The 72,089-nt window shown below is 43.3% G+C and overlaps 2 protein-coding genes and 1 pseudogene across 3 annotated transcripts in view; 1 reads left to right on the plus strand and 2 right to left on the minus strand.

The window, feature by feature from the left end:
- The first annotated feature begins 1,896 nt into the window (after positions 1-1,896).
- LOC145535929 (casein kinase I pseudogene) lies at positions 1,897-3,564 on the plus strand (annotated as a pseudogene). The gene is made up of 2 exons (XR_014075539.1): positions 1,897-2,125; positions 2,350-3,564. The product of XR_014075539.1 is annotated as a casein kinase I pseudogene (transcript).
- Positions 3,565-21,579: 18,015 nt separating this feature from the next.
- Positions 21,580-41,229, minus strand: VGLL1 (vestigial like family member 1). Its single transcript, XM_081564013.1, has 5 exons — positions 40,812-41,229; positions 29,793-30,212; positions 28,021-28,080; positions 22,586-22,645; positions 21,580-21,884 (listed from the first exon to the last, which is right to left on the minus strand). Exons 1-5 carry the CDS (start codon positions 41,011-41,013, stop codon positions 21,580-21,582), a joined length of 1,047 nt encoding a protein of 348 aa, XP_081420139.1. The 5' UTR covers positions 41,014-41,229.
- A 22,012-nt stretch (positions 41,230-63,241) lies between these two features.
- The window catches only part of HTATSF1 (HIV-1 Tat specific factor 1), a 16,524-nt gene continuing 7,676 nt past the window's right edge, over positions 63,242-72,089 (minus strand). Inside the window, exons 8-10 of the mRNA XM_081564941.1 lie at positions 66,952-67,041; positions 66,042-66,179; positions 63,242-65,513 (exon numbers count right to left, since the gene is read on the minus strand). Coding sequence (XP_081421067.1) covers positions 64,251-65,513; positions 66,042-66,179; positions 66,952-67,041 — 1,491 coding nt within the window. The 3' untranslated portion in view covers positions 63,242-64,250. The remainder of the gene's footprint in view (positions 65,514-66,041; positions 66,180-66,951; positions 67,042-72,089) is intronic.

The raw sequence follows: 72,089 nt of genomic DNA on the forward strand, positions 1-72,089 counted from the left end.
TTTTTCCTACTGTTGGTGTGCAGAAACAGCCTAAATCAGCTTCCAAGCTGCTTTGTTCAAAAGGAGTTTCAGTGGAAGTAACCTAAATGTCCATAGACAGAAGAAAGATGAAGGAGATGGGGTACATCTATACAATGGAATATTACTCAGCCACAAAAAAGAACAAGATAAATGTCATTTGCAGTAATATAGATGGACCTAAAGATTATCACACTGAGTGAAGTAACTCAGAGAAAGACAAATATCACATGATATCACTTATATGTGGAATCTAAAAAGATGGTACAAACAGACTTATTTACAAAACAGAAATAGAGTCGCAGATATAGAAAACTAACTTATCCTTCCAGGATGTAAGGGGAGGGGGATAAATTGGGAAACTGAGATTAGCATACACACATGACTATATATAAAAATAAATAACTAATAAAGACCCACTGTATAACACAGGGAACTCTACTCAATACTCTGTAATGTCCTATGCGGGGAGACTCTTAAGTAGATATATGTATATATACAACTGATTCACTTTGCTGTATACCTGAACCTAACACAACTTTGTAAATCAACTGTACTCCAATAAAAATTTTAAAAAACAACAAAAGACCCTGAACTCCCTCAGGGGTTGTTGAAGGTCAACAGCTATAGCAGCACTGGGTTCAATCTCTGTAGAAGCAGATGGCAAATGCCTTTGTTGTTCAGTCATTGGCAATGCTCTTGGTAAGGGCCAATTTGTAGTTGACAATAGTTTAATAAAACTCTGCTACACTCTGCTCTTGAGTGATCAAGCCTGGTCCCTGGTCCCGAAGCTAAATCTTCTTCAGCGATCAAGAATCCGACACTGTTCACCATAAGCTATCTTCTTGGGGGCTTGTCCAGGATCTTCAGGACAAGGGCTTCACAGGTGACTGAATGGTCAAGAATCCACCTGCCAGCAGAGAAGACACAAGAGACAGCGTGTCGATCCCTGGGTCAGGAAGATCCTCGGGAGGAGGAAATGGAGAATTGCTTTACAGAATTTTGCTGTTTTCTGTGCTGACCTGCACTACCAAAGGAGTTCCTTAAGACAGAAGGCAAATGATACCAGATGGAAATCTACATCTACACAAAGGAATGAAGAGCACCAGAAATGGAGAGAAATGTGGGATTGAAATCATGCAGTAGATAACGACTATAAAAGCTTCATTCCAGAATGAGACAGTGGATTCTTTACCACTGAGCCACCTGGTAAGCACCAACTCCCCTCTGTCAGAGCCACAACCCACAGAATAAGAGGTACTGCAAGCAACTCCAGGTGTTATGCATTGGAGGGATCCCAAGGCGTTAATGTCCTTTGAGGACATGACCGCGGACTTCAGCAGACAGGAGTGGCAGCACCTGGACTCTGCTCAGAGGATCCTGTACCAGGACATGATGCTGAAAACTACAGGCACTTCCTCTCACTGGGGGTCATTCGAGGACGTCACTGTGGACTTCAGCAGGGAGGAGTGGCAGCACTTGGCCCCTGTACAGAGGTGCCAGTACCTGTGACACTGGAGACCTACAGCCACCTGTGCACAGTGGGGAAATGGGATCCCTTTCCTGAAGAGCAGATAGAAGTGTGGTTGAAAGACCCTGAAACCCAATGAACTGGACCCAATCCTGTATCGTGTGCTGTTCACAGGGAACCAAGTTCCCAAACCAGAGGTCATCTTCAAGCTGGAGCAAGGAGAGGGCCCATAGACATTGCAGGAGGAAACCCCACATCACAGCTGTTCAGATGTGTGACCTGAGGAGATGGGGGACGTGGAGTAGATCTGTTTTTCTAGGAGAGCCTGACGCCTTTGAAAGGCTCTGAAGAGAATCTGGCTTGAAGGTTTTAAGAGCGCCCGTGATTCCTTTCCCAGAGTTCTCTGCGCCACGAAGCGCCCACCTGGAACTCGGGGCAGTTTGTGTTGGCTGCAGCCGTTGTACCAAGATGGCAGCGTCGGCGGGGTGACGAGGGGTCTCGCCTGGCCTGACCGGAGCCGGAGGCAGTGGTGGCAGCAGTATCGCCGCCATAACTTCACGGCTCCCCAGCCCCCGAATTCGCCGTGAAAGCGAGGCCGCGGCCGCCGACAGAAACAAGTGGCTCAGCCTGCTAAAGGTGAGAACCCCCTTAACAATCCGAGGGCTGGTGAAAAGAAACCTGACAGTAGCGGTGGTCAGGTTCCCCTTGGCCGATTCTGGGCCCTGTAACGCTGAGAAACAGCCAGCGTTTTCTGTTTCCTGACTGCCTTCACAGCCTTGCTCCGTGGACGAGCCCTATGGGCGTCCATTGTGCCCTTAGAGGTGTCGGGAATTAACCGCAACCCCATCTTTGTCTCTCAGGATGGCGAGCAGCAGCGGATCCAAGGCTGATTTCATTGTCGGAGGGAGATATAAACTGGTACGGAAGATAGGGTCTGGCTCCTTTGGGGAGGTTTACTTGGCGATTGACCTCACAAACCACGAGGAAGTGGCAGTGAAACTAGAATCACAGGTGAGGCAGCCCCGGTTGTTATATGAGAAGCAACTCTATAATATTCTTCAAGGTGGGGTTGGCATCCCCCAGATACGGTGGCATGGTCAGGAAACGGACTATAATGTGCTAGTCATGGATCTTCTGGGACCCAGCCTTGAAGACCTCTTCAATTTCTGTTCAAGAAGGTTCACAATGAAAACTGTACTTATGTTAGCTGAACAGATGATCAGTAGACTCGAATATGTTCATACAAATAATCTGATACACAGAGACATTAAACCAAAGAACTTCCTAATGGGTACTGGGCAGCAGTGGAAGAAGTTATTCCTTATTGATTTCGGTTTGGCCAAGAAGTACAGAGACAACAAGACAGGGCAACACATACCCTACCAAAAAGGTAAAAGTCTCATTGGCACGCCTCGCTATGCTAGCATCAGTGCACATCTTGGTATTGAACAGAGTCGCCGAGATGACATGGAAGCATTAGGATATGTTTTGATGTATTTTAATAGAGCCAGCCTGCCATGGCAAGGAGTAAAGGGTGAAACAATGAAGCAAAAGTGTGAAAAGATTAGCGAAATGAAGATGACCACACCTGTTGATGTTTTATGTGACGGATTTCCTGTAGAATTTGCCATGTACTTAAAGCATTGTCGTGGGCTGTCCTTTGAGGAAGCCCCGGATTACAGGTACCTGAGGCAGCTATTCGGCATTCTTTTCAGGACCCTGAATTACCAACATGACTATGCATTTGATTGGATAGTGTTAAAGCAGAAAGAAGCACAGCAGGCTGCCTCTTCAAGTGGGCAGGGTCAGCAGGCCCAAACCCCCACAGGCAATCCAACTGACACAACCAAAAGTAAGTGAAAGGTTCCTAAGCATGAATCAAGGAACAGAAGACACAGAGCAGGAGATTGGAGCAGCAAATTAATTTCCCTATAAACTGGCTCTGGTCAGCCGAGATGGTGTCTCCTGAGTTGAAGGCTCTGTAATTAGTGAAACATGGTATCCGGTTTACTATTTCACTTTTTCAAGTGGAAAAGTTCACTAAATGCTTGACGCACACAAATTGGTGGGGAAATTGTGCCTATGCCAATTTTAATTCAAATCTTTTATTTTGAACTATACTGCTTTGAGAGAATTTCAGAAGAATAGCCTGTACAGTTGTTATGGTTGTTAATGCATACTGAGGGTTTATCCATCCCTGGGGTTTGCAAGTTGTTCACTTAAAACATTCTTAACATGGTTGGCTTCTTGTGTGCAAGCCAGCTGATACGGTAGCAATCAAGATTCCAAGTTTGAGCATATGAACGACTCTGCTTGCTTACTTGAGCTAGAAATAACAGCATCTTATGTGAAGACTTAAGAAAAACTTAGTGACTATTAGATTATCCTTAGGACTCTGCATTAGTTCTCTCATGTTCTTGGTAGTTAAGAAAAAGCATATTTGTCACAGAATTTTAGTTAGCATCTTACAACTGAACATGTATATACATTGCTTAGATAAAGGTAGTCACTGTAAACATCTAAAAAAAAAAAAAAACAACAACAAAAAAGGAGTTTCAAGAGTTCAGTGAGTGTCCCAGTTCTCGAGTGTTTCTTTTGTGCACAAAAAATCATTGTGAAATACAAAAAAAAAAAAAAAAAAGAATTCAGTGAATAGAAGAGGCAAGCAAGCAAACAAACAAACAAAAACCCCAAGTGGTACAGCAATTTGGGTCAGAAGTTGAAAAACACAATTGTGAGGCCTCATTCAGGAAGGAAGATCTTTTTCATGTTAATCAACTACTAATTATAAAATAGGTGAGAGCAGGCGCAGTGAGGGACTGAAAAGCGGGGGCTGGGGCGGTGCTACTTCATAATTTAGTCACCTTGGATTGGAGAGTGGGCGTTGTAAGATTTGGCACCAAACCCCAGCGAGTCACTCTGTAGCGTGGGTTTCTCTCACTTTGGGCTTTCAGTTTGGATACCACTGGATGGGGGACCTAAAGTCATTGTACAATCAAGTTATCACATTGCTGATGTCCACTGCCCAGAACCAAGTCAAAGGGAGGGGATTTGTGGTCTAGGAAGTAAACAGAAGGAAAGTGACCTCAACGCTGCTTTTGTGTTAGAATTGCTTGGAGAGCTTTAAAAACTCTTGGTCTCCAGGCTGCACTGTGAATGAATTAAATCAGAATGTCTGGGAGGAAGACTCAGTAATCAGTTTTTTTACGTTAATTAATTAATTAATATTAAGTTACTGTTGATTGATTGTTTCATTTATTTATCAGTTCAGTTCAGTTCAGTCACTCAGTCATATCTGACTCTTTGCGACCCCATGAACCGCAGCACGCCAGGCCTCCCTGGCCATCACCAACTCCCGGAGTCCACCCAAACCCATGTCCATTGAGTCAGTGATGCCATCCAACCATCTCACCCTCTGTCTCCCCTTCTCCTCCTGCCCTCAGTCTTTCCCAGCATCAGGATCTTTTCCAATGAGTCAGCTCTTCGCATCAGGTGGCCAAAGTAATGGAGTTTCAGCTTCAACATCAGTCCTTCCAATGAACACCCAGGACTGATCTCCTTTAGGATGGACTGGTTGGATCTCCTTGCAGTCCAAGGGACTCTCAAGAGTCTTCTTAACAACAACAAAAACCTCCCTAGTTTGGCTTCCCTGGTGGCTCAGTGGTAAAGAATCCACCTGCCAATGCAGGAGACAGGTGATTTCAAGGTGCAATCAGGATTGAGAATCAAGAATTAAATAGCATAAAGCATAACTAAAATAATCAAGTATTCTAATATGTTCATAGTCTGTGTTTTCTCTTATAGTTGGCATGCAACACGTGCAATTAGCATTGTTGCCTCATGTTAGCATTGAGATACATGTAAACTGAATACCTAATCAAGGGGCCAAGTATGGGGACTGACTTTGAGCAGACAGTAGGCTGGCAAAGCTGATGCCCTCCTCAGAGAGATGGGCTTCTGTGAACTCATGGGCCTGGCACTTGGTGTAGTTAGCCAATAAGTTGCTACCAAGTGATCAAGGTGGAGCAGAGATCCGAGAACCAGACATGCAGGTGGATCTGGGATTCCGAGGAAACAGCGTGGAGAGGCATTAAGTACGGAAGCCCCCGGACTTCCCTGGGGGTCCAGTGGTTAAGACTCTGTGCTTCCAATGCAGGGGGCGCAGGTTCCATCCCTGGTTGGGGAACTAAGATTCCACATGCTGTGTGGTGTGGCCAAAAAGAAGAGAGAAACAAAAACCTATGGAGGACCCCCGAGATGGGATGGTGCACTGGAACAGAACCAGAGAGGGAAGGAGCTTCATTCTGCCCCATGCTATAGAGTTCTTGATTTAGGCGCAGGCAGTAGCCACCCTCCTCTTTAGCGGGGGTTTTGGAGTTTGAGGAGATCTGCTAAGGCATCTGCTTCCTGGTAGGTCTGAGTTAGTTTCATGTTCAGCGTGTTTGAGTCAAGAGCCACCTGTCAGATGGAGGACAAACTTTCAAGGTGCCTAAGACTTTCCTGGCTAGGAGAGCTGTGTGTTGCTGTGATGGGACTGGTACACCAGGCCATTCCTCCATGGCTGAAGTCCTTGTAGCCTTCGGGGTCTGCTTGTGAAGATGGCATCCAATAAATATTGTATTGCGGCTCATATGAGGACATTCAAGGGTTTCCCTCATAGCTCAGTTGGTAAAGAATCTGCCTGCAATACAGGAGACCCCGGTTCAACTCCTGGGTCAGGAAGATCCACTGGAGAAGGGATAGGCTACCCATTCCAGTATTCTTGGGCTTCCCTTGTGGCTCAGCTGGTAAAGAACCTGCCTGCAATGCAGGAGACCTGGAGAACTCCATGGACTGTATAGCCTATGGGGTCGCAAAGAGTCGGGCACAACTGAGCGACTTTCACTTTCACTCACCTAGCAACTCTTGATAGAGTGCCTGATAAATTTCAAGTGCTGGTGAGAAAGGGCTTAGTGAGCTAAGTGGGGGTTGGGGATGGGAATGGGGTGTGTCCCAGCCTTTCGGGGGAAGACAACTCCAACAGGGCTCAGAAAGCTTATAGAACAGGAGGGGCATGATACAGAAAGATTTCCTAGAGGTACTGAATCTTAAAGAATGACTAAGTGCTCCCTAGATGAAAAGAGCTGGGAAAGATATTCTAGGCAGAGGAGAGAGAGAAGGAAAAGCATGTTTCTATTGGAGACCATGCACAGATCAGTATGGCTGGGGTGTTAAGTGTTTAGATGTGTGAACTGAAGGAGAGGGAGGGACCAAGAATGACTCCCAAAGAGGGACTTCCCTGGTGGTCTAGATCCTACATGCCCCAACTAAAAAAAGATTCTGCATGCCGCACCAAAGATCAAAGATCATGTGTGCCAAATAAATAAATGCTTTTTCTTAAAAAAAAAAAAAAAAGAATGACCATCATACATTGCTGGTGGGGTAGTAAAATGGCAGAGGGCGTGGAGAGTGACTACTAATGAATACGAGTATCATTAAATGATGCAGAGAAAACAGGTGGCAGAACACATTTAAGAGGGACTGGTGCCTATGGGACCTCCAGGTACTTATGTCCAATAGCCAGGAAGGTGGTGAGTCTCAGGCTCCTAGGAGAAGTCTTGGTAGGAGATGGTGACTTTGGAGTCATCAGCTTGATCATCAATGGCCATTGATGTTATGGGAAAGGATGCCATCACTTAGGAAGAAAGTGTAGTGTGTGAGGGCTGTGGGCCAAGGAAAAATCCCTGGAGAATACTGACATTTAGGGGATGGTAAAGAAAGAAGAGTTCATGCAGGAGCCAAAAGAGAAGCCTCAGGAAGATTTGATGAAAAGCAGCCAAGTGGGAGGAGGGATTGTCATGAGATCCCAGGGCATTGAGATAAAAGATCCAATTTAAATACTATTATATAATTAAGTCTTTGCCCACATTCCTATATTCCAGTCTATACCGACCCTGCTTTGCATGTATGGGTAAGATGAATTTCATGCAATGATCAATTCTCTGTAATTAAAAAGTTCCCTTTACCAAGAGAATTTTTTCCAACAGGAACATTTTTTAATTCTCCCCCCCAACCTTTTGCTACAAAATGCATTTACAGGCAGACCTCAGATATACTGTGGGTTTGACTGCAGACCACGATAATAAATCAAATCTCACAATAAAATGGGTCATGTGAAGTTTTTGGTTTCCTGGCAGATGTAAAATTTATATTTACACTCTACCATAGTCTATTAAGTGTTCAATAACTGTATGTCTGAAAAAACAATGTACATGGCTTAATTTTAAAGTACCTTACTGCTAAAAATTGCTAACCATCATCTGACCCTTCAGTGAGTCAGAGTATTAACATCAGAGACCACTGATCACAGTTCACCATAACAAATAGAATAACAATTAAAAAGTTTGAAATATTTCAAGAATTAACAAAATGTGACACTGAGACACAATGTGAGCAAATGCTGTTGGGAAAATGGTGCCAATAGACTTGTTCTATGCAGGCTGGTCACAAACTTTCAATTTGTAAAAAAACCAGTATCTGCAAAGCACACTAAAGTGAAGCCCAATGAATAGAGTTCTTCCTGTATTCTCCTGTTGCATATATGGCACATATTATAATGTACTTCTTGGATAAATGTCCTGCTAATAAGAGACATTTCTAATTATTAAAATGTATACCAATAAATCTGATTTCGGTGTTGACCATCTGGTGATGTCCATGTGTAGAGTCTTCTCTTGTGTTGTTGGAAGAGGGTGTTTGCTATTACCAGTGAATTCTCTTGGCAAAACTCTATTAGCCTTTGCCCTGCTTCATTCTGTACTCCAAGGCCAAATTTGCCTGTTACGCCAGGTGTTTCTTGACTTCCTACTTTTGCATTCCAGTCCCCTATAATGAAAAGGACATCTTTTTTGGGTGTTAGTTCTAGAGGGTCTTGTAGGTCTTCATAGAACCGTTCAATTTCAGCTTCTTCGGCACTGCTGGTCGGGGCATAGACTTGGATTACTGTGATATTGAATGGTTTGCCTTGGAAATGAACAGAGATCATTCTGTCCTTTTTGAGATTGCATCCAAGTACTACTGCCTTTCAGACTCTTTTGTTGACCATTATGGCTACCCCATTTCTTCTAAGGGATTCTTGCCCACAGTAGTAGATATAATGGTCATCTGAGCTAAATTCACTCATTCCAGTCCATCTTAGTTTGCTGATTCCTAGAATGTCGACGTTCACTCTTGCCATCTCCTGTTTGACCACTTCCAATTTGCCTTGATTCATGGACCTAACATTCCAGGTTCCTATGCAATATTGCTCTTTACAGCATCGGACTTTGCATCTATCACCAGTCACATCCACAGCTGGGTATCATTTTTGCTTTGGCTCCATCCCATCATTCTTTCTGGAGTTATTTCTCCACTGATCTCCAGTAGCATATTGGGCACCTACTGACCTGGGGAGTTCATCTTTCAGTGTCCTATCTTCTTGCCTTTTCATACTGTTCATGGGGTTCTCAAGGCAAGAATACTGAAATGGTTTGCCATGCCCTTCTCCAGTGGACCACATTCTGTCAGACCTCTCCACCACGACCCATCCATCTTGGGTGGCCCCACATGGCATGGCTTAGTTTCATTGAGATAGACAAGGCTGTGGTCCGTGTGATCAGGTTAGCTAGTTTTCTGTAATTTTAGTTTCAGTGTGTCTGCCCTCTGATGCCCTCTCGCAACACTTACCGTCTTACTTGGGTTTCTCTTACCTTTGACGTGGGGTATTTCTTCACGGCTGCTCCAGCAAAGTGCAGCCGTTGCTCCTTGCCTTGGACAAGGGGTATCTACTCACGTCGGCCCCCCCTGACCTTGAATGTGGAGTAACACCTCTCGGCCCTCCTGTGCCCACTCAGCCCCTGCTCCTTGGGCCTGGGATAACTCCTCTTGACGCAGCCCCCGGCCCCCGGCCCGGCCTAGCCCCTGTTGCCCGCTGCCCCCAGCCCCCGGCCTGGCCTAGCCCCTGTCGGCCGCCGCCCTCGGCTCCTGGCCCCCAGCCCGGCCTAGCTCCTCTCCGCCACACTTCTGCGCGGAGCCGTCGCAGCCACCTCGCTTCTGCGTAGAGTCGTCGCAGACTGTGGCTCAGATCATGAACTGCTTATTGCCAAATTCAGACTTAAATTGAAGAAAGTAGGGAAAACCACTAGTCCATTCAGGTATGACCTAGATCAAATCCCTTATGAGTATACAGTAGAAGTGACAAATAGATTTAAGGGACTAGTGTGCCTGATGAACTATGGACAGAGGTTCATGACATTGTGCAGGAAACAGGGACCAAGACCATCCCCATGGAAAAGAAATGCAAAAAAGCAAAATGGCTGTCTGCGGAGGCCTTACAGATAGCTGGGAAGAGAAGAGAAGTGAAAAGCAAAGGAGAAAAGGAAGGATATTCACATCTGAATGCAGAGTTCCAAAGAATAGCAAGGAGAGATAAGAAAGCCTTCCTCAGCGATCAATGCAAAGAAATAGAGGAAAACAACAGATTGGGAAAGACTAGAGATCTCTTCAAGAAAATTAGAGATACCAAAGGAACATTTCATGCAAAGATGGGCTCGATAAAGGACAGAAATGGAATGGACCTACCAGAAGCAGAAGATATTAAGAAGAGGTGGCAAGAATACACAGAAGAACTGTACAAAAAAGATCTTCACGACCGAGATAATCACGATGGTGTGATCACTCACCTAGAGCCAGACATCCTGGAATATGAAGTCAAGTGGGCCTTAGAAAGCATCACTACAAACAAAGCTAGTGGAGGTGATGGAATTCCAGTTGAGCTATTTCAAATCCTGAAAGATGATGCTGTGAAAGTGCTGCACTCGATATGCCAGCAAATCTGGAAAACTCAGCAGTGGCCACAGGACTGGAAAAGGTCAGTTTTCGTTCCAATCCCAAAGAAAGGCAATGCCAAAGAATGATCAAACTACCACACAATTGCACTCATCTCACACACTAGTAAAGTAATGCTCAAAATTCTCCAAGCCAGGCTTCAGCAATATGTGAACCGTGAACTTCCAGATGTTCAAGCTGGTTTTAGCAAAGGCAGAGGAACCAGAGATCAAATTGCCAACATCCGCTGGATCATCGAAAAAGCAAGAGAGTTCCAGAAAAACTTCTATTTCTGCTTTATTGACTATGCCAAAGCCTTTGACTGTGTGGATCACAATAAACTGTGGAAAATTCTGAAAGAGATGGGAATACCAGACCATCTGACCTGTCTCTTAAGAAACCTGTATGCAGGTCAGGAAGCAACAGTTAGAACTGGACATGGAATAACAGACTGGTTCCAAATAGGAAAAGGAGTACGTCAAGGCTGTATATTGTCACCCTGCTTATTTAACTTACATGCAGAGTACATCATGAGAAACACTGAGCTGGATGAAGCACAAGCTGGAATCAAGATTGCCGGGAGAAATATCAATAACCTCAGATATGCAGATGACACCACCCTTATGGCAGAAAGTGAAGAAGAACTAAAGAGCCTCTTGATGAAAGTGAAAGAGGAGAGTGAAAAAGTTGGCTTAAAGCTCAACATTCAGAAAACTAAGATCATGGCATCTGTCCCATCACTTTATGGGAAATAGATGGGCAAACAGTGGAAACAGTGTCAGACATTTTTGGGGCTCCAAAATCACTGCTGATGGTGATTGCAGCCATGAAATTAAAAGACGCTTACTCCTTGGAAGGAAGGTTATGGCCAACCTAGATAGCATATTTAAAAGCAAAGACATTACTTTGCCAACCAAAGCCCGTCTAGTCAAGGCTATGGTTTTTCCAGCGGTCATGTATGGATGTGAGAGTTGGACGGTAAAGAAAGCTGAGTGCCGCAGAATTGATGCTTTTGAACTGTGATGTTGGAGAAGACTCTTGAGAGTACCTTGGACTGCAAGGAGATCCAGTCAATCCATCCTAAAGGAGATCAGTCCTGGGTGTTCATTGGAAGGACTGATGTTGAAGCTGAGACTCCAATACTTTGGCCACCTCATGCGAAGAGTTGACTCATTGGAAAAGACCCTAATGCTGGGTAGGGTTGGGGGCAGGAGGAGAAGGGGACGACAGAGGATGAGATGGTTGGATGGCATCACCGACTCGATGGACATGGGTTTGGGTAGATTCCGGGAGTTGGTGATGGACAGGGAGGCCTGGCGTGCTGCAATTCATGGGGTCGCAAAGAGTCGGACACGACTGAGCGACTGAACTGAGCTGATACCAATAAATAAGTCATAAAGATATATTGTACAGCACAGGAAATTCAGCCAATATTTATAATACATTTATTTTTCTTAATATGTATATATTTTATTGAAGTATAGTTTACTTACAATGTTTCAGATGCACAGCAAAGTGATTCAGTTATACATATACACATATATTATTTTTCAGATTATTTTCCATTATAGGTTATTTTAAGATATTGACTATAGTTTCCTGTGTTATACTGTAAACTTTGTTGCTTGTTGCATATCTGTTTTTTTAAATTAGAAATCCAGCATTCTTTTCATACCAAGTCAAACAACTGGAGTCAAAACATCATAAATTTTTTAGCTAGGTAAAAATTCATAAGTTTTCTAAAATATATATTATACGTACTTTTTATGTATATGTATACAAAGGCTTTTCTACTACGCTTAGAAAGAACATCAAAAAAAGCGAAACTGGAAAACATAAGTAAATGAAATGGGAGCACTGAATATGAAATAGAAACAGTGAAACAAACTAGATAAAAGTAAAAGATCTTCATATAGTCCAGTTGTTTTTAAACATGACTGCTGATTAGAAACATATGTGGAGCTTTGAAGAAAAAAAGCCATACTTGGGCATTTATATTTTATCTTATATTCCAAGATAATTCTGATACACATCTGGATTTGAAAGTGATTTCAGATTTTTCTATTAAATGGTAGTTTTGGTGGTCTAGAATATAATAACTTTAAGTGGAGTAAAATGTATAAAGATTTTGAATCACTATGTTGTACACCTGAAACTAACATTATGTGGTAACTTAACTAAACCTCAGTAACAATTTAAAAAAAGTACACATCAAATAAACATCTTAGTCTCTCAAAACATGTTTTAATTAAACTGCTAATGTATAAGCCATATGTCTGGTCACTGATAAGAGTGGTGTGACTCCAGAGGCTTATCAACACATCACTTGCAGATGAGATTGTTTTTAACAAGAACATTGTAAGTTTCTCTTTTACAAGTCCCCGTCCCTGGGCCAGTTTCCCTGCTGCCCCTGCCCCTAGAAAGGCAGAGCTCACCTCTCTAGGGCAGAATTAGTTCCTCCACACTCAGTAGCCCTGTTATTCCTGTAGATCTTCTTGGAAATAAGAGGAAGAGGTGTAGTCCCCAGAAAACTGAAAAGTGATCTGTCAGTGTGGACTCAGCACACATGCCCTAAGTTGCCTGCCTCACGTTTGGACAGTGATATCGAACGCTGACATTTATTAAGTGCTAACTCTATGGCTGGCATAAGCCTTTAATCATCTAGTGTTCAAAAATAACCTTCTAAATGTGGTTCTCCTTCCCATTTCAAAGATAGGGGAAACAAGGCAAAGAAAAGTAAAGTGACTTGCCTGCTGCTGTCTAGCTAGAACCTAGTAAGACTGGTGGCTCAGTGGTAAAGAATCTGTGTCAATGCAGGAGATGCAGGTTCGATCCCTGGGTTGGGAAGACCCCTGAAGTAGGAAATGGCAACCCACTCCAGTATTCTTGCTTAGGAAATCCCATGGACAGAGGAGCCTGGCGGGTTACAGCCCATAGGGTCACAAAGTGTGACACAACTGAGTGTGCATGTATGCACACACACGCACACACACACACACACATATCCCGCCTCTCAGGAAGCAGGAGCACGAAGCAGCGCGGTGCAGGAGTAAAGGGAGTGAATTCGAAGTCAGCTAGTCAAGTCCAAGCTCTGTATCCTAACAGCTGGCTGTGCAACATTTTGGCAACTCAGGCACCCTCTCTGAGCCTCGGTTTTCTAATCTATACCAGGGGGATATGAACACTCGCTCTGTGAACCTCACCCGTTTGTTGGGATGATCAAATGAGATGTATTCTAAGCGAAGGCTTAAAACGACAAAGCTCTGTGCAGACGCGAGTAGGTGATACTTTTATTTTCGCAGAACCTCACTCGGCAGTGGACACAGAGTAGGAGCCCAGCACCGCTGATGGGGGTATCTCAGCGATCCGGTCCATGCTCTGGCGACACGATCTGCACTTTACTGTAATTCTCTGCTTGGGAATCTGTCCGAGACTTGTTCGGGACTTGTCAGCTCTGTCTCTACAGCACCTGGATCAGTCCCTGGCCCTGAGAGAAGCCTAGGACATGGTACTAGTTTGTGGGGGTAACAATGGGAGTGACAAGAGGAGGAGAGGCCCTAACAGCAGCACTTTGAAGGAGTCGCTTTCTGGGCGGCTACAGCACCAACCTGTGGCCAGCAGAGGGCAGCAGAGACCCTTCCGAAGCCCAGACCGTCTCAGCGCAGGCCCTGGTACCCCGCCAGGAGTGCGTGCATCTCGGACCTTGCTTGGGATTTATTTAGCCTCTCTCTAGGGAGGCCTGGCGTGCTGCAGTCCATGGGGTCGCAAAGCGTCGGACAGGACTGAGCGACTGAACTGCACTGAGCTGAACCAAGGAGTGGAAATTGCGCTCCGTTTGATTAAAATGTTTCCCGACCCTTTGGCAGGTTGCGAATTTCGGCCTGAGACTAGGGCAACAGGAGTCGTTTTCGTCACCAAGGCCATCCCCAATGTTCGTTAAGCCACCGCATCCATGAGCTCTGAAACTCTCCGCGGAGGGACAGTGGTGCTGCCCGCTTCCTTGCCACAGAGCTCCATGCGTTTGACAAAAGGTATTATCAAATTTGGAAAGAGTTCCTGGCTTTAGAAGATTGAGAACTGGAAACTTCTGTGGTTTTTTTTTTAATAGTATATTCAAAGCCCCTTAGAGCTGCCATCTACATATTATTTTGCTCTTTTTATTTTATTTTATTTTTTTTACATATTATTTTGATGTTCTATAGTTAATAGAAAGGCTCATAATTCCGCATTGGGAGTCACTTAAAGTGGTTGAATGGATGGTAATTATTTTAGTTAGCAATGGAAAGAAGAGCCCAGCATACTGGTAAAGTGGCCTGCTTCTACTAATTGACGGGCCAGCCTTATTATTTTTTCCCTTTGACACCAAAAGGCTGCTGGGACTAATGGCCTTTCAGGAGAAGGCAAAAGCTTTCTATTTATTTACCTTATTCTCTGGCTTTTACAGGGTCCCATTTTAATACCCCTTAATTACTCTATAGCAGTTGAGTGAAGGGGTTAAGAGTAATGGGCTTTGGAGTCAGACAAAACCGGGCTTGAATCCTGGCTCTAACAGCTGCCTGGGCTGGGCCACTTATGCTAGGATCTGAGCTTTAATTTCCTTATCTGTAAAATGGCGACACTAATTTCTGCCTCGAAGGGTTATTGTAAAGATTCAATGAGATGATGCATCTACAGCACTTAGCCCAGAGCAGGGCCCGATGAGTGCTCAGTAAATCATAGCCCTTGATATTACTCAAATATTGTAAGAATGCTAAAACACATGCATACGCAATTATGAATTCACATCGAGGATAGTCAGTGGCCATGATAAAATGCTCAAATCAAACCCTCATAAAGTAATGAGGTTCAGAGGGATGAGGTAATGCCCCAAAGTTGGTCGGAAACTGCTACAGATGGACCTTAAGTCCTGACTGTCTGAGGCTAGAACTAAGTTTTCCATGTCATGGGCATCCATCCTAGAGCCCATGGCTCTAATTGAGGCTGACTCCCAGGAAGCCGAGTTATTTGCCTAAAGTCACACAGTTGGCTGAGCAAGTAGGCCTGGAGAAAAAGTGGGAAATCCATTGTTCCTTAGCCTTGACCCTGTAGTTCTGAAACATAGAGTATGATTAATATTCAAGGCATCCAGTCATTCATAAATATGGCACTGGGGATACAGTGATGATCAGGACAGACCCAGTTCACTATCTAGTGGGGAAGACAGACAAGGGGATAGTCAACTGGGATAAACATGGGGTGGCCAGTGCTGTGATGGGGATGCCCAGGGAGCCATGGGAGCTCAGAGGAGGACAGCTAATCCAGACTTAGGTGAGGTGAGGGTGAGGGCCCAGGAAGGATCTCTTCTCTTTGTTGACCAAGAGTAACATCAACTGGCCAGTGACACAGTGCTATTTTCATCCATTTTTTGACCAGACATTTACTGAATGAGGTCCCTGTGCCAGGCACTGTGCTAGGCACGATAAAATACAGAGATGACTCAGCCCTGGGTATTGCCCTTCTGAATATTGGCACTTTCCTTTAAGAAGTAGGTGGCATGGTGCTTTTCAGTTTATTCAGAATTATCAACTCCCTCACCTTCAGGAAACAGGTAACAATAAGTCTGAAAAATTCATTGGTTGGATTTCTGCCTGGTTAAAACATCTGTTGATTATTTGTTCTTTTTGCATCACAAAATGTGCTATTTTGTGAGCAGGAAAGTGCACCTGAATTTCTGGAACTTCCTGCACAGTTATAGGTTGTGACATTAACTAGTGGAGTCTTGAACACTGACCTTTGCCTTTTGAGGATGAAATCAAACTCAACGTCAGTGATACTAAGCAGACATGTTAGCACTGAAGTTTGTCTTTTGATTTTGGCTTCCATTTTTAAATTCTAGTTTTATCCCATTTAGAACCATGACATTTTGCACCATAGGTTTGTTCTGCCTGAGTATATACATTTTTTAACCGTATATAAATGGAATCTTGCTACTTCTTTTGGAATTCCAAAGTATTTCTCTTTTCGGTAAAAAAAGGCAATATACTCTCAGGGTACCAAACTCTTCTGACCTAGAGTTGGAAATGTTTCTAATTTCAATAATTCTAGAAGTTACTGACGTTAAGACAGTTAGAGTGGACAGATTACCATTGCAGTTAGGTTTGGGGATACAAAATCTTAGCAAAAGGGTTGGGAAATTCTGAAAAATGTATCCCAATTGTCTTCCTCAAAGTCCCTTTTCTGTCATTAGTAAGTTGGATGCAGACTAACAGAAAATGAGAATGTCATGCTATTTTGGCCTATGTTATTTCAATGTATTTCACTTTCCAACTTCACAAAGAATATATTCAGAGTATTTCCAATGAAATCCTCTTCTGTTGCCTTCACAACATGACCAAATCATTACCAGAAAACTAGGTTTTTGTACCATCTTGCAGGATCTTACTTCCCTGACCAGGGATCAAACACAGGGCCCCAGCAATGAAAGCTTGAGTCCTAACCACTGGCCACCAGGGAATGCCCTATAAATATATTCTAAGTGAATGATTCTTTAAGAAAATCTCAGGGGCGCAGGTCATTGTAGATTGTTTCATAGAGAGATTTTAGGTGCAAGGAAATGGTCAGCTCCTGCATTCTGATGTTATGATGAGCTCTGTGGCTTGATTCTCACCTTATCTGGAGAATTATAGATTCGGATCTGCAATCTGAAGATTCCAGACCTGCGTTGACTGTGGGGTTGGGGAGGCAGCAACAAGTGTGCCCTGTTGGAGCCTCAGCTCTCTCTTTCTTCTTTCTGGGACATCGTTTAAAAGTTCCCAAGACTAAGAAAAATAGTTTTTAGACTTTAAAATGTGATAGAAAGCACATCACATGAAATTTATCATCTTAAGTGTACAGTTCAGTAGTGTTAAGTATAGTCACAATGTTGTATTGCACATCTCCAGAAACTGAAATTGTACCCATTAAACAACAACTCCCCATTCCTCCTCCCACCTCTAACCAAGGGATCATCACCAATCCTTTATGAGTAGTGTTCTCACTAAAAGGAATAATTGTTGCAGAAACTGTTCTTTCCCCCTCCCTGCCCACTACTTGGGAACAAAAAAAAGATTCTGAAGTAGTGATGTTTTATCTTTTGTTAACTCAAATCTCAGAGCTGAGTTCTGTTTCCCACCATCATTGCCCACAAGGGCTAGGAGCAGAAGTTTTGAGACCCTGCAATGCAGGGTTTTGTATTTTGTAAAAAGTTAAAATTAATTCTTTTTTAAAAAAAATTGAAATGGCAACCCACCCCAGTATTCTTGCCTGGGAAATCCCATGGACAGAGGAGCCTGATGAATTACAGTCCATGGGGTCACAAAAGAGTTGGACACAACTTAGTCACTAAGCAATAACCAGGGGAAAAGTTGCAAAAAGATCCCTCTGGGCTAATAGAACATTTTCCTTAGAAAGGGGAGAGCTGCAACGTCACTCGTTATTAGAGAAATGCAAATCAAAACCACAATGAGGTACCATTTCACGCCAGTCAGGATGGCTGCTATCCGAAAGTCTACAAGCAATAAATGCTGGAGAGGGTGTGGAGAAAAGGGAACCCCCTTACACTGTTGGTGGGAATGCAAACTAGTACAGCCACTATGGAGAACAGTGTGGAGATTCCTTAAAAAACTGGAAATAGAACTGCCATATGACCCCACAATCCCACTGCTGGGCATACACACTGAGGAAACCAGAATTGAAAGAGACACGTGTACCCCAATGTTCATCGCAGCACTGTTTACAATAGCCAGGACATGGAAGCAACCTAGATGTCCATCATCAGATGAATGGATAAGAAAGCTGTTGTATATATACACAATGGAATATTACTCAACTATTAAAAAGAATGCATTTGAATCAGTTCTATTGAGATGGATGAAACTGGAGCCCATTATACAGAGTGAAGTAAGCCAGAAAGAAAAACACCAATACAGTATGCTAAGTCACTTCAGTCGTGTCCAACTCTGTGCGACCCCATAGACAGCAGCCCACCAGGCTCCCCGGCCCTGTGATTCTCCAGGCAAGAACACTGGAGTGGGTCGCCATTTCCTTCTCCAATGCATGAAAGTGAAAAGTGAAAGTGAAGTCGCTCAGTCGTGTCCGACTCTTAGCGACCCCATGGACTGCAGCCTACCAGGCTCCTCCATCCATGGGATTTTCCAGGCAAGAGTACTGGAGTGGGGTGCCATTGCCTTCTCCGGCCAATACAGTATACTAATGCACATATATGGAATTTGAAAGATGGTAATGATAACCCTATAAGCAGGACAGAAAAAGAGACACAGATGCATAAAACAGTCTTATGGACTCTGAGGGAGAAGGTGAGGGTGGGACGATCTGAGAGAATAGCACTGAAACATGTATATTATCATATGTGAAACAGAACGCCAGTCCAGGTTCAATGCATGAGACAAATGCTCAGGGCTGGGGCAATGGGATGACCCAGAGGGATGGGATGGGGAGGGAGGTGGGAGGGGGGTTCAGGACGGAGAACACATGTACACCCATGGCTGATTCATGTCAATGTATGGCAAAAACCACTACAATATTGTAAAGTAATTAGCCTCCAACTAAAATAAATAAATTAATTAAAAAAACCCTCAACATTTAGAAAAAAAAAAGAAAATCTGTAGGTGGGACAGGAAGCAAAAAAAAAAAAACGAAAGGGGAGAGCTGGTTTGGAATTCTGGTTCTGAAGAATTTCAGGCTGTGTGACTACTACAGACTGAATGTGTACCCCCAAATTTATATGTTTTGACCTAACCCCCAATGTGGTATTAGGAGGTGAGGCCTTTGAGAGATTAGGTCATGAGGGTGGAGCCTTCATGAATGAGATCAGTGCCCTGATGTAAGAGACCCCAGAAAACACCCTCACCCCTTCCCTTACCTGAGGACACACCAAAAAGATGACTGTTCATGAACCAGGAAGCAGGTTCCACCAGACACCAAATCTACCTGTACCTTGATCTTGGACTTCCCAGCTGTGAGAAATAAGTTTCTGTTAAGCAGCCTGTACATGTGTTCAGTTGTGTCTGACTCTTTGCGACCCCATGGACTGTAGCCCGCCAGGTTCCTCTGTCCATGGGATTCTCCAGGGAAGAATACTGGAGTGGGTTGCCATTTCCTACTCCAGGGGATCTTCACATTTTGAAAAAACAAATGGGTTACAAAATTATTTTCAATTATGTCAAGCTAGAGAAACAGTTGCGGAAAGGGCGGAGACTATTGTTTATATGGGAGAAAGATGTGATACAAAGATAACTACTTAGTTTTATCTCTGGAGGGGTTACTTTGTTTCAGTGTTTCGCTTGATATTGATTTTTAGAATGGAAAACTGCTTCTACACAAGTCTCAACTGGCTTTGCAAACATCCTTATTTGGAATTCTTGAAAGATAGTCTCTGCTTCCCGAAAAAAGGAAATTGTTACCTTTTATTGCTTTTTTAACCCAGGTATCATTCAATTGAGTTTCCAGACCATTGGAAACAATTCCCATTCTTTCAGATCGTAAAGTTCAGGAATGGGTGTGTTCCCGGGGGAGGCGGGGGGATGGGTCGCAGCCAGTGAGTCAGAGTGGATGAAACCACTTGTCAGTTCCTCAAAACTGTAGAGAAAAATGTGTTTATGGGCTCTAGCCCTATTGGGCCCGACTTTCCAGTTTCAAACCTTGATCCACCTGATTCCACCCCTTCCCCAGCTAGCTAGCATCTCATAAGATTATCAACTGGGAGTGTAGATTAAGCCCCACAGATAATACATGGGGCCGGCTTGTGTATGTGTTTGCAGTCAGCAAGAGTAAAATGCCAAAGGTGGTCAAAGAAATGCTTTTCCAGTTAGCTTTTTGGAAGTGAGGGGGAAAGTAAGAAATGATGGTTCTAGACAGACAGATGATCTGGGCAGGTATTTACTTGTAACAGAGACAGGAGGCCTTTTCTTTCCTCTGTTAATGTGGGAAAATTGACTACTGCTTTCAACTTGAGAACTTCCAGGCTGAGGGATTTTCAGGGAAATAACATCAGATTACCCAGCTCACACCAAATGCCAGCCCTCTTGGAATCATCTTTTTTTACCTAAATAGTATAATTAAGAGTTCAATTCTGATGGTACATGTTACCTTCTAACACAGATGAATCTTTGTACAGTGAGCAAAGATAAACACCCTTGTATAATGATGCATCACAAGTGCTAGAGTTAGCCTCCACCCAGAATTTTCCCAACCATCACGTAAAAAAGAACAGCACTTTCGAAGGAAAATGTACTGGCTTTTTTTCCTCTTAGAAAATCTCAGAAACATATGGAATGCGTTGGAAAAACTGATTGAGACAAGAGAATTACTCTATTACTACCAAGGTTACCAGTTCACTCATGTAAAAGCTGTGATCTTTATTTACACAGCAGGTGGGAGAACCAAATATCTAAGAGCCACCTTGATGGTAACCCTTGGTAAGTATTATGGTGGAGAGAAAAGAGCCCCGAGATCAGACCTGGGATCCAACCTGGGCTACGTGACCTTGGGCTCATCATTGGCCAACTCTGAGCCTTGGTACCCACATGTATTACGTGAAGGTAAGCATGTCAGTTGCAGAGTTGCTGGCAAGTTGGCATGAGATCATGGACGTGAAAGAATTTAGAATTAAGAATAGCTTAATCCAGAATTTTCACTTTATTATTCACCCTTTGAGCTGTGGTAACAGGGTGGCTATGTGTGGGGAATGCTGTGAGGGCAGGGATACTGGGATCATCAGGGCTAAGTACCAAGCTCATGCTGGACTGTGAGCTGTCTACCAGATTGGAGAGATGGAAGAATTCGGAGAAATTGGTCATTTCATCTGGAACAATCTGCAGGGAGGTCCCGCTGCCTGGTCTTGGACCCATGTGGGTATCCACCCGGGTGGCCCCAGTGGTTCTGTGCTGAAAAGAAAGTTACTGTTTTCTCAATGTCACTAACAGTGGAAGAGCTACAGGAAAGATCCCGTGGTGATGGCAGTCAGGCGGGCCCCTGTGTAAGGTTGTCAGGTGTGGACGAGCACACGTGGGGTGTGGAGAGCCAAGGTTCTCCTTGGAGGGAGGGCAGCCAAGAAGTCATGGAGCTCATCTAAGAATGCTCTGGATACAGAACTTACTCTAGGCCTGGCTTGGGATGGGACAGTTTGCTTACGAATTTGCGAGTTACTTGTCAGATTGCTCAGTGATTAGAATCATTTTTTTGGAATTAATTTTCCAAGTGACAGTATCTCATTCATCAGGGCCAGCCTGAGACCTCTTCAGCTTCCCTTCAAACTTCAAGGATGCAGGAACTGTCCTGCCTCCCAGCCACTCTCTGTGGGTCTTGCCAATGCCATTTAGAGGGAAGCTGGCCATCATCTGGTTAAGGCTAGAAAGCGTCAGGCTGTTTCTGGAATCTCTATTCAGTTGGAAGAGTGGGGCAACTCCATTGGGTACCACGTGGTCACTGTTGATGTGGGCAGCCCTGCTGATGGAGGGTAAGTTGGCCAGTTGCTGAGTAGGAGGGCAGTGAACGCAGAGGGTGAAATTTGTAACTTTATTGGAAACAATCTACAGGTTTGCTCCCCACCACTACACAGCTCTTTTAACCATCGTATATGCTCAAGATTCACTTAACAAGTTTAAAAAGAAAAAACAAAACGTGCTGTGGGGCATAGGTGCTAAGAAAAAGTATAGAATTTCAGGGAGAACAGAAACTTGCTTTCAACCCAGTGCACTTTCGTGGCAGCAAGAGAAAAAAAAAAGGACAGTGATGCTTCTAGACCCTCAGGATTCACAGTAGAAAACCAGAAGCAGGTTCAGAAAAAGGAATTCTCTTCTTTAAACCCATGTTCAGTAAAAGAACAGATCTCTTCTTCTCTCTGAAGACTATGCTATGTTAAGTCGCTTCAGTCGTGTCCGACTCTGTGCGACCCCATAGATGGCAGCTCACCAGGCTCCGCCGTCCCTAGGCTTCTCCAGGCAAGAACACTGGAGTGGATTGCCATTTCCTTCTCCAGTGCATGAAAGGGAAACGTGAAAGTGAAGTGGCTCAGTCGTGTCCGACTCTGTGCGACCCCATGGACTGTAGCCTACCAGGCCCCTCCGTCCATGGGATTGTCCAGGCAAGAGTACTGGAGTGGAGTGCCATTGCCTTCTTCTCTCTGAAGACTGGCTTCCTGAAAAACAGAATAAGCTTGATGAGATAGGAGCTGGCTTGGTGCCCAAGGAACCCAGGTTTGAGTCTTGACCACACTTCCAGGCAAGAGTACTGGAGTGGGGTGCCATTGCCTTCTTCTCTCTGAAGACTGGCTTCCTGAAAAATAGAATAAGCTTGATGAGGTAGGAGCTGGCTTGGTGCCCAAGGAACCCAGGTTTGAGTCTTGAGCTCACCACTCCTAGCTGTGTGACCTCAGGCAAGTTACCTAGCCTATCTGAGTCCCCCTGTCTTCATCTGGTAAATGGGAATACTAATGATACCTATCGCCTACATGAGTTAAACACATGTAAAGCCCTTAGAACAGTGCCTGGCAGATAGACTCAGTAATATTTGTTAAAGCGTTAGTGTCCTTAGACGGAGTAGAGTAGCATTATCATGTGGTCACAATGCAGCTAGCTTACTGGGTAAGACCAAGGACAGAAAACTGACTCTGGCACTTACCTTGACTCTGGGCAAGTTACTTAACCTCCCTAAAACTCCATGTTCCCATCTGTGACTGAGGATAAAAACAGCACCCATGGTGTAGTGAGCTATGGGTTCTTATTTTACCTCATTTCTGTGGTTCTTGCCATTCTCTGCACCTTCTAATGACCTTTGGTTCATGGCACCTCAGTCAGCCATTCGCCATGGTCACATACTAGACCTTGTCATCACATACACAAATGGCACCCCTACCATCTCAATTTCAAACCGCCATCTCCTGATGTCATGGGCTTAAGCAGTCTTATCACCACATTTTTACATAATCTCATCCTCCAATCCATCAACCTCTACTACCCGGCAGCTTCCGTCTGCCTCCATTTCCTTCTTTGAGCAGCTTAGATGCCATGATCCCATGTTATGGTCCCTCATTCATCACGCTCACTTGTCAAAATCTCAACCCTGGATGAGCCAGAGTCTGGCTTCTCTGTGCGTCACATTATTAATCCAACAGCGCTGGTGAAAAAAAATCACAAGTCAGCCAACTGTTTCCACTTAAGCTCATGATGTCAGCCTTTATAGCTGATTCAGAATCATTTGATTAGTACATTTCTGACTCCCCACAAACAAGCCTGCAAATCTAGTGGCATCTGTGTCCTTATTTCCCATCTTTTGTCTGCTTTCAATGGTAGAATGTCCCCTCCTCCTAGCAAATGCCAATGCTTCCCCACATCCTTGCAATTGTCTCCAGCCATGAAGTTATTGTCATCCTCTTGTCATCCATCTCTTCATCTCTGTATAGGCTCTATTTTTATTTTTTTCTTTCTGGTCACCTGAGTTTTTTTTTTTAATTGGAGGCTAATTACTTTTCTATATAGGCTCTAATATTTGCCTTCTTTAAAAAATAAATAAAATAAATAAAAAGACCCTCTCCACCCCACTAGTCTCTGTAGCCACTACTTTACTTTTATTCACCTCCCTCAATGCTAAGCTTCTCCAAGAAGCTACTGCCATTTACTATCTCCACTTTCTCAGCTGCCATTCCCTCTTCAACCCACCCCATCCAGCTTTCATCCACACTCTATTAATGAAAACTGCTCTTAACTACATTATCAAAATCTGATGCCACATCCAATAGAAGTTTCTCTGGCCTTCTCTTATTTGATCTCCTGGAAACCTTTGACACAGGTGATCACTCTCTGTGTTTGGCAACTTTCTCCTCTTTGAGTTCCTGTAACACCACACTCTCTGGCTCTCCTCGCACCCAGGGACTGCTCCTTCTTGGTATCATCTGCTCGGTTCTCATTTCCCTCAACTTCTAAATATTGGCACACTCCAGGACTCTGCCCTCTGCCCTTTTCTCTGCCTGGGTGATCATTCAGTGGCTTGCAGTGTCATTTTCATACCGAACAACTTTACTCAGGCTCTTCCCCGCTTCTGAACTTCACACTTACAGACAACTGTTGGAGAGGGCCATCCGCTTGCACGTCTTATCATCACCTAGTGTGAATGTGACCAAGGCAGAGCTGTGTTCTCCTACAATCTGCCTCATTTCCACTCATGTACCAGTATCCACAGAGTTGCTCATGCAGGCAAATGAAAACCTAAACACCCCACATATTAATAGATCTCAAACACATTCACTTCATCCAGCGTCCACGATTGCCATCTGATTCGGGCCACCATCTTGTGCTTCTGGCCTCCTAACTAGTTCTTTCTCCAATGCATCCTCTGCACAATAGCTCTGTGGCCTTATTAAATGCAAATTGGATCACACTTCAAACCCTGCCATGCCTCACTGAGGCACTTAGAAGAGAAAATCAACCTCCCGCCATGATCCAGAAGGCACTGTGTCACCCGGTCCCAGTTGACCTTTCGAGGGTTCGCTCTGCCCACACTCATGTTTCTCCCATTCCTCACTCACTTCTGGGTCTGAGCAGGGCAGCCTCCTCCATCTCTATCCCAGCTCTTCCTAAAGCTCCCGGCATCCATCAGTCCATTTGGGTCCCTGCTCACACATCACTTCATCACAGAAGCCACCCTTGAACCCCTTTATCCAAAGCTGACCTCTGTCTTGCTGTTTCAACACTTGGTATGTTTCCTTCAGACTTACCATAACTTGCAAACAGTTTGTCCTTTTTTTTTTTTTGGTGGAGTCCACCTTCCCCACTACTAATAACTCTGTGAGAGCAGGGACCAAGAGAGTTTTATACACTATTTTATATATCTATATCTATATATATCTATATATCTATATCTATATCTATATATACATATATATGTGCACCATGTCTGGCAATATTATTTTCTGTAGACACTGAAGGAATGTACAATGAATCACTGTCTATTTCTGCAGATTAAAAAAATCAAATTCACTAAATATTTTGGCACCAGTTTTAGGGAGTCCCTCCAGAAAGGTCCCTCCAGCAGATTGCTCTTCTCTCCACATGATCTCTGCTTCATGTGGGTGTGTGGTACCCACTCGAGGGGACTAGACCATATTGGAGGAGCAGGAGGGGGTCTGCCTTCCTTCAACAAATCTTTATTTATCTGGGGCCTAACAGAGGAAATCTTTCAGACTACCAAAATCCTTCCTGACAGTTTCATCTAGCTCACTTCAAAATCAGGTCAATATATGGGAACTCCCTGGTGGCCCTATGGTTAGGACTCAGCGTTTTCACCGCAAGGGCCCAGGTTCAATCCCTGGTTGGGGAACTAAGATCCCGCAAGCTGTTTGGCATGGCCAAAACAAAACAAGAATCCCAAATCAGGTTAATATAAAATATATCAAGACTCAGACATATGAAGAGGTGACTGAGTTCCACGCCAAAAGTACTCAACCAGGAAGTGATGGTGCAGAATCTGGGCATTTCACAAGCTCCCCTCTGGTTAGCAGCATCAGGCAAGATGGGGAAATGGGCATTGTGCTCTCTTAAGAATGTGGGCTTTGAGGGGGCTTCCTGGTCCTTTTTTCACCTAGGAAGTCATCCCCTTCCTACTCTCCATGTTCTGCTGCCTCCCTCTGCCCAGAGCCACAGTGGCAGAATAGCCAACAGGGGGCTGTTGGCATAGCCAGGTACCCATTCCACACTGCCTGTCAACTATTCCCCACATGGCCCTTTCTCAGGGTAATACTGCTCCTTTGCATGCTTTCCAAATTTCTGCACCCCCTCCTCTTACTCCAGGATACTGTCCTGGCCCACAGATGGACAGTGAGCCCATATACAGTGAAGCAATCATACCGGTTGCTAGTCTTCACTGCTGTACACTTGATTTAAGTTGGAATTGTTTTTGATGATTCATGTTTAATGTAATTTATGATGTTGATGATTATGACACTATGAGATCAGAGAAATAATTGTACCCCTGCCACTTGCTGTATGATTTAAGTCAAGTCCTTTCACCTGTTTGAGACCTAGTTTGCTGCTGCTGCGGTTGCTAAGTAGCTTCAGTCGTGTCTGACTCTTAGCGACCCCATGGACTGCAGCCTACCAGGCTCCTCTGTCCATGAGATTTTCCAGGCAAGAGTACTGGAGTGGAGTGCCATTGCCTTCTCTGGAGACTCAGTTTACTCATCTATAAAATGGGTATATTCATTTCTTCACTCATTCAACCTCTATTTACTACATGCCCCGTGTAAGGCACCTAAGATGTCCTCATACATGAATCACAAGATCATTGTGGGGACTGAGCTCATAGCTACCACCGATACATGGTGCTGCTGTTAATTTGGGTCTATGAGCAATTGAAAGCATCAGGCTTTTGGAAATTCTAAGGCTTACAATTTTTTAAATGTATAAGCTCTTAACAAGTACTTAGGAGACTTGACAATCCCGATTTCATACATTAGAAGGTGAGCTCATTCCTTCAGGAAGACTTCCATGAAGCCTGATGAAACTGTGCTAAGTCTCTTGGATCAGCCCTAAATCTATCTCGTCACTTGGGCACAACCAATTCTTCACGAAGGGTGATTTGTGACTTGCTTGTTTCACACAACGGCATCAAAAAAATATAATTTATACTCTATTGGCAGATTGATTTTTACCATTTCCTTTTTTGATGTTCTTTTATTGTTTCCGGCATCTGCTCATTCATTCATTAGACACGTATATTCTGACCTCTGTGCCAGGCATTGCCACAGGTGCCAGGATGGGTTAGTACACCCCTCTAAGTCTTGGTCCAAAGGAGTGGACATTTTAGGAAGGTCTATATATTTTGCTCACCCCCACTCCACACCAAACTGTAAAGTGCCAGAGATCTGAGGCTGTGGTGGCAGCTTTTCCCTTGATGCCTCTCAGACACACAGAGTGAGAACAGCTGAAGGCACACGGATGCCCTCCCTAAAGGCACTTTTTGCTGCCATACTGTGTGCTGACTTACTAGAGCTCATTTCCATTAGAATTTACATGTCAACACATATATGTAAATTAATCCTCATCAGAAATCTGATGAGATGGGCATTATTTTAATCCTCCTTTTATAAACAAAGCTACTGAGGTATGGAGGGGTGAAGAAATGTGGTTGAAGTTCCTGAAGCTAGTAACTAATGAAGGTGGATTCAAACCTCAGCCATGAAGGTCCTCACGTCAAACCAGAGATTGTCCTCATTGGGCGGTTCTTACTGACATGACTTTCAAATTGGGTGTGGAGCCCAGAGTCCTAGCCTTTGGTATCAGGTGGCATTTTCTGACTGCAGAGTCCTGGGGTGGCCCTGTGTTCTAGGCTGAAAACTGAACATCTGGGAAAGAGCAGGCTAACCTTCATGAATTTGTTCATTTTCCTGCATCACCTTGGTTACCTCGTTAAATCCAGCTCAGATAAAAGAACTTAATAGAATTGCTTTTACAGCCAAATTAGAAAATGGGCAAATCATTTTACAAGATGCTAAGTGCATGGGCTCTTTGAGACTTAAAGGTAACCAATTCTAAGAGTAAAAACACTAAATAACAGAAATGAGGGTCATTTCAGTTGCTGGAGATCCTGGTTTTTCTGCTACAAGTTTGTTCTCAGGATGTGGAGATAAGATATCAAAGACAGAAGCAGATACTCACTTTCAACTGCAAAGCTGGCACCAGCAGGTCCACCATCAGGGGGGAAATAGATTCTCTTAACTAGGAAAGAAGAAAATATGATTGGGAATGAAATCAGGGACGGGGTTAGAAAGTGCACAGTCGCCCCCCCAGGAGCCCCAAATCACATGCTCCTCAATTTTGACATCTGACATGTTTTCTTTTATCAGATGCTACAAAAACAGAGACACTTCTGTTTTGTATGCCCTTGGGGTTTTGTTCCCATCTTATGGGCAGTGTTTCTGATCAAGAGTTGCTGACTTCCTCAGCAGATCCTGGACTGTCAGCCACTGATTCATCCAACTGGTATCAGAATTAGTTGGAGAGTGTAAAGACATGGCAACAATCGAGACTTTGGTGATGAATATTTGTTTGAGAATGCATCTAGAACTTTTGGGAGTATGATAATGCCTGCATTATGGCTTTGCCATGATGTGCCTGGCATATACTAGATGCTTGCTAAATCTTTGCTAAATTTGATTTGAACTGCAGGGGCTTTTTTGTTTGGGATGCGGTGATTTGAGCTGTGTTCTAACCATCCATTGAGACAGGGTTCCTCTGTGTGTGCGCACAAGCATATACACACAGTTGGCCTCATTTTCCCCTCTGAATCCAGCAGGAACAGATTTTTGAAAAAGAGTACAAGGGTGGGAATTCTCATAGGTTTCCCAAGCTTGACATTGTTATGATTTACTCTTTAAGTACATTGCTAATCAAACTCTGCAAATGATGGAATGGTATTTTAATGAAAATTTGTTTTTGACATTAGGATGGAACACAGCATCTGACTTAGGTAGGCTAGGCTAAATAGGCCTCGGTGTAACAGAAATATATTTAGTTTGGAAGTAAAAGCAGCTTCTGGCAATTTCTTTCAGGCACAGACCAGGGAGCTGTAAAAGAAAACTTATCCAAGGTGCAGAAATTCAGAAGATGGAGACTCAGCTCCAAGAAACTATGAAACATCTATTATTACCAATATTTCATGTGAAGGGCAAATCTTTTAGGAGAGTCGCTTGTTCTTTTGGTCAAAGTACACTTCAGGCCAATTCTTTCCCATCCTTTTACAAAGAAGGGAGTCTTGTTTCTCCATTGGTATTTTGCATCTAGTAGGTGCTAATTAAATATGTAGGGTAAGTGAGTAAATGGAATAAAACAGTGAATGAGCATTAAGGAGGTTTTCGCTTGGGGGAGAAGTAAGGGTCAGGAAGCAAAGGCCCCAGACAGCCAGGCACCATGACGGTCTCTAGGCAGCAAGGGGGCGGCCTCCACTGTCGCTTTGAATTTTAATGTGTGGAACAGATGGTTGGTATAGACGGCCCTTGTTTCTACCCAGGAGTCTGGCATTATTGCAAGTTGCCAACCTGTTTGGAGGATAGTTTTGAGCCTGTAGGGGTATCATTGAGTTCTGTTTTACACATGGGTTATCTGGCAGTTCACACTGAGGTGAATGCAAGGCCCTAAGATTTTAGGCAGCAGCCCATCATTTTTCTAGGGTGAGTCCGAGTCAGCAGACCAGGGTGAATATTCTGGGCCAAGTGCATCTGGCTGGCTATCTATGCAACCCTTTAATCATTAAACAGTGACTATCGATACAGCCTAGTGAAGACAGATGTTTTGTCCCTCAGAAGCCCCACAGCTGGAGAGGCAGCAATTAGTCTTCCCATCCATCCCATCTCATGCCAACTCACTCTCAACCACAACCAATCAGAAGCAACCCTCCAACCCTCCAACCGTACTTGGAGGCATTTCCTTACAGTGGGCTGAGCTGGGAGGCAGGTTGAAGAACAATCCTGTGCTTCCGGCCATCTGGGCAGAGTTGCCATCCTCCCACAAGGCAGATTCCTGAGGATGGGTTAGGCATCTCTCTGGCTGGAGGAGACTTAGGAGGGGCTCATACCTCCCCTCAGGCTGGGGCTCCGGAACAAAGTGCCCAGTGGAAAAAGCATGAGGGTAGCCAGCCTCTGGGAAGCCGGAGCTGGCGAGGGGGGTGAAATGCCACAGCTCGCCAGGCTGAACAGAGGGGCCCCCGGTCAGGGACAGTGGGTATTGATCCATAGGGATGAGACCAGATCCATTCAAGCTGCAGCTGGCGGCGCCATTTGCAAAAGATACTTGCGGCTGTGGCTTTGTCCACGGAACACAGAAACGCCGCTGATGTAGAGACATGCCACTACCTGGGAAGGAAAGATTTAGAAGACAGGTTTGTTTATTGTGTTCAAAATGGAATTAGCTTTTTTTTATGGTTAACACAGGGGCTTCCCAGGTGGCTCAGTTGTAAAGAATCCATCTGCCAATGCAGGAGACTCCTGCAGGAGGAAATGGCAACCTACTCCAGTATTCTTGCCTGAAAAATCCCATGGACTTACAGTCCAAAGGGTTGCAAAGAGTCAGACATGACTGAGTGACTGAGCATGCACACACCTACTATGTATGGTTAACATGTATTTTTTAATGTGAAAAATGTAGAGGTTAAAAAAATCACTCTAAGCAGAATATCCAGAGACTATCAGTGTCTATCTTTAGGTGTACTTCTTTCTAGGATGTTTCTATATATGTACACACTATTTTTCCAATTGCTCTCATGTTATTAAAATATCACAAACATCCTGCTATAGCAACGAATAGAACCAACACCAGCTTTTCAAATCACTGCACGGTATGCCATCAGAAGGCAGTAACGTGACCAACAAACACAATTCTTGGGCAGCTCAGTTATTCCATTTTTTCAATTAACAACATTGGGATAAGCATCTTCATATATACATCTCTATATACTTGTCCGACTAGCCCCTCAAGGAAACTTTTCTAGAAGTAGAATGACTTGATTAAAGGTGATTTGTGTTGTTTGTTGCCATTGTTTTTTGTTGTTGTTGTTGTTGCCGTTGTTTGACTTTATTTTATAGCTGGTGTTTTGAATACACTGAAGAGAAGAACCCTTCATAAAGTTTTGTGAAGCCTTTCCTCTTCAGTGTATTCCAAACACCAGTTGCTGGTATCATACAAGTCTGGGGTTGAAATTTCATTTTCAAGAATAGTCTGGGCCATGGGGATGTTAAGAGACTGGACCAAGTCAGCAAAGCAGATTAGCCAAGTAGAGATCGGAGCTGGAGGGGGTCAGTGATGGGTAGGAAAGTGGTTGCTTCGTGTGCTCAGTCATTTCTGACTCTTTGTGACCCCGTGGACTGTAGCCCACCAGGCTTCTCTATCCATGGGGATTCTCCAGGCAAGAATACTGGAGTGGTTTGCCATGCCCTCCTCCAGGGGATCTTCCCAATCCAGGAATCGAATCCAGGTTTCCCACATTGCAGGCTGATTCTTTACTATCTGAGCCACCAGGGAAGCCCAGTTCCTTGGACTTCTTCCTATAAAAGCAAAATGTTCAAGGTCAAGCGGTGACTCAGGTTCTTCTTGTAAAATTCTTGTGGACTAGCTAATGGGGATGGAGCCTCCTTTGGTCTCAGAGACACTATTCAAATTGTGCCTCTCACAGTGGCTGACTTGGGAGTTCTCAAAGAGTCTTGGGCAGCTTGACATGGATGGATGTTTTCCCCATTCTCAACACCCACTCAGGCAAGAGGGGAGGCGGGAGAGAGCCCTGGCAGATGGTGCTTAAAGCCTGAAGGATCTCATCTATCCAAGATAATGAAGGGGGCGTGGGTGTGGAGACAAAGGGGGACTGGAGGGCTGGAGAGGCTGTCTGGCCCCCTTCCCTTCCTCGTGCACCTCATCCAGCGCTCCTGAATGTTCGGTTTGCCTAGATCTTTTCTGATAAGTCTGCCCAGTGATGCTGGAGTGTCTCACCCACCACCAAGCTTTTCATGTAATATAGATGGTAAGCTACATAGCATAGATATTCTGCTCAACTTTTCACATTGTTCATGAGCAATGGGCAACGGTTGGCTTCTTTTAATGAGGTCAAGGGCAATGAAACAATTAGCAAGATTTGTCCTGAGGATGCCTGCTACTTTTGAAAACTGATGTCTGCAGGGTAGTAGCAATTCGAGGCAGTTATCTGTGGGGTGGTAGCAATTCAGGGCAGCTGTGCAGCACAAATAGAGTGATTAAGCTGACTTAGGCTAATCACTGTTCCTGCTTCATATTGAATGAGGGTACTGCATGTCCTAAGCACAAATGAGAAACAATGTTTAGCCTCTGACAACTGGGCAGTTTCCATCTGAACTGGCCTTCCAGATCTCATACATAGGACCAAGGTTGGGAAGGCTTGAAATGTGGAAGGCAGGGCCCCCGCATGTTTTGAATATTTTCTCTAACTGCTTCCCTTCCAGAACTGTCTGACTGAAAGGTTCAGGGGAGTGGGTGGATGTGCCTGTCCAAGGTCCCACTTGGTCACTGAGTGCACCAGAGCACAATTTGGATGGGAGTATGTGGGAAGACATAGAGAGTCCCAATCCCGAATGCACAGTCACCCAATTGTAGGCCTTGGGGGGCCCAGAAAAGCCACCTTTCCAGGGCAGGCTTGGGTGTGCTGGCCCATGGAGTAGACACCCTGGATTTTGGTGGCTTCTTTCTCAGGCTTCTTGAACAAACTGCTCCAGTAACTACACGCATCTAGTCGGGGAACCACTGGACTGGCTCACGGTGGCCAGTGCAAAGAAGTGGCCCTGGTGACATTTCCTTTCCCAAGTTCCCCCTCTTAGAGCCCCAGGCAAGACGCCACTGCCTTCTCAAACCCCAGCCTACACTGATGAATGGAGAGCAAGCAAGGGACACTTTGGGGACCTTTAGGGAAGGCTAGGTTTTTCATATTCACCTTTTTCCTTTAGATGTGACTCCATACTACGCAGTGTTTATGAAATATTAACCACCCCATATCTTATGATGTCTTAAAGTGGATGCAGCTTTAGTCTTTTTTAAATTGAAATATAATTGGCTTACAATATTATTTTAGTTTCAGGTATACAACAGAGTAACAATATTTTTAGAGATTATACTCCATTTATAGTTATTCTAAAATATTAACTATAGTCCCTGAGCTGTACATTACATCCTTGTAACTTCTGTCCATAGTAGTCTGTACTTCTTAATCCCCTTATTTCCCCCCCCCCAGGCTGATTCTTTCTTTTAGTAGGAATACAAAAGGCTTCCAACCCCTAGACTCCTACTGAGCATCTAGCCCCTGCCTCTTAGTTCCATCCATGCCTCTAGCATTCATGAAGCCCCGGATTCTAAGACCAGGTCCTGTTCAGAGTACAAGTTCCCATTTCATCCTTATCCCTTTAGGATGAAAACGTCAAGCTACTCTCCCACCTGTTAAGCAAACCCAGAGACATCACCCATTCCCACCCACAAATGCTTCTGAGAGCCCCAGAACCTTCTAGAAAGCACCTCTAGGCATCAAGGAGTTTGCTTCTACCCCAGAGGATCCTCCCTACACTCTATCCTTGCATGGTGGCCCTGACATCCTGTTCCAGGCTGGTTTCTGGACACACCAACTTCAATGTCAACCCTTCAGAGAGGCTCCCCCTGAAGAGCCAATGACACCGAGCACGTCCCCTCCCATGGGTGGAAGGGGACAATCCGTGTAAAAGGTTTAGCATGGTGCCCAGGACTTTATAGGCACTCAAGAAGTGAGAGCTGCTGCTGTGGTTAATATTATTAATTATTATTTTGGTTTAGAAACGCAGCGTAGGCTCACTCATGGGTTTCTCTCCTGGCTTGCAACACTCTACAGGATCAACCAGGAAAAAGCCAAGTGGTAACACAGGGAGCCTGAGGAGTCTCTCTGCCCTCAGTCATCACAGAAGGGAGTGGAGGAAAGGCCAGAGCCAAGGAGCCTGGAAAGCAGCGGTGCTTCAGGGCTGATACGGAGGATGGAGTAGATGCTGGCTATAAAAGAGAGATTTCCAGGACTTCCCTGGTGGTCCAGTGGCTAAGACCCACGTTCCCAATGCAGGGGTCCAGGGTTCCATCCCTGGTCAGGGAACTAGATCCCACATGCCACAACTGAAGTTCCTGCCTGCTGCAATGAAGATCAAAGATCTGTGTGTCCCAACTAAGACCTGGTGCAGCCAAATAAATAAAATAAAAATTAAGGGAGATTTCAAAAGCCTTTGCTCCGTGTGTCCATTCCCAGAAATAATCCATCAAAGGTGGGCAGGAAAGACTGTAAATCTAGAGGAGCTTTTGTTTACTAAGCACTTACTATGGGCCAGGCTCTTTGTCTAGCATTCTGGATGCATCTCAGGTGAGCTTCACAGCCACCCAGATGAGAAAATAGAGACTCAAAGTGGTTAATGTAACTCGCCTAAGGCCACAGAACTAGCAGGTGGAGAGCTGGCTGAGTCTCAGCTCCACGCTTGGCCGGCTCTGCCTCCTATTATCTTGAGAATGCAGTGAGCCGGCGCTTTCACCCACTCCCGCAGCTGGAAAAGTGGCAGATGAGCATAACGGGCATAACATTTCTGGCAGCAATTTATCAGCAGATATCAAAACCCTAAAATCTGAGTGGACTTTTTGATGTAGTCATTCTACCCACAACAATATATTTTCAGAATATAATCAATGATGCATGCAAAAGTTGAGCTGCAAGGATATTCAATGTGATATTTACATATAGTGAAAGATTGGCAACAATCTAAATGTCCAAAAATTTTAACAGATTTGAAACACCTATAAAAAAGGATACTCTTGAGGCATAAAATGATGTCTTAGTAGAACATGAAATAGCAGTAACGATATACATGGTTTATTACCCCTTAAAAAGCCAAGTGACGTTAGGTTGTAAAACTTAGTATGGGCGCCTGGATGTGCATGTGGTTTTGTGTCCTGAATGCTTCTCTGTGTTTTGTAAAGTTTCAAAACTTAACACATTATCTTTGTGATTAGAAAAAGTTAGTTTTGCTTTTTTTCCCCCCGAAAAAATTAGTTTTAAAGTAAAAACTTAAGAACCCACTTGACTCAGTGAACCTGAGTCACAGCTGTGAAAGGCCAGTGCATAATTGCCTGGCTGCCTTCCATCTATCTTTCCTTCCTTCCTTCTTTCTCCCCTCTGTCTCCACCTTTAAATGCTGCTTTGCGATGAAGTTGAAGCCGAGAACCCTCTGAACACACACACGCATATCTTGCCCCATGAAGTTCCCAACTTTGGCCTGACCCATGTGCACACACTGACACTCCCCTCTCTTCCAATTTGGCTGGTGGCACTTGCCTGATTTATTCACTCCAGAAACAAAATATTATTTGTATTAGCTGAGGTTGAAATAACACTAGAGACAGAGACACAGCTTGTGGGGGACAGCTCTGTTTCAGGGCACCCAGTGTGTGTGTGTGTGGGGGGGTTTCCTACTCAGTCTCACCCCCTCCTTCACAACCACCTGTCTAGGTCTTTTGCTGATTAGCCAGGTTCCCTTTGCCAATTGAAAATGAAGATGAAATACAGAACATGTGCTTGTATTTTGAAAATGGCTAAGAGCTCTGTGCATGCGTGTTCAGTTATGTCTGACTTTTTTGCCACCCCGGCTGTATGTAGCTCGCCAGGCTCCTCTGTTCATGGGATTTTCCAGGTAAGAATACTGGAGTGGGTTGACATTTCCCCCTGCAAGGGATCTTCCTGACCCAGGGACTGAACCCAGATCTCCTGCATTGGCAGGTGGATTCTTTCCCAATGAGCCACCTGGAAAGCCCAGTAAGAGCTCAGTATCTAGAATCGAATGATCTGGTTGTGAACAGCTGCCCCTTATGAGCTGTGGGATCTTGAACAAGTCACTTGATTCTCTGAGCTTCAGTTTCCTTATCAGGAAATGAGCATGATGAGAGTTAACCAATAGGTTACTGTGAAGATTCACTAAGATAATTCATGTGCCAGCCCCTGGCAAAGGGCCTGGAACATAGGAAGCACTCAATAAATGTTGGCCATTAAAAACGTTATTAGTAAAAATAAATAAAATAAATAAATAAATAAAAACATTATTAGTGAGAGTGCTAATGGGCAACAGTGTGGATGACCTAGAGTTCGTCCTACTGAGTGAAGTAAGCCAGACAGAGAAAGACAAATATCATTATGGTATCGCTTATATGTGGAACCTAAAAAGAACTTATTTATAAAACACAGACTCACAGACACAGAAAACAAACTTATGGTTACCAAAGGGGAAAGAAGGAATATAAATTATGAGCTTGGGATTAACAGATACATTCTCACAGGGAACTAACTATATTCAGTATCTTGAAAGAACCTGGAAGGGAAAAGAATCTGAAAAATAATAGATACATATTATATACTTACGTATAACTGAATCATTTTGCTGTACACCTGAAACTAACTCAACACTGTAAATCAACTATACTTCAATTTTTAAAATTGAAAAAATAAATAAAAGAGAGAAAGAAATCCAGCATTTCTTCCCCACCCCCACTGGATTCTGGAGGAGAGGAGAGAAGGAGACTGGCTATAAAAGACCTCAGAGGGCTGAGGTTGTTCTAATACCTTCTCTCAGCAGCCCTTGAGTGAAGGTAGCCAGCCCTGGGGCTGGGCTCGTGGCTGGGACAGGAAGAATACAGGGTGGGTTGTGCACCAAGAGAAGCCCCCAGAAATGGGAATTTATGAAGCTTCTCCAAGTTACCTACTCTGAAATCACCCATGCCCTTTTAAAAGGGAAATAATTCAGATACTTTCAGCATGTGTTTTCTTTTCTACAAGTAGGGCCAGTATAAATTATACCTAAGTAAATAAAAAAAATAACTTGTATTTGAAAAAAGCAGCCAGGAAATTCAATGGCATTTCCTAGCCACATGGGCCTGTCAGAGCACCCTTAAAATGCGGGTGAGCCCGCCATGGAAGCCCATGAATGGGAGCCTGTTCTCAGGTTAGCTGGGGCCTCGCTGAGGCCAGGCAGCCTGGGGCAGGCCTGCAGGGGCTGAGAGGATGCTAAGTGTCTGTGATGAAGAGCCGCTTTATGGATTTCCCACCATTTTCGAAGCTGCGTGCAGTTCATAGAATACCTTCAGTGAGAACCATTGGGGACACATCTTCTTTCAGGGGACCCTCCCCGGAGGCAACAGAGCTTATGAGAAATTTGACTCCTAACTGTGATAAGAGAGGCCTTGAAGAAAAGAGGCTTTCTCCTTCATTTGTTCAGTCAGCTGGACAAACACTGGCCTAACCCACAACACATGCTGCAAGGGAGATCTCTTCACAGTCAGGGCATCTGTGAGACTATCACACGGAAAATGTGACAACACAGAAGGTAGGTAGAGAAGAAAGCTGCCTCTCTGTTTGGCCAGAGAAGGCTATCTTGGGCAAGATACAAGATCACGTCCAAGCTCCCTTGGTGGGCAGGGGCTTCATAGAATACAAAGCATAGTCTGAAGAGTTAAGAAACAGGGCAGCGGCCACCCAGCAGAAGCCAGTGGACAGCTTGGAGACTGAGGGGAGGGTCCTGCTGCCTTGCAATCCTGATGGTTTGAAGGTGTGCCCTCACATCCACTGTAGCCATTCAAAAACACGCCTCGAGCCTTCACACACCACAAAAAAATAACTACCACCTCCATGGCACTTACTATGTGCCACTTGACATGAGTAATCTCACTGATTCCTCCTTTAGTTCAACAATACTCAGTTTTACAGATGAGGAAACAGAGGCCCAGAGAGATGAAGTGATGTGCCCTGAGGTCACATGGCTAAACAACAGTAAAGCTGACTCTGCCCCAGGGTGCCTGGGTCTAAAGCCATATACGAAATGATACTGTCTCTCCAGTAACCCCATCAATGACAGACATCAGCACCCTGTGATCCAAATCACAATTTCATTCATTCACTAAATATTTATTGAGTACCTTCCGTGTGTTGGACATTAGGGTGGGTACTTGGAAAACAGCACTTAACAGACCGACGGAGTCTAGGGGGTAGGAGAAGATAAGAAACCCATAAAATACACAATGTGCCCCATGGTGACGCAGGCTGAGAGAAATAAAACAGGGTAAGACAGTGACAGGGTGGGGACTTCTATGTTTTAAATAGACTGTTCAGGAAGGCCTGTCTGAAAGATGACATTCTAACAGAGATTTCAATGAAGGGGAAGTCTTGCAGTTACCTGGGAAAGAGCATTTCAGGAAGAAGGGAGAGAGGAAGTGCAGAAGGCCTGAGGCAGTACTGTACCTGTTACACGCTACAAAGAGCAAGGAGGCTATGCTGGAGTGAGGGAGGTGGGAGGATAATGAGATCAGAAAGATGACAGGGACTCAGGCAAGTGAGGGCCCCCTGAAAGATCTTGGATTTGATTCCAAGTAAGATGAGAAGTTACTGGAGGATTTCGAACAGAGAAGTGATATGGTACAACTTTCATTTTAATAGTATTATTCTAACTGCTACTTTGAGAACAGACTGAAGGGGAGCAACGGTAGAAGCAGAGAGACTGATGAGGAGGCAAAAATCCAGTGGGGAGAGGATGGCTTTTCAGACTAAGGGGACAGCAGTGGAGGTGGAGAGACATGTTCAGAGCTCAGATAAGCTTTGAAGATAGAACTTACAGAATTGTTCAAAGGGTTGGATGTGGGGTATGAGATAAAGAGAGGAGTTAAAGACGACTGCAATTAATTGGAAGGATGCAGCTGCCATTTATTGAGACTATGGACAGAGCAGGGTGAGGGGAAGATCAGTTTGGGGGACGTCCCTGGTGGTCCGGTGGTTAACACTTAGCCTTCCAACGCAGGGAGTGTGGGTTCGATCCCTGGAAGGGGAGCTCAGATCCCACATGCTTCTCAGTCAAAAAACCAAAACATAAACCAGAAGCAATACTGTAACAAATTCAATAGAGTTTAAAAATGGTCCACATCAAAAAAAAAATCTTAAAAAAAAATTCAGCTTGGGACCTGTTTGGTTTAGATTCCTATTAGCTATGTGAAGTGAAGATATCTACTAGGCAGCTGTGTAGATAAGTCTGAAATCCAGTCTGGGTAAAGATACGATATTTCATCAGCACATAGGTGGTGTTTACGTAGATGGTATTTAAGACAAAGAGACTAGAAGAGATCCCCCAGGGTGTGAATGCAGAGAGAGAAATTGAGATCAAAGTCCTAGGGCCCTCAAATGTTTAAGACATGAAGCCTTGAAGAGAAGAGGACATTCAGCAAAGAGACTGAGAAGGAGGGGTAACCAGGGAGACAGGTGGAAAACCATGAGAGTGTGCTATTATGGAATCCAAGTGAAGGAGGTTACTTCCAAGAGGAGGGACCAATCAACTGCAGCAAATGCTGCTGATGGGTCAGCTAAGATGAGGACAGAGAAAGACCATTTGCTTTGGAAAGTGGAAGTCTCCCACGAGCCTGGATAAGAGGGGTTTCAAAGAGTGATGAGGATGACAGTCTGAGTGGAGCGGATCCGAGAGAGCAGGAGAGGAAGAGGAAAGAGCACGCGTGGACACCTCGTAGAAGCCTGGCTGTGAAATGAAACCAAGAAATGGGACAATAAGCAGCCAAGGATTGGTTATATCTCAGGTTGGGTTTACCAGGCAAGCAGGAGAGAGAACATGAGGGACAACAAATTGCTGGTGCTGACAAAGAAATGATTGTTATATATTTAAGGCAATTTTTTTTAGAATTAACTCAGAGTCAAATAGCCAAAGTGGACAGACTTAGCTATGCATGAAAAGCCTAGGATTTTGACCCTTCCTAGGAGCCAGTAGAGCCTCTGAATCCCATTGACCACATGGATGGGCTTTTACCCACGCATCAATTCCCCAAACGACTCAAGAGCAGCCATTCCTGCAGCTGCTCTGAAGTACTCAGCACACCCTTAGACAGCACCTCTGTGCCCTCCACCCAGCCCCTGGTCTCCAGGGTTAGCTTTAGTACCTGCTCCTACTGTGCTCCCCTTCCACATGTTTCCTGAACTCCCAAGAGTCTCTGAGAAAGCCATGTCACTTGACTGGAAAAGTTATTTCTAGGAGAGAAGCAAATTCTGAAAGGCTAAACAGGCTAACACACCAATTCCCTATCTAGACCCAGAGTCTGGCCAGTCAGAGTGATGGCTTCTGAAAACCAGTGAGCTCCTCACCCACAAGCAGAGACCCCCTCCTGGGAGGCATGTCCATCCTCCAATGGGAGCAAGGCATTCAACGCATAAGCTCGGCACCTTTTGGCATAGCTCTCTTGAAGTAAGTGTTTTGAGATTAGACAATGCTTTTTTCAAAAAAAAAAAAAATTACCCAATAGTATGTGCACTAGACACCCCCAGTGCTGTTAAGTGCTGAGAGGGATGCGGAGAGACATTCATTTTATCCCCCTCCCTCTGGCCCCACCCCAGCTCCCCACAGCACCAACTATTAACTGAGAGAAGGCTGGGTGTTTCTACAGGGGACACATATGCCCAAGTCCTTTGGTGTTTTTGCCCTGTCAGACCAAGGTAGTAGTAGTAATAATAATAACAATAATAATGGTGCTCTCATCGCATACTGAGTGTGAACCCAGCGTTTAACATAATTGAGGACATAATGAAATTGGTATATTAATTTGATTAAAGTGTCCTTTTCTTTTTTTTTTTGCCCGCATCACGTGGCTTGTGGAATCTTAGTTGCCCAACCAGGAATGGAACCTGTGCCCCCTGCTATAGAAGCATGGAGTCTTAACCACTAGCCCACTAGGAAATTCCATAAACAGTGTCCATTTTCAAGCGAAACTTCTGAGAAAGGGGTGTGGCTTCTCACTAAACAGCGTGATGTGCCTTTAGCAAATATACACAAGTCTCAGAACATCAGAGCTGTCCTTTGATGATAGCCCGATAGGGAATTCCAGCCCCTCCCTCCCGACATGCTCACCATTCCTCAGCAGCACTTCTCTGCTCGGGATGGAAGGGTGCTGTCCCTGGGGGCTCTTGACATTGCTCAGAGCTCTGGAGAAGTGTTCATCCACCACACTGCCAATGTCCCCTTGGAAATAGTGGAGAAGGACACAGCGGGAATTCCGTTCAGTTTTGACAGGGTTCTGAGTGTGGACGGTGGTCTTCCTCACGTCTTCCATGGTGACTCAGGGGAGAGCTGCGGAGCAAACGCAAAATGTTACTGGCACTCTTTTTCCAAGCGGTTTGGCTAAGTTGGCAGAAGTGGCTTCCCTGAGGGCAAGCAGTTTGCGTCTATGGTTCAGGTCCTCTCACTGGGGCTCCCAGGAGCTGCGCAGCTGCTGAGCAGTCTCCAGGAAATAAGATAAAGTGCTGAAGGGGTCCTCTCTTATAAATGCGAAAGAGTGTTTGGGAACATGATTAGAAGAGCGTCAGGATATGAAAAAAAAAAAAAAAAGGAAAGAAAAAGGACACTTTAAGCCAAAGACTGCAGTAATTTGCCAGCTGGGGAAGTGCCTGCCTCCCACTAGATTCCCCTGAACAAGGGCACGAGTACTCCAGTAGACCTTGACTAAGCAATCAGTGGATACTGACCGTTTGTTTCCCTAGCAAGCCTTGATTTCTGCCTTGCCACTGCCGTGCAGGAACACCAAAACACACCAAATTCTCCTACTCTCCCTGACATGGTGATTCGTGTGGGATGGGGTCCTGCATCCACCCCCACCCCATTTTAGAATTAGAAATTACAATCAACCAGTCCTAAGGCCTCCAGACAGACATACTCTGCCCAGAATCATTTAGAAAATTTCAGAACTTTAAATCCAGGTCCATACTGGTTTTTTTTTTTTTTTTTTTTCCGGCTGCACCGCGTGGCTTGCAGGATCTCAGTTCCCCAATGAGGCACTGAACCCGGACCATGGCAGTGAAAGTCCGAAATCATAATTACTAGGCCACCAGGGAATCCCCAGACAGATACACTCGGCACCCAATGCAGCTAACATTTTTCACACTGATACTCTGTTGGGAAAGAGCACTCTGTTCACCAGGCTTCCTGTGCGCCTTAGAGCGGTGCCTGCCACCCAGCTCAATACTGAGAAAATGCTCCAAAAGTTATTTGCTGAATTGCCTTCAGCTTGGCCTCAATGGATCCTACCTGTGAGCTCGTTGAAGGAAGAAGCTGTCCTTTTCGCACAGAGGCAGGGACCAGGAACGCAGACGGCACTGCAGAGAGGCAGTGACCTTCCTCCACCAGGGAAATAAGAGGTCTGGGTGCTTTGTCACTTCTGGCCATCCAATCCAACTTGCCCAAGTTCTGGCTAAAGGCATTTTGCATCTAGTCATTCTAATGCATATAATGCAAATGACTAGAATTGAATAGCCCATCTCCTGGTCTAGTCTCTGAGATCCAGGATGATGGGAGCCATTTCTTATTCATTTCTTTATCTCTAGCACCTAACACTAAGAAAACAATGGCTGAATGATGAAATGCCTTTTCGTGCAGAGAAATCACAATGTGAGGAAATCACACCAATTAGGGCTCAGAGGACCTGGGCTTGCCCTTGACTGGGTGAGTTCCTTTGGGGAAATCACAGGGCCTCTCTGGCCTTCAGATTCCTCTAAGGTAAAATGAAGAGGTTGGGGTACATGAATTCTGCAGCCTATTTTATTTTTCTGCCAGCAGTTTCAGTCGATTATCATGGGAACATTAGGAGGGAATCTGGGAGTAAGCAGAGGACCCTTATTTTAAAGTTCTCCTTTCAGAAGCTTAGCCCCAGTCACAGCTGGATTCTGTTGTCTCTAGAAGCCTTTGATTGAGCTCGTCAATCTGTTTCTCCCTGGGTGAGAGACATGTTAAGCATCACCAGGCACCACCCTAAAAAAATGAATCCACTGTATTCTTATTTCAAAAAACAGGGGAACCATCACTTTGAAAAACCGTCTGGCAGTGTCTTCTAAAGTTAAACGTACGCTTACCATAAGACCCAGCCATCCCACTTCTAGGCACATACAACCAAGAGAAACGAAAACAGATGTGTGCACAAAGACTTCTACATGAGTGTTCATAGTGGCTTTGTTTATAAAAGTGAAAACAGCCCAAATGTCCATCACCAGGAGAACAAATAAACGAACTGTGACATTTTCATACAGTGGAATGTTCTTCAGCCATAAAAAGGCACAAACTACATCCACCCAACAGCATCGATGAATCACAAAAACATTAACCTGAGTGACAAAAGCCAGACACGAAAGACTGCATATTGTATGACTCCACTTACATGAAACAGGCACAAATAATCTATGGTGATAAAAATCAGGACAGCAGTTGCCTTGAGGTAGAGCTTGGAAAAGGGTGAGAGTGGACTCACAGGGGTGTTGGAAATGTCTTACCTCCTGAAGAGGGTGAGGGTTACATATGGATGCAGACGTGGCAAAACTCATCAAATTGTACAGTTCAGATCTGCAAGTTTCACTGAAGGCAAATTATTCCTCAGTGAAAAAGCACCTGATATCTTTAGACACTTGGGACTTTGAGCAATAAAGCAAAGGTGTAATCCTTGAGCACGTTATGGCATAAGTCAAAGTATACTCTCATTTATCTGTGGAATTTTCAAGAGCCAAACTACAGAATAAAATGGTCGTTCCAAGGGGCTGGGGGGAGAGAACCGACGTGGTTTAAGGGAATGAATGTGCAACAAGCAATGAACAAGCCCTAGAAATCTACCACACAGTGCAGTGAATCTAGACAATACTGCATTCTAATCATCAGACTTGCTAAAAGACTAGAATTTAATTATTTGAAACAATAAAAAGAAAGGGTAATGATGCATCATGATAGAGGTGTTAATTATGGCCACGATGGTAATTGTATGACAATGTGTAAATTTATCACATTAACATGTTGTACATGTTAAATCTATACAATGTTATCTATCAAATATATCTCCAAAAAACAGCAAATCAAATGAATAATAAAGCGATGATATTATGAATGACCAAGTAATAATAAGCATGGACACAGCCTTTTTGCTGAAGCTGCAGTTTATAGAAGACCTATTCTGTCCCAGAGGCTCCAAATATATTTTCTCCAATCTTTACGACCCTCAGACTAGGTGCTATTATCCCCATTTTAAAGATGAGCAAATCTGAGCTTAGAGAAAGAGGAAATCAAGGGCCCAGGCCATGCAGCTAAGTGGTGGCAGAGCTGAGGTTTGAACCCAAGTCTCCCTGGCTTCGGTGTCTAGCCTTTTCTCACCATCCCTTTCTACCTGTCGAGGTGAACAGTCCCTTCCCCTCCACGGGACCCTCATCCTGATCCAGCCCTCTGGCTCCCAGTCAGGCCGGCAGACGTCTGTCTGCGCATTCTCATGGGCGTCTCCTGGAAGCCTTCACCTGCAAGGGCAACTTAACAACTTTGTGGGTCTTGCCCTCTTACCCTCTTGCCAGTGGCCGGTGCTCTAGCTCAGGTATGACCCAGCCTGACACCTCTCTTTGCTAAGTCTCCCTGAAGCCGTGAGAAGCAGCTGGTCGGACCCTTGCGACATCAATGCTGTGAAGCACACTCCCCTGGGCAAAGACCACAGGCTAGTTCCATTGAAATAGGGCAGATCAGAGAATGCCGTCTCGGTCCCCCTCACCTGGGGAGCTCAGACCTCACACAACTGCGGATCCTGAATAAATCTCAGGTCCTACTCGTGCCCCTCTTTTCCTTGCCAAACACATGGACACATACTCTAAAGGAAAGCCCTGGAGTACATCTCTGGATCACAGTTCACGGGCAGTTCCCCGGCTGTACTCAGACCTCAGGGGATGAGGGTTTGTATTCGAGGGCTATTCAAATCTGTGAGCTGTTATCTGGTTTAATCCTTTACAGAATCGCATCTCATTGCACCTCTGGAGTGACTTAAGCAGTTTCATCCCCAGATGAACCCTCCTTGAAGGGTCTCTTTACTCGGGAAGTGAATTGGTGGGGTGGGTCTGGCTTAGAAGGAGGTGCTGCAAAGCTGGAACCGAGGGTAGGACTTTCCTGGCCAAGATGCTTCTATATTGGCACCTGGCTTTGTACCGAAAGTCTCTTGCAGACAAAACCCTTGGCCTTGGCCAAGCTTTGCCAGCTGTGGAGTTCAAATAGTGTAATTACAATATTCCTCAGTTCTCAGAAATTTAAGACACCAAGTAGGCATCGACATACTGCCTGGTCTTCGGCCCAAATATTTTGGGCCAAGAGGAAACCAAGAGCAATAGTTTAGCCTCCATTCTACCAAGATTCCTACCTGCACACGCTTACCACCCTTCTGAGAAACGGTACCCAGCACCCCTGGGGGTGGGATGGGGAGTCTGAGAGGTTGTCACAGTGATCACTTGGAACAAAAGCCCCAAAGGCGCCAGAAGGCATCTCCTTAAGCAAAGCACGTGATGCCCCCTACCGCCACCACCTCCCCTCCAGCCCCAGTTCCTTCTCTGTTGAATTCCCATCCCTCCTGCTTCCCCCAGAGTTCCCACCTTCTCTCACCTTAATTCTCGACCATCGGCGGCGGAGACACAGCAAGATGCTATGGCCAGGCGAAGGTGTGTTTTGCTGGCCGGAGCTGCCTGGCCCGCTTTAGAGCAGCTCAGTACTGGTCCGAGCAGGGCCTGGCGATCTTGTGCCCTCCCCTCGCTAACTTTCTACCCCTCTAGCTGAGCCTATACGAAGCATTTCCTGCTAGCTATCTATTAAGAATGCAGAAAATGTACTCCAACAAGTCAATCGGGTTGGGCACCTGCAGGAATGAGGAAAATAGGTAGTTCTTTTTTTTATTTCTTTCTTTTTGCATTAAAAAAAAGCGCTTAGCGATATTGTCTCTTAAAGTGGGCAGCCAATTGTTTGCCCGGAAACCATACACAGAGTAGTAGCGTCTCCAGCATCAGTGCTGGGGCTGGGAACCAACTGATGGGACTTTCAGTCTCTGGAACGGAGAGAAAATTTGACTGGTCACTAGTTTCTTCCTCTCTTCCTGTGGGAAGAGAAAGGGAGCCCAGCCCTCTAGGATTCTGGACTTTCTCAGGCTTCCATGGGCCCAGAGGGATGGAGGACTTCTCCAAACCTGCAATAGATGAAACAGTTCAGGACTCCAGCTTCAGGCTCGTAGCAAAAGAATCCCAATCCACATTCTGAAAAATATTCGAGAGAACCATCATTCAGACCCCAAAGCCTGGAGCCGTTCTTTGCTTCTCCCATTCTCTGTTTCAACCATATTAATGTAACAGATATTTATTAAACACTTACTATATGCCAGGCACCATTCTGGGAGTTTTGTTCCATAGTGAACAAAACAGACCAAATCCCTGCCTTCGGGGAATAATAAATACATAACATGTTTTATGTTTGCCTATAGTATATGGACTTGTCAGGTGTCAGTAAGTACTATAAAGAGAAATTAATCAGCCAGGGAATAGGAAGTGTCTCATTTATCTAGGATGTTCACGAAAAAATTTTCTGATGAGGTGACGTTTGATCAGAACTCCGGGTGGGGGGTGGGAAGCATGTCAATACCTGCTTGCCTGATATCTGGGAGAACATCTAATACAAAAGGTGAGATCACAACCAACCTGTTCACAGAAGGGTGAGGAGGCCAGCACGGCCAGAGAGGAGGGGAGAGGAGAGACTGGGCCATGGCACAGAAAGCCTCCTCCGCCAGGCTTAGGCAGTGGGCTCTTCCTGTAAGTGAGAAGGAAACCCGTTGGAGAGGTTGGAGGAAACCATCAACAAATCTTGACACACAGAGCGTCAAAACACATTCCAATCCCGTCCTTTTCCTGGTCACCTCCATCCTTTCTCACCACCTCGGCCCTACTCACTCTCCTGCAAACCCCCATCATTTCTCTGCAGGACCACAGCTTCAGAACTCAGTACTTCCACCTTTCGCCTTTCTAATTCTTCACCCCAAGACAGCCACAGTGATCATTTGAGGATGTGCATTAAACACTGTCACTCCTTGTTGAAAAGCTTCTAGTGGTTGTTTTTTCCTGACCTTGCCCCAACCTTGCTCCACTCCAGACCCACTCACTGCTGACTGGTCCTTGACCCGGGATGCTTATCCCCCAGACCACCTCCTGACTTGCCCTCCTCTTCACTGAAACCTGGGCTCCGTCACTGCCTCCGAGAAGCCTTCCCTCACCATCCTATCCAAGCCAGCAGCCTCTCATACTCTCTGTCCTCTTCTCCCACTTCCTATTTCTTCAGGGCACTTTTCACCTCCGGATGTCATATTGCAGAGCTCTTTGTTTATAGTTGATCGCCCCTTCTAAAAGCATGCCTGGTATATGTATTACTAGGATTTCAGTAAATATTTGCTGAGTGAATGAGTGAGTAGTGAGGGGAGAGAGAAATTATTCAGGTATTCATACAAATAAATAGACGACCGCAATGGTAATGAATCAGTATCTGGTGCCAGGCGAGGCTGTGATAAGGATGCCTGAATTCATCAGCCAAGGCCAAGTCGTCTTCCCTGTGCAAATAATGCTGGAGCCGAGATTTCAGAGGCTGAGAAGGAGTTAACCACGCGAAGAGGGGAGAGATGACTGGTCCAAGCGGAGGAAACAGTATGTTCAGCAGCCCTGTGGCGGGAGGGGCCTGGCAAATATGAGTCACAGGGAAAATGGTAGGGAGACAGTGGCAGGGAGTGCCTTGCAAGGTGAGCTGGAAAAGTAAGCAGGGGCCAGAGCCAGCAGGGCTTTGCCAGCCCTATGGAAGAATTCTGTCTCTTTCCTAAGAAAAAGAAGAAGCTATTAAATGGTTTTATGGAGATGTGTGTTAAGAATGGGGAAGGGGAGGGAGTCAGAAGTGAATCGAACCCACGCCCCTGACAGTGAAAGCGCAGAGTCCTAACCACTAGACTGCCAGGGACATCCCCAGACACGCATTTTGAAAACCTTGGTCTGACTGCAATATCAAGAAAGAATGGAGGGAGCACGTGGCTGTGAAGAGATTACTTTGTGGTCTAGGGTAGAGAGGATGGTAGATGCATCTGGGAGTTGAGGTGAAAGCAGAGAGAAGTGGATGGATTCAAGATGTATTTAGAAAACAAATTTGATACTGGATTGGATATAGGGAATGAGGGGTCTCAAAGATGATAACTCCTTGGTTTGGAGGGTGCATAACTTTATTGATTAGTGTGCCTTTCACTGAGCTATAAAATATCACTAGCGTGTCTTCTTTAGGAGAGGAAATCAAAGATTTCTGTTTGAACATGTTGATTTTGAGGAAATTTTGAGCTGTCTAAGAAAGGATGACAGTAGTCCATAGGCAGATAGGTCTGAGTTGGAGATAGAAACATGCAAGCTAATGTTATATAAACCGTCATTAAAGCCTTGGACTCAAACTTACCCAGGAAGAGTAGAGACTCAAACATAGAAAAGAACTAAAGCACTCTAAAAAAATAAGGGAAAATAAAAGAAGCACGACTTATTCATGTAACTGCAACCTTTACCAGTCAGGTGGAAGTGATGAGCCAACAGACATTACAGAGAAAGAATGGCAAAGGAGAGAGGATAAACATCATGAGAGTGTCAGGACCCTACAGCCCAAAGAGGACCATGTTTCAAGATGGTGTTACCCATCACCTGGGTCCTAGCTGCTGAGATGTGGGAGAATCTGATGCCTGAAAATTGGATTTAGTAGCATGGAAGTCATAAGTGATTTTAGTGAGAGATGCTTGCTGGAGTGATAAGGCCAGAGGCAGGCTCCAGTGGGATGGGAGAAGAAGAAACTACCCACAATGTGAAGAGGAGTTTGCAGGAGTTTGGAGGTGAAAGAGAGTGGAAAGATAGAGCGGAATCCAGGAGTGGGAGCATCAGGGCTTGTATGACTTGGGATAGATTTCAACATGATTAAAGACCAGTGGAAAGGATCCAGTTCAGAGCAAGAGATTGAATATACCACAAAAAGAAGGTATTGTTAATAATAAGAAAATATTAGAGAAAGCAGGAGGAGAGAATGGAATCAAAGTCCAGGTGGAAAGATGGGCTTTAAATACAAGGAAGGACTGTTCTGTTGTCAGAGGAGAAAAGGGACATAGAATGGTCCCAGACATACACAGTTTATAACTTTGGTACCTATGGAAGTATTTATCTTCTTATTTTCAGTAAGAAAGGAATTGGACTAAGATGCAAGAGATCTTGACTTTTAGATAAGTTCTTCCCCTAAATAGACTTATAGCCTTGGAGAAGTTGTTTCTCATGTCTTTGCCCATTTTTAAAAGGAGAGTGCTCTATTAGATGATCTCTAGGATTTCTTACAACTGTACTTATTCTAAGTAAATCAAGAGAATGTGAAATTCAAGTAGCACAGTGGTAAAGAATCCACCTGCCAAGGCAGGAGACACAAGAGACCGGGGTGAGGAAGACCCCTTGGAGAAGGAACTGGCAACCCACTCCAGTATTTTTCCCTAGGAAATCTGATGGACAGAGGAGCCTGGCAGGAGACAGTCCATGGGGTCACAAAGAGACACGACTGAGCACAGCACCCACACACATACATTCAGCACTTCCAGTGGGCCAGCTACTGCACTAAACAATTAATGTGTATTAATCCACTTAAATAATTCTGCAAGGTTGGCACTATTATTATCCAATTTAAAAACGAGTAAACAGAGCCACAGAGAGGGTAAGAGCTTGTTGGAGCCAGGCAGTCCGATTCTATAGGACTGTACACAAAACCACTGTTATTTGACCTTTCAGAAACAATAGGAAATTTCTGGAAATTATACTCTGGAACCCACATCCTGCTCACACAGGAATGGGAGAAGGATATTGGAGAAATGATTATGAATCTTCCAAATAGAGCCCCTGAAAAGCTCAGAATTCGCAGGGCTTAGGAGCTAGAGTGAGTCATGAAACAGAAAGTAGAGAAGATAGGTAAAGGTCTGCCAAAGCGGCTGGGCCATCCTCCAACTCTGTGCACAGTGTCTTGCGGTAGTGTTTAGCCCTGGCCATGGCCAGTGAGAGCAGCTTTCTAAATAAAGCCCTTCTAGTGCACAGAAAGGGAGCCCAGCATTGACTCTGTGGTTGGAGAGATAAGTGGGGATTGTCCAGGTAATTTGTAGACCACCATAAGGCTATGGAGAACAAAGGACATGTTGGAATAGCAGTTAAATCCTCTAAACCACAATAAATCCACCAAGACACTTTCCCCACCTCTGATTGCCACCAGTTCCCCATCCATGCCTCATAAACAAGAATCCTCCTGTCGGCACATCCTAACTGTTCACCTGCACAGCTCTGTCACATTCCAAGAGAAAACCTGTCCGGTGAAGAGTGATTCACAACTGCTGAAGACTACCAATCAATTTACCAAAATGTAGCCATCTCAGTCCTTCATATGAATGGCCTGTCAGTAGACATTTCAGGAAAACCAACAGCACAATGGAGAAACACTAGAATGAACAAGAAAATAATTGACTTCTGAGGGGAAAGTTCATGTGGAAAATGTTTTAAAAATTCTACCTTGCATCCTGAGAGATGTCCAAGAGAATACTGCATTGCTAGAACAAAATTAGTCTGCTAAGAACAACTGCTGAGATAAAACAGGTCAATCACAATGGGCATAACTTGAAAATGGTCTTAGTAGCTTGGAAGCCAAATCATGGAAGAACAGTAGGACAGGCTATGGAATACAAAGGAGTATTTCATATTTTTTAAGGTTCCAAATCAGCAGGGAACAAATGGATGAATCAGTTGATGGTATCAAGACAACGGGTTATTCATTTGGAAACAAATTAACTTAGAGGCATATCTTAAAGTTCAGTTATCCCCTTTCCCTCCCACTTGAGTTTCTCAACCTCTGTTGGATCATTTCCATCATTATTCAGATATGCCCATGTATCTCCCATTTTTAACACCTCACCCATCTCCATTTCCATTCTTTTGTTCTCCTTCGAAGCAATACTTCTTAGACTTGTGGTCCATGGTTTGTCACTATCTCTACTTCTCACCTTTCCTTTCCCTCCTAAACTCAGTCCAGGGGGGTGTCCCTTCTTACCACTCCAACATATCTGCTCTTGTTGAGGTCACCAGTCATCCCAACATTACTAAGTTCAGAGACATCTCTCTATCCTTGTCCTACTCGATCTCTTACAGGTGTTTAGCAGGGTTGATTGCTTATGTTCTTCAAACATCCTCCTCTGGGTTTCCATGGCACCACTCTTTTCTTGTTTTCCTCTGACTTCACTGTCTCTTTTTTCCCAATCTCCTTTGTTCAACTTCTAAACTTTGGGTTGCCTCAGGGATTGCTTAGTTTGGGGCTCTCTCCTTTGATTCTATAATTTCTTGTTTGATAATCCCACCTCCAGAGTCATAAATGTCTTCTATGTAACAATGACATTACATTACTTTGCCAACAAAGGTCTGTCTAGTCAAAGCTATGGTTTTTCCAGTGGTCACGTTTGGATGTGAGAGTTAGACTATAAAGCTGGGCACCGAAGAATTGATTCTTTTGAACTGTGGCATTGGAGAAGACTCTTGAGAGTCCCTTGGACTGTAAGGATATCAAACCAGTCCATCCTAAAGGAAATCAGTCCTGAATATTCATTGGAAGGACTGATGCTGAAGCTGAAACTCCAATACTTTGGCCACCTGATGCGAAGAGCTGACTCATTGGAAAAGACCCTGATGCTGGGAAAGATTGAAGGCAGGAGGAGAAGGGGACGACAGAGGACGAGATGGTTGGATGGCATCACCAACTCGATGGACATGAGTTTGAGTAAACTCCGGGAATTGGTGATGGACAGGGAAGCCTGGCGTGCTGCAGTCCATGGGGTCACAAAGAGTCAGACATGACGGAGCAACTGAACTGAGCTGAACTGACACAAATTTACATCCTTAGCCCAGACCTCTCCTCTAATATGCACTTCAAACATCATATGTTGAAAACTGAGCTCTGAATTCCTTGTGCTCCAATTGTTTATGTTTTATGAAAAGTAAACACCAGATGAGTTAAAGATAGAAACATAAAAATTAAACTATTAAACTATAAAAAGAATATGTAGAAACGTATATAGGGGAAATATATTACAGTAAGTATCATTTGAGATGGGGGAGGTCTTTCAAGCATGCCACAAACCTCAGGAGGTATAAAGGGAAAGATTTTTCCATTGACACACAGAAAACTCATGCATACCTAAAATGAACATAGAGTTCCAAGACCAAGGACAGAGAGAAACTTCTTGCAGCACTTATCACAAATGGCTACTATTTAGAATAGAAAAAGAACTACAAATCTTTGAGAAAATCCAAGCAAGTCAATAGAAAACTTGACAACGGATATGAAGAAGCAAATACAAGAGGAAGAAACGTCAAGAGCCAACAAGAGGGAACAGATGTTTCACTTCCCTAGTTATTAGGGAAATGCAGATTAAAATGAGATCCCACTTTCAACTACCAGATTAGCAAACATTTTAAAAATTAACAACACTTAGTAATTAACAAAAATATGGGGAAACTGCACACTTTCAAACACCATTGCAGTGAGTGGTGGTGTGAGGTCAACATTTTTGAAGAGCAATTTGGCAAAATTTAAAACATGTACATGATTTATGATGCAGCATCCCTCCTTTATGAAATATATTTTAAAGAAATACTAAAAGACATTTAAAACTCAACTGGCATTTCACACAATGTTCTGATTTATAACAAAATAACTACAGGTCAACTGTGATCCTTTGAACATGAACACTGTTCATCTGTGTAAACCTCCGGAGAGACTGATAATAACTGTTGGTCTTTGCTTAATTTAAAAACAAAACAAAACTAAAGCAAACTAAAGAATGTCAATCTACGGAGAGGTACAGTAAAAATTCCCTTTTTATCAGATGAGTAGAGCCTGCAGCTATTAGATAAGCAACGGTATTCTGCCGGTGTGGGGGAGCGGAGACAGTGGATATTTATCTAAAGTATTTCTTAAAAATTTATTATAGTTTATGGTAGGAAATGAAACACATTTGTGTCGCCCCTCTTTTCCTCTTTTATAAGTGAATTGCTTCCCATAATCTAACTTCACAGTTCAGAAATGGTCAAGTGTTATTCAAATTGTTTCCTATCATATTTATTTAGTAAAGCTAACACCTCATGAAGACTGCGTTATCTAAAATCAGTGTTTCATTGCAATGCTTGGCAGCACAGTGGATATGTTCATTACCGCTGTTAACAATCAATGGCGATCGCCACATGACCTATTTAGTTTCTTCCGACACCGCCAGAAGTACCCTCCCTCTCCTTCTGTTCTTGGTGTGACTGCCTTAAGGCATCTTTGCAGCTCACATTCTTTCCTTACAAAGCTTTTCCTGACTCCTGCCCCCACCCTCACCAGGGAGACGGGATCAATGTTCATTTGTGGCTCCACTGTTTCCAGGCCAGCCTTCTATCAAGACTGGCTGCACCAGCAGCATCGGGGAGCTTGTTAGAAATGCAGAATCTCAGGCTCTACCCCAGACCTAGGGAATCACACTCTCTGGGGGTGGGGTCCAGTGTTTTAACTAGTTTTTCAGGTTTTGCATGCTAAAGTTTAAGAAGCACTGACCTAGGGGTACTTGACCAGAGCCTCATCAATCTCTGGGTACAAATGAAGTCACACTGACATCACTGCCCAGATGACACTAGCTCCCTTGGCCACCCGCATTTGCAGGACTCTCAAATCCTTTCCAGGTCTGCTCCCTTCCCCCACCCCAAATATTTCCGGGAGTCCCTAGGGTGTGTTCACACATGCGCCTGAGTTGATCAGGATGGCTGCTCACCCCCACTGTGCCTGATCGCCACTGCTGCTCAATAGAAAACTTTTTTTGAAAAAATAATTTTATTTATTTATTTTTGGCTGTCCTGGGTCTTCGTTGCTGTGCAGGCTTGCGGCAAGTGGGGGCTACTCTCTAGTTGTGCTGCATGGGATTCTCACTGCAGTGGCTTCTCTTGTTGTGGAGCGCAGGCTATAGGGCACGCAGGCTTCAGTAGTTGTGGCACCTGGTCTCAGTAGTTGCAGCTCAGAGGTTCTAGAGCACAGGCTCAATAGTTGTGACACATGAGCTTAGTTGTTCTGAGGTATGTGGGATCTTCCCGGACCAGGGATTGAACCCATGTCTCCTGAATTGGCAGACGGATTCTTTACCACTGAGCCACTAGGGAAGCTCAGTGGACATCTTTTAAGCTGATAGTTCTACACAATCCACTTAAGAGCTAGTTCAGTCCCTCAAGGGAGCAAAAGTACAACTGTGCTTTGGCCTGGTGGAGTTAGATGTGGGTAACTGCTGGTCACAACATAAGGCTAAATGTGTTATCTGCCCCATAATTTGCATTGAGCAATTGAATTGCCCAGCCAAAGGCAACTTGCTTGCATCTCTCCAATTGAAACATCCTACTGAAGTGTTTCGACCTGTAAGTAGCCCCTCCTCTCTTGCACATCCATTTCTCTGCATCATACCATGTGCATAGTGTCACACACACTGTGTTTGTGTGTGTGTGTGTGTGTGTGTGTGCTCATTAAAAAAAAAAAGACTTTCAGTTCTGGTCTGACCTGTTAGAAACTTGAAAGTCACCACTGCATCCTAACAATAAGTAAAAAGCTACAAACTTAAAAATCAACAACTCTTCTTAGATTCATAAGACTAGTGAGGTCACAAGGCAAACCGCTGCCACCAAATAGAAGAGACTGACGGGAATATAGAGAATCACAATTTACTGGAGCAGAGACCACTGAGGAAAGTGGTGCTGGGGCAGGAAAACCTGAACTGTAATCAACAAATTGCTGGAGTATCAGTATGGACAAGTCTGAGAGATAAGATACTCCAGGGGGACCTAGTCAGCAGTGAGTGTCCACGTTTTGTGAGTTTTACCTCCAGGAACTCGACCAGGTTCTCACAGTAAATATTCGAGAAAAATTCCCTTGTGCTTCCAAAAGGGGGAGGGGAAAAGGAACCATTTTGAAAAACACCAGAGCACTCTGTTTTTTTTTTTTTTAACACGGTCTACCCTCAAGAGAGACAAGAGAGACTAGTTAACCAGAGCCTAGCCTACTAAGGCTTTTAGTGGAGCCTAACTGACCTGAGAGAAGGGAAATACTCAATTCTAGCTCCCTCTAGCCTTGCTATCCCATCTAAGGAGGGAGAAAAAGCTGAGAAAACACTTGTGAGTTCATATTCCAGAGGCAAAGGTTCACTAGAAGACTGAGACCTAATCCTAGGACTGTAGAATGCCTCCCCTTCCCCAACACCTTATCTGCATATCACTAAACTTCTGTGTATCAGAGTTCCTTTCATCTCATACATCGTGTCTAAATTTCATGAAAAAATTCCAAGGCATACTAAAAGACCAAACACATATTTTGTTTTGTTTTTAAATGATCCTTTCAGTACAGGAAAAAATTTAATTAACTTCAACACATATTCAATACACATTCATTCTGAAGTTTTTATAACTTCAGGAAACTCAGAATGGAAAAGAACTCCCTTAATTTGATAAAGGGCATCTGTAAAACACTGACATAATAATAAATAATACATCAACACACAAATTTGAAGAAACAGAGCAACCACCAGAACCCGATGTTGGAATTATCAGACCAGGAATTTAAAGTGACTGTGACTAAGTTGATAAGAGCTCTAATGGATAGAGTAGACATTGTGTCAGAACAGACGGGCTCAGTAAGCAGATAGATGGAAATTCTAAGAAAGAATAATAAAGAAATGCTAGAGATCAAAAGTTCTGTAACAGAAATGAAGAATGCCTTTGGTGGGCTTATTCATAGACTGATTTCAACTAAGGAAACAACCTCTGAGCTCGAGGTTATTTCAGTAGAAACCTCTAAAGAAAACAGGAAAAAAGAGTGGGAAAAAAACCCAGCAGACTATCCAAGGACTGTGGGACACCTACAAAAAGTGTAGTAATACACACATCATGGTAATATCAGGAGAAACAAAGGAACTGAAGAATTATTTGAAACAATGATGATGCCCCCAAATTAATGTCAGACACCAACCTACGCATCCAGAAAGCTGAGACACCACCAAGCAGAATAAATGCCGACAAAACTACATCCAGGTGTATTAGTTTCAAAGGACAAAAAATCTAAGATAAAGAAAAATGCCTGAAAGAAGCCAGAAGGGAAAAAACACCTTACCTGCAAGAGGTGCAAAGATAAGAATGTTATCTGATTTCTCAGAAACCATGCAAACACGAAGAAAGTGGAGTGAAATATTTAGTGCTGAGAATAAAATTCTACCAACCTAGAATTCCACAGCCTGTGAAATTATCTTCCAAAAATGAAAGCACAACAATTCCTTCTATTTTTGTTTGTTTGTCTACTTCTTTTTCACTTTTGGATAAGTCATTCTTGATTCTTCTCTTAACCTCAATCCCCACTCTATCAGCAAATGCTATCACCTCTCCCAGAGAATTATATCCAGAATGAACGCAATCATTTCTCACCATCTTTACTGCTATTCTCCTAATCGGAACCACCATCACCTCTCACCTGAACCAGTGCAATAGCCTCTGGGGGGCATTGTTTGTCCTCTGAGCAGTCAGCAGGATCTTTCTGAAGCAGAAATCAGATCACATCACTCCTTTGCTTAAAAGCTCCAAAAGCTTTCTTTTGTATAGCCTCTTTCTGACAGTGTGTCTTTGTGTGTTGGAAATTACTTAATAAGTAATAAGGGACTGATGTTGGGATAACACAGAAATTGTGCTGGTAAACACACTGTTTTTCTAGTGCGTTAACATTTTAAAGCGATCTGTGGCAAACATCCTCACTATTACAAAAGCCTGGGCAATGCACAAAGACCCTAAGCAAAAAGTAGGAAATCTACAGAGAGACTTTCTATGAGTACTAGTGTGCCTGCTCCCCATAGAGGCTGTGGTCTTTTCTGTGGTAAGCTATCTGTCCAAGCAATGAGTACAGATGAAGATGCTGCAAAGGCATTTCTCTCATGGTAAAATGACAAATAAAAAGGCTATGCCCTGAATTTCACTGGTGGTACAGTGTGTAGGAATCTGCCTGCCAATGCAAGAGACATGGGTTCGAACCCTGGTCTGGGAAGATCCTACATGCCATGGAGCAGCTAAGCCTATGTGCCACAACTACTGAGCCCACGAGCTGTAACTACTGAAGCTTGTGCACCTAGAGCCCATGCTCTGCAACAAGAGAAGCCACTACCAGGAGAAGCCTGCACACTGCAATAGGGAGTAGCCCCCACTCGTTGCAACTAGAGAAAGTCCACGCACAACAAAAAAGACTATGTTCTGATTCATTTGATTTAATTTCACTGTGTGTGTGTGTGCTTAATTATGTCTGACTCTTTGTGGCCCCATGGACTGTAGCCTGCCAGGCTCTTCTGTCCATGGGATTCTCCAGGCAAGAATACTGGAATGGATTGCCATTTCCTTCTCCAGGGGATCTTCCCGACCGAGGGATTGAACCCGTGTCTCCTTTGTCTCCTGCATTGCAGGCGGATTCCTTACCGCTAGAGCCACCTGGAAACCTAAGGATGGTCTTTATTAGAAGTGAATGCCCTCAAGAACTCATGTCTTGGAGAAGGAAGCTGACTCAGGGATTAAAACTGTGAAGGATTAACTGGCTGGGCTACAGAGTATAAATGCCATCAAGGCCTAACTCTACTATTACCATAATTGGAATTTTGTGTGTTACTCACTCAGTCGTGTCCGACTCTTTGCAGTCCCATGGACTGTAGCCCACCAGGCTCCTCTGTCCATGGGATTCTCCAGGCAAGCATACTGGAAAGGATTGTCATTCCCTTCTCCAGGGTGTCTTCCCGACCCTGGGATCGAACCCCAGTCTCCCACATTGTAGGCAGATTCTTTACCATCTTAGCCACCAGGGAAGCCCATTAGAATTGGTGTTGCCTTTTTCCTTAGCTTTTGAGTGGTTTGCTCTAATGTTACATTTCCCATTGTTGAATGTTCAGTCGCTCAGTCATATCCTATTCTGTGACCCTATGGACTGCAGCACACTGGACCTCCCTATCCTTCACCATCTCCCGGAGTTGGCTCAAACTCAAATTCATTGAGTTGGTGATACCATCCAACCATCTCATCCTCTGTTGTCCCCTTCTCCTCCTGCCTTCAATCTTTCCCAGCATCAGGATATTTTCTAATGAGTCAGCTCTTCCCATTTGGTGGCCAAAGTATCGGCCCTATTATTTTTAGCACACATTTTTTGCAGAATGTGAAGTTTTTCAGAGGCATTGTTATAATATTAATAGAAACATCTGTATTTATCTAATCAAAACTTCTTACCATCTTCATCCCCCGTGTTAGATCTACCTCCAAAACATGTCCTATATCCAATCACTTCTCACATCTTCCGCAGCTATGACCCAGTCCAATCCACCATCTTTGCTTGCCCAGACTACTTTGAAATAGGCTCCTGTCTTCTCTCTTCCTTCTAGTTCATTCTCTATGCAGGAGTAGAGGTTTCTGAAGAGATCCCTTTAAAACACAAATCTGGTGGCACCAACACTCTGTTTAAAAATCAACTCTCTGGGTGGGGGGAGTGGGGATAAATTAGGAGTATGGGATTAACAGATGTACACCATTGTATATAAAATAGATAACCAACAAGGACCTACTGCATAGTACAGGGAACTATATTCAATATCTTGTAATAAACTATAATAGAAAAGGAGAAAAGAATATACATATATATGTAGAACCAATCACTTTGCTCTATACCTGAAACTAACACAGTATTGTAAATTCACTATACCTAAATCAAAACCAAGTCCAAAAAAAGTAAAAGAAAACATCAACTCTCTAATGGCCTCCAATTATATTCCAAATAAAACCCATTCCCTTTCCTTGGCTCTCAAACCATGCTTTAGAGTCTTTTTGTTTGTTACTCCCTCTTCCTGAAACTGTCTTCTCCAACTCTTCATCTGGCAGGTTCTTTCTTATCATTGAGGTACTGGCTTAGATGTCATCTCTCCAGTGACCTTCCCTCTTTACCACACTAAAGAATTTTCTCCCCACCAAATCAACTCTAGCACATCATCGTGGTTTTATTTGCTCCCAGTATCTATATGCATTGTCTATCTGCCGTCCAGATTCCCCTTGTTCACTCCTGTATTCTCAGACCTAAAACAATGTTTGGGCCATAGTCTCTATCCACTGAATGAATAGATTAACTAGTACTTCTGAAAGTTGTATAAGCAAATTCCTGATTACATGGGACTCAGACATAAAAAGTTCTAAGATTTACAGGCCTGGTCTTGTATTCCATGGATATATTTAAACTCTCCTATTCATTCATTCCTTGATCTCACCATTGTCCCTGTCATCATTCTGGGCGATTTCAACATTGAAATTGAACTGGAAATGAAGCTCAGTATCTTGGTATTAAGGCAGTGAGTTTGTAACAGAGATATTGGTATACATGGAAATGAAATAGTCTTCCCACCAACTTGCCCAAACCCCTACTCTCTTACAGTGATACTGTCCTTTGCATTTGAATCTGGCTCTTGTTTCTTCATTTTCATTAAAGATGGAGCTACTTCTACTGGTTAGTGATGATGTGCGTAGTCAGATTGGAAGAGACCTAGTTTATAAAGAACGACATTTTGGTAAAGTTTCCAGCTGTCTGCAGAGCAGGTAGAGAGAATAAAATGACAGGGAAGAAGAGTGTCAGGAAGTCAGAGAATGAGATGAAAGGGATTTTCCAATGGAAATATTCCGCTGTTCATTTGCAAAAGACACGTTCTACCCGGTAAGATTTCTAGAAATGAAGATTCCATAAGCTCCCCAGTGAGGGGTCCTAGTGATTAACTGTCAGAATGCTTAACCTATCTTAGCAAGGCCTTTTGCTGTAATTCAAATCCAGTTTTGTATGAAGATGAAGAAAAACAATGTGATAAAACTGTAATAATGAAATTTTTCATGTTCCCCAATAGAGATTAACTCTAACCATGAACCTTGTGTTTTCAAAATCTTATCTCATTGGTGTTACATTCCAGATAACTGTTGCCCTACTTGAAGTTCCTCACATTTTTCTAAAAATGTGGAGATTCTCACAGAACACAACATTCTTGATTATGATTCCCAGCCCTGAAAAAATATTTGATTGTCTATTATGTGGGAGAAAGCTGTGGCTGTTACTGAGCGTGCAGGCAGCTGGGTTTAGGGGGGTGGCAGATGGGAGGAGGGGGATAGGGAAGGCAAGTAAACAAATAAAACAATCTGTTGCTATGAAAGGGGTTCAACAACACTAGTATCAAGGGGGAGAGAAGGGTGGGTTAGAGGGTCAGGATTTCTAAGCAGGTGATACCTGATGGGAAGGGCAAACTCATTGGGAAAGACCCTGATGCTGGCAAAGATCAATGGCAAAAGGAGGAGGAGGCAACAGAGGATGAGATGGTTGGATGGCATCATTGACTCAATGGACATGAGCTTGAGCAAACCCCAGGAGACAGTGAAGGGCAGGGAAGCCTGGTGTGATGCAGTCCACAGGGTCACAAAGAGTCAGACATGACTGAGCGACTGAACAACAACAATACTTAGGCAGCCTGAAGGATGAGATCCAAATTGGCCGGAGAGAGAGCATCCCAGGCTGAGGCATGTGCAGAGGTCCTGGGATAGGAATAAGAACCCAAGGTGATGGCAATGTGAACGTGATGAGTCTGGAGAGGGCAAGATCACTCAGAGCTTTGTGCACAGGCCACAGTAAGTAGTTTGAACTTTATTCTAAGTGTGACTGGAGCATTTTAAGAGAGACCCATCAGGGTACTGTGGGCAGTAAATGTGGTAGAAGTAGACATGGGATGAAGTGCTCAAATGTTGCGTGTATTTGGAGTTAGAGCCACCATGGCTTGGATGTGGGAGGTGGAGAGACAAATCAAAGATGATTCCTAGATGTGGAATTTGGAGAGTTGGACTGCTGAGGTGGGAGGACCAGGGGGAGAACAGGATAATTCATTTTGATATTGAAAATCACCAAGAATGATGATGAGGTAGTGGTAAAGCCAACAAACCTCTTCAAATGAATGAATGAGAGTGTGCAAGTGTATCCATAGAATAAATTCATTCATTCAACAAATATCTATTTGAGCCCTTATTAAGGGCAAGGCACTGTGCTAGCATGGGCTTCCCTAGTGTCTCAGCAGTAAAAGAATCCGCCTGCCAATGCAGGAGATGTGGGTTTGATCCCTGGGTCAGAAGATCACCTGGAGAAGGAAATGACAACCCACTCCAGTATTCTTGCCTGAAAAATCCCAGGGACAGAGGAGCAAAAGTCAGACATGACTTAAGTGACTGAACAACTGTGCAAGGCTCTAGAAATGGTACTGATGGATCACTGCCACATTTGCTTTCTCCTCCACACTGCAGGGCATGTGGGATCTTAGTCCCCTCAGCTAGGGATCAAACCTGTGTCCCCTGCATTTGGAGCTGAGTCTTAACCACTGGGCCACCAGGGAAGTCCTGTCACATTTTTTTTTTTTACTGTCTTATCTCAACGTAAATTACAGCTGCCTATTGAGGAGGGTTCATGCCTAATGCTGCCTTTATTCTCATTGCCCCTTCTGTCCCACTTCATCTAGTATATTAATAGATACACATTGGCCCAATCTATACTTATTAATGGACTGAATCAAATGAAATAGATGCTACAGTGAGTGTAAATATACCAAACCAATAGTCTAAACTACTTGTATCTTAATATGGTAAACAATACATCCCTAGTAAAAAGCATTAAAATGATATACACATTTTTATTACCCTAATCTATAATTTCTTAAGAATCTCCTGAAAACCAAAGCTTATTTTATTGGAGTATAATTGTTTTACAATATTGTTAGTTTCAGCTGTACAACAAAGTGAATGTTATATGTATATATATTTTCTCTCTCTTAAACCTCCCTCACACCCCACCCCCAATCCACCCCTCTAGGTCATCACAGAGAACTGAGCTCAGTTCCCTGTGCTATATAGCAGCTTTCCACTAGCTATCTACTTTACATGTGGCAGTGTATATATGTCAGTGTTATGTTCCCAATTCATCCCACCCTCCCCCATCTTGTTTATTTAAAAGATAATTTTGTGAGATCCCTGGCGATCCAGTGGTTAAGAGTCCATGCTTTCACTGTTGAGGACCCAGGTTCAATCCCTGGTTGGGGAACTACGATCCCATAAGCCATGTGGTATGCCATGGCCAAACAAAAAAAAATTTTTTGTAAAAAAAAAACTAGTTTTAAAAGTTTTAAAAGAGCTCAAGATACCACATTTCAAGCTTTAGACATATAGTTGAGTATAAAAGAATATTTTAAAATTTATTTTTGACTGAACTGTCTTTGTTGCTATGTGTATGCTTTCTCTACTTGCGGCGAGCGGGGCTCCTCTCTAGTTGTGGTGTATGGCCTCTCATTTCAGTGGCTTCTCTTGTTGCGAATGGAGCACAGGTTCTAGGTGGGTAGGCTCAGCAGTTACAGCACTTGGGGGTTTTAATCACTCTGAGGCATGTGGGATCTTCCAAGACCAGGGATCAAACCCATATCCCCTGCACTGGCAGGTGGACTACCAGTCAGTGAACCACCAGGAAGGCACCTGTGCTCACCTCTGTACCACCTACATGGCACAGTGAACCACCAGGGAAGGGAAATCCCTCAAATTTTAAAATAATATTTCTTTGGCTGTGCCGGGTCTAGTTGTGGTACTTGAACTCTTTAACTGCAGCATGTGGGATCTCAACTCAGAGTTGAATACATTATGATACTTACATATACAGTTTTAAGAAGCACTACTCCTCAGAAATTGTCAGGGAACTGTTGAGCATTGCTGTGTTTACCACTCACCCTTACATTTTAATATTCTTTTGATATCAGGATGTACTGCTGCTTAACAATAAATTCCATTTTCAGGACCAATAAAACCTGATTACTTGGAAAACAGGTGGGTGCTTCATGACTCTTAATGTCTGCTCACCAGTATCACCTCATAAATTATTTACCATTTTACAGCTGTTGGTGACTTTTGCTTCCAGGGTGTTTATGTGAAAAGAGTATGAGTATTTGATATAAATCAAATTAATGAGCAGGGGAAAGAAGTTAGAATGAAAATGGCCTCCTTCTAACAGTCTTAGAGCTAATGTATGTTGTAGTTATATGTTCCATTGCATACAGAAAATAAAGCATTCTTTCCTAAACTGTAGTAAAACACAATAAATAAAGTGTTTAAATGCTTCTGGCTTATCTTTAAAAGGAACACTATTTTGGTTTGCAATTTTTCTGTTTAACTTTCTTCACCTCTTTCACTGATTTGTCCCTGGTGAAAAGCCAGAAGATTTTTAACAGATCCCAGACATGAACTAAAAAACTCTCAGAAAGTTGGCTTGAAGTACAAGTCTTTTCTGTCTGAAGAGGGTAATGATTACACTGACAGACGGTATAATGAAAATGCACCAATGCAGTTTATTTTAATTCTAATTTATGAGAATAACTTCTTAAGTGCAACATCAAAAGTCAATTCTGAATTTGGAAAGCGCAATCAAGAAACAAGCCACATCTTATGGGAACTACACAATTTCCATAGTACTAGGTACCACGATTCTAGAACAAAATCAAAAACAAAAATCTGAAATATGCGTGACAAAAGTTCTTAAACTCCAGGAGATCCACACGAACTGCCCCAAAGTGGATACAAAAGGTTGTGTAGTGTACACACAGATTTTTCTGGGGAAAGGTCCTGTAACTTGAATCAACTTCTACAGGTATCCAAACAGTAAATGGTAGAATTCTGATCTCCTCCATATTTTCAATAATGGAAGCTGTGGACTTTTGGAAGTTCACCTTTGCACATTTAAGAGTCAATTTTCATCGGAAGAGGGTAGAAAAAAGTAACTTATAAGGACTGGGGAGCGAAAAACTCTGAAGAGTTCTTTACCTTGTAAGTTTTAGTAACATGTTCTGGTTTAGAGAGAGGAAATGGGGATATCAGTGGTAACATCATAAAGTGGAAGCAAGGAGACACCTACAGGGATTTTTTCAAGTCCTTAAAAAAAAAAAACCAAACGTTAGTATGAATAAAGCAATAGCAAGAATTAAAAATGCAATTTAACTCAAGCACAATTTTCCATTTCTGCATATCAACAACTTTCTTTATTTCTGAATGTCACAAACTTCAATCAGGATACTTTAAAAAATATTATTTTGCATGCACTTAACAAATCTGACAAAGGACGAGGAGCAAGTTAACTAGCATTATGCTATGGAGTTTGAACTGAACAGCCAATGAACACATATTTAAAATCGTTAGGTACAGGTAACCATGAACACTTCACTGCATTAATCAGATGGCATCCTACCTCTATGCACACATTCACGTAACACTACAAGTAATTACCCTGCAGCAGAGGCAAAATGGAGATGAAATCTCCCTAAAAAGCAAGTTTACGGGATTAAATAGTATTGTCGTCATCATCATCATCACTACTGAGAACAAAGCTGCTGCCTGTGGACAAGGGCCCTTCCTCTTTAACATTCCCTAAACCACCCACAGTCCCTCTCTCATCAGAATCTTCAAACAATTTGTCACTGGAATCGTCATCAAACAACTTCTCGTTGGAATCATCATCTTCAAACACCTTTTCATCTATGTCTTCATCTTCCTTGACATCTCCATCTTCCTCATCTTCTTTTCCATCAGAATCTTCAAATACCTTTTCATCTGCATCATCTTCTTCGTCCTTTTCATCAGCATCTTCAAGTTCCTTTTCTTCTGCATCTTCTTCGTCCTCTTTCTCATCCGACTCATCATCAAATACCTTTTCATATGCATCTTCCTCTTCTTCCTTTTCATCTGACTCTTCATCAAACTCTTTCTCAGAGCCTTCTTCATCAAACACTTTTTCAGAGCTGTCATCTTCGAATTCTGATTTTTCAGACTCATTTTCTTCTAACTCTTTTTCCGGAATGTTTTCATTAAATTCCTTGTCAGAGGCATCTTCTTCAAAACCTTTCTCAAGGCCATTTTCTTCTAACTCTTTTTCAGAGCCATCTTCAAACTGCTTTTCCGAGCAGTCTTCAGACTCTTGTTCTGAGTCGTCATCTTCAGAAGCCATCTTTTGGGGGCTGGCCTCCCCCTCAGACTCCTTGCCAGGGTCGTCTTCTTCAGACTCCTTCTCACGGCCGTTCTTGTCAGGATCCGTTTTGAGTTTCTTCTTTTTGGACTCTCTTTCGGGGACAGTCTCTTTTGACTCTTTGTTAGGACTACCCTCTTCACGCTCTTTCTCAGGGCTGCTTTCTCCAGACTCTCTCCCGGGGAAGTCTTCTTCACGCTCTCTTTTGGGACAGCCTTCCTTAGACTCTCTTTCAAGGCAGCTCTCTTCAGATTCTTCTTGGGGACCTTCAGCTTCTTTTTCAGGGCCACTTTCTTTAGCATCTTTTTCAGAAGCAGCTTCTTCAACTTCTCCCCCATCTTCCATTTTTTCAAACTTCTTTTCATCTATAGGTTCTTCAAATGCCATTTCAGTTGCGGCTGCTTGAACATTTGCTTGAGATGTGTCAGGGTGCTCAGAAAAATGCCTAACTCTAGAAGGCCCTGCCCTTTCTGGAGCACGGATGGAATTTGAACGCTGCAGGCCTCTGTTGGCCTCAGGAGCGTTGAGGAAAGCTTCCCATCCTCTCAGCCTTTCCTCCCTTTCTCTTGTGGTCTCCTCCACCTGTGTACACATGGAAACCGCTGTTAAGAGATGCTTTAAGCCAAAAGAAGTAACAACGTCTTGGAACATTTCTAATATTGCTGACAGTACTCTGATTTTATAAGATATCACTTCTGGGAAATTAAAGCAATTCCCTATCTTCACTTTCTAAACTTTACACTTTAATTTACTAGTGCTAACCTTAAGATCGTTTAAACAAGTGCCAAATGCCACAGCACTGCAGAAATGTCTTATCAATTACAAAGTTAATCACTGACCTGTCTGTACTTTATAAGACAGAAAAGAAGAGAAACACTTTAGCTTAATGTCTTCTTTCCCTATTGCTGTTCTGAGCAAGCTCAACACTTCAGACTTATAAACTGAAAGACTGAAACATTTTTCTTTCCATACTCTGAATGTAAAGGATTATTTAAAAGTACCGTTACATTAAACAGATTACACATAATCAAACACTTACATGAAAAACCGCTAGATCAGTATTCGTTGGAATGAAACAATTCATGTGCCCTTGACAGTTGCAGAACTCACCTGATAATCCGTAGTTCCATCCCACGCTTGGGCAGTGATTTGACGCCCACCAAACCACCTTCCATTGAGGGTTTGAATACAATGATCAGCTTCCTCTGGATCCCTAAAGGACACAGAGGCCACACCATCGGGGTGTCTCTAAAAAAAACAAGGAAGATAGAAGAAGGAATGAATGAGAAAACTGAAAGAGAAATATATGCATGTGGAGAAGTAGGGAAGTAGTATTCTTTCTGATTATTTAAGCTAAAGATTTTATGTATGAAGTCTTTCTTTCCATTTACTCCAGCCAGTGACACGCAGCTAGCTACTTCTTTAGCCTAACTTTGTCTAGCAAAAACCAAGCATGATATTCTTGGAAATGTTCCTGCTCATAACAGTGTCAAAGGAGAAGCAGAACAGCTTGGTTGTTAAGAATGTGGACTCTGAAGCTGAACAGCCTTGGGATTAAATCCTGGCTCTGCCATTTACCAGTTAAATGACCTTGGGCAAGGTGCTCAGTCTCTAAACTCCCTCATCTGTAAAATGGGTAAATAAATAAAAATGGGTAAAATAGCACCTACCTATCTCAGAGGATTGGGAGGATTAAATGAGATAACATGTAAAGTAACTGTAGTTTGCAATCAATAAATGATGACTCTTTTACACTTTCACTTGGCCATACACTCACTCAAGAGTGATGATAAAGGAAAATAACCAAGGCATAACCAAGTGTATCAAAGTCTTGGCTTGTAATCCACGTTCATCTAATTATGCTATCTAATACTGCTAACAGACCACCACCACTAGAGAGCAGACCTACTACATAAAAACATTAATATAAAAAACGTGGAGGCATACTGACATTTGGTAATAACTTATTAAAATGGAAAAAAATTGCTTTAGGAATCATTTGTTCCAGCCACGAACTTACATCAAAGAGAAGGAGCTTCCTAATTTGTCCAAACTTTGAACACTCTACTCGAAGGTCTTCTCTGATTTCATTCAACACCAGTGGATCATCCTACAAAAACACACTCAATTAAAAGGGGTTTGCCCCTTTGCAAATCCTGAGAATGAAATTTATTGCTTTGACAAACCAACAAACGAAAGTTTCACTTAAGGTTATTAGCTAGGCTTGCATGCAGTCTACAAAATTAAAAAAAGTCAAAGTCGAAAGAAGTTAGACTATCACATCTGCTGCTACTACTACTGGTTTGCCTGGTTTTACGATGGGGGAGTGGACAAGTACGGTAGGCAGCAATGGGAACACGCAGTGGTAAACGAGAGGGAAGGGACATGTTGGTGAAAATCCCAAATAATAGCAGCTGTAGCAGGTGAAGTCCTGTGGCACATATTAAGTCTGAGACTGCTAATTCTTATGTTCTGCATGGGCATCACAATGACTGTGAAGATGAAAAACCTTTGCTTTGTGCTTTCAATAGATTCCTATTTATCAAAATGTTGCAAGGGGGAGACATATATCCTTTTCATTGACTGAAGTGAAGTGAAGTGAAAGTTGCTCAGTCGTGTCCGACTCTTTGTGACCCCATGGACTGTACAGTCCATTGAGTTCTCCAGGCCAGAATACTGGAATGGGTAGCCTATCCCTTCTCCAGGGGATCTTCCCAACCCAGGGACTGAACCGGGATCTCCTGCACTGCAGGCGGATTCTTTACCAACTGAGCTATGAGGGAAGCCCTTCATTTACTGAGTGTCCTACAATTATTCTTTGTGCTTCTGAGATTCTATTTTAACTCATAGGGTAAACCTCGCTTATAAGGATTCCTGTTCATCTTGCCTCCTACCACACTGCAATAGAAACACACAAATGAGCTGCTGTTAACCACACAATAAAAACATGTGCTTAACTACTACTTTCTTGCAACTATGAGTCTATTAAGAATACTCAAACACTGCTGCTTCTAGTGGTCTTGAGTAACCCTCCCCCAACAACAAAAGAATTTACGATTTCCTGTGGGAATTAAACTTTTCTTCAAGTTCCAAAGCATGAAAAAAGCTCATAAAAAAGTTACACTATCAACTTGAATTGCAACTACATACAAACATATACAAGGATATCCTATCTACTAATTTCTATTGAAGCAAACCTGAACACTTTTTAGGAAACATTTGAATCCTCACCAACTAAAGAGAACAGCAAAAAATGACAAGTGGCTTCTCCTTCCTAAAGTTTGTCAAAAGGCAAAAATAAACAACTGGTAGGCAGTTACTGAAATCAAATTTAAAATTAAAACTGTAAAAATCCTATAAATCTGAGGCTTCTAAAACTATAGCTGGCAGGACTCTGGATTTCTCCCACTTATAAAATCTAACTTTGGAGAATATGCCAATTTGTTTTATATAAAATTCTCAAACCTGAGAGGAATGGGGAATGGAACATAAACTCCATACTCATTTGGTAAAGCCATGGGGTGGCTTCTAGGGATGTGTGTGGCGGGTAGCTCCTATCAGATTGGGTGCTTTCTGCAAGCAGGAATCTCCCTTGACTGAATTTCAAATACCTCACAGAACACAGCACAGTCTTTTCACATAATGAACAGTCGATAAATACTTTTTCAGTTTGATAAACTGTTCCTAATAACTCTATTTTCTTTACCAAAGGAAATCAGGATTATATTAAAAACAAAAACTCTTTCAAAATATTTGACAAATTTATGCATGATTCCACAGTAGAGGGAGGGGTGCATTACTGTCTTTATTTCTTTTTTAAAAACTTTATTTTTATTTTTGGCTGTGTAAGGTCTTAGTTGCAGCATGCAGGCTTAGTTGCCTGGTGACATGTGGGATTTCAGTTCCCCAACCAGGGACTGAACCAGTGTCCCTTGCATTGGAAGGCAGACTGTCAACCAGGGACCACCAGGGAAGTCCCTGTCTTTATTTCTTTATCAAAGTCTCAGTGCCTTTCCTAAAAGAACATCAAATTTCAGCCAAAGACTTCCCAGACTTCTGTTTTCATTTTTAGCAGATTGAAAAACCAATGTGTGTCTACTGCTATAATATCATGAGACTTAAAGATAATAACCCCTTCCCCGGTTAAGTATGTTTAACTTAGCTAAGCATGAAAATTTTCCCAAGACAGCTCTTTGCAAGCAACAGACCTAAGACTAAACTCAGACTGTTAAGCTGAAACCTTCCGCATTTGACACTCATAATTTTTTTCCAGGGTGTTGCTTTGTTTTCCCAGGAATAAACCGTATTTCTCATTCCTTTCAAATCTAAACCTATTCAAGACAGTAGCCAATAACCCCACGTGGCTACTGAGCCCTTGAAACATGGCTTGTCCAAATTGATGTGGGCTGTGGGTGTGAAGTAAATACCAGATTTTGAAAATTTAGTACCAAAGGGGGAAAAAAAACAATGAAACATAGCTTATTAACATTTTTATGGTATATGCTAAAATTATAATACTTGGATATATTGGGTTAAATAAAATTCATTATTAAAATTTACTTCCCTTGTTTCATGTTGTATTTATACTGTGGCTGCCAGAAAAATTTAAGTTACACATGTAGCTCAGATTAGACTTCTATTGGACAGCTCTGGTATACACAATCAGAAACCTACCTCTGCATCTGAGTTTTGGTTCTCCATCTCTTAGTATTCAAATTTGCCAGGCATGATTTTTTTCAAATAAGGCTTTGAATTAAACACTGAAAACCCCCTAAAGTTACATTTAAAATACTAGCCTTCACTGTTCACCCTGATACCAAAAAGTATTTCTAGGCATTTTGCTTCTAACACTAATCAACTGTGGAATAAAGACATACAGGCATACCTTGGAGATACTGCAGGTTTGGTTCCAGACCAGCACAATAAAGCAAATATTGCAATAAGGCAAGTCACACAAACTTTTTTGATTTCCAGTTATGTTACACTATACTGTAGTCTATTAAGTGTACAAAAGCATCATATCTAAAAAAAGATATGCCTTAATTTAAAAAATACTGCTAAAAAATGCTAACCATCACCTGAACCTCCAGCAAGTCATCATAGTAACAAAGATTACTGATCACAAATCACCATAACAAATACAGTAATAATGAAAAGGTATAAACTACTGTGACAATTACCAAAATGTGACAGAGAGAAAGAGAGTGAGCAAATGCTACTGGAAAGATGGCGCTAACAGGCTTGCTCCACACAAGGTTGCCACAAAAACTTCAATTTGTTTTTTTTTTAAAAAAAAGGTTCAACCCCTGGTCAGAGATCTAAGATCTCACAAGCTACATGGTATGGCCAAAAAGGAAAAATAATAATAAAATAACTAAATTTAAATAATTACATGTGGCTATAGTCTACCATGCTGAACAATCTACTACAGTGGACAGGCCTATATTGATACACTTTTACATTCAGGCCTACGAAACACTGAGCAAAAAAACCCAAAAACTGCTTACAGGCTCTCATCAAGCTCAGCAGACCACACAAGCCCAGGTAGATGGGCAAATAAAGATGCACCAAGGGTTTCTCTGCCCAAGAACTCTGAAGCCCATCACTGCCCTCCCCAGCCTCTGTGGCACAGCTGTCTGAAAACTTTCCTTCATTTGCAAAGATGCTAAAGAGAAAATATTCTATTCATTGAGTGAATGAAAACACTCTGCCTCGTGAGTAAAAGGGGTTTCATTCATTCTTTCACTTCTTCAGATAAATATTGAGGGTCTTCTGTGTGCTAAGGACTGGGAATATAACAGCAAACCAGATAGACAGAGCCCTGACTCTCATGGAGCTCATATTCTAACAGATAAGATCCAATAATTTCAGATAATAAATGCTATGATTAAAATAAAACTGGTTAATATAAAGGCTCTATGATTCCAAAGTTTATACTAAACCAATAAAGATTTTCTTTTTTTTTAAACAATCAAGAATTTACAAGCATAAAATTTCTATCCTTAAAAACATCCACTGGAGGGAATTTGTAGGAGTCCAGGAAGAATAAATGTGGCTTTTGGGAGGAAAGACTATTTGTTAAGCTAGGAAAAATTAAGTCTGCCCAGGGTGATAGCTAGACTTAAGTGTCTCAATGAGCAAGGCAGGAGGCAGAAACAGGTAAAGGTAATTACTCAGCAGACTTCAACTTGCAGAGAGCCCAGATACTTAATAAATTAAATTTACATTTATGTTCGTGTTCAAGTGTTAGGAGTATAGAATGTTGTGAATCCAAGGTCTTGAGTCACAGAAATTAACAGGTCACCTAACTAAAAAAAATAATTATCTGCCAAGGAAATAAAATGTAGATGAATAACAGGGAATTCTGGAGTTGTACCAAGTAGACTAGATACCATGATCCATCTATACATGCATTTCAAAGCCCCAGCTGGCAGGGACAGCATTTCAAAAAGCATTTAGTGTGCATGTGAACATGTGTGGGGTTTTTTTGGCCATCCTTGCAATTTGAGGGATCTTAGTTCCCTGACCAGGGACTGAACTTGGGGCCCCCAGCAGTGGAAGCTCAGAGTCCTAACCACTGGACCACCAGAGAAGTCCCTATGTGCATTAAAAAAAAAAATAGTTCATTATTACTGCAAGTCTAAACTGGCTCTGTCGTATTTCAAGATTCTTCAGGATTCGAGTCACAAAAGACACCACACAGTACTAATAGACCACATGTATTTTCTTGATGACCTCAAAAGATACAGGCTCCATAGATGCACAGTAAATCCTATCACCTCACTATTTGCAGAGATGGAGTTTGACAGACAATTTTGGAGCTCTCTCAAAGGGGGCTAAAATGATATTGCTACTCTGACTGTTTCAGTGCACAAAAGGAACCAGACTGGGCTTTGGTAGGGACAAGAACATATGCAAACTGTCTGGAATTTTACATTATGAACATTGTTTTCTTATGTGTAACTTGTTATCATTAATTTCAGAATCCAGGCAGAGAACAAAGAATTGTTCTTCCAAGAATGAGTCCATGAGTCTAGGCCAAAACACACAGATAAGAACAAGATGCAGATTGTAACACAAGGTACCCTGATGGCAACTAATATTCCTTAAACCTCTCTAGTAGCTCTTCTTCCTTTATCCACTTTTATTTGCTGTTCC

Source organism: Giraffa tippelskirchi, chromosome X (genome assembly GCF_054371585.1).
Source record: "Giraffa tippelskirchi isolate mGirTip1 chromosome X, T2T-mGirTip1v1.2.pri, whole genome shotgun sequence".
Taxonomy (NCBI): Eukaryota; Metazoa; Chordata; class Mammalia; order Artiodactyla; family Giraffidae; genus Giraffa; species Giraffa tippelskirchi.

Coding starts and splice junctions, on each gene's coding strand:
- VGLL1 (XM_081564013.1), bottom strand. CDS start 41,013: ATGGAAGACGTGAGGAAGACCACCGTCCACACTCAGAACCCTGTCAAA. Junction 28,081..29,792: donor GCCTCCCAGCTCAGCCCACT/GTAAGGAAATGC, acceptor CTTCTTTCCTAG/TTAAGAGAATCTATTTCCCC. Junction 22,646..28,020: donor TGCCAGCTTTGCAGTTGAAA/GTGAGTATCTGC, acceptor TCTATTTTTCAG/GAAGCCAGTCTTCAGAGAGA.